The sequence below is a fragment of the Lates calcarifer genome, linkage group LG9, assembly GCF_001640805.2.
Source record: "Lates calcarifer isolate ASB-BC8 linkage group LG9, TLL_Latcal_v3, whole genome shotgun sequence".
Classification (NCBI taxonomy): Eukaryota; Metazoa; Chordata; class Actinopteri; family Centropomidae; genus Lates; species Lates calcarifer.
Window position 1 is genome coordinate 13,089,835 of NC_066841.1, and position 71,678 is coordinate 13,161,512.

The 71,678-nt window shown below is 41.8% G+C and overlaps 3 protein-coding genes across 5 annotated transcripts; 2 read left to right on the plus strand and 1 right to left on the minus strand.

Annotated features, from left to right (window-relative positions):
- The first annotated feature begins 193 nt into the window (after nucleotides 1-193).
- On the plus strand, nucleotides 194-22,067 carry prrc2b (proline-rich coiled-coil 2B). Of its 3 annotated transcripts, none has more exons than XM_018662402.2 (31): nucleotides 194-378; nucleotides 4,487-4,664; nucleotides 4,772-4,949; nucleotides 5,345-5,447; nucleotides 5,743-5,806; nucleotides 5,972-6,115; nucleotides 6,478-6,791; nucleotides 6,917-7,041; nucleotides 7,143-7,306; nucleotides 8,152-8,239; nucleotides 8,359-8,527; nucleotides 9,387-9,732; nucleotides 9,853-10,043; nucleotides 10,836-11,037; nucleotides 11,146-11,350; nucleotides 11,513-13,546; nucleotides 14,537-14,700; nucleotides 14,836-14,951; nucleotides 15,049-15,190; nucleotides 15,524-15,600; nucleotides 15,774-16,061; nucleotides 16,223-16,324; nucleotides 16,510-16,702; nucleotides 16,796-16,893; nucleotides 16,983-17,110; nucleotides 17,272-17,512; nucleotides 17,623-17,790; nucleotides 17,939-18,018; nucleotides 18,186-18,267; nucleotides 18,611-18,820; nucleotides 19,645-22,067. In XM_018662402.2, exons 2-31 carry the CDS (start codon nucleotides 4,550-4,552, stop codon nucleotides 19,810-19,812), a joined length of 6,699 nt encoding a protein of 2,232 aa, XP_018517918.1. In that variant the 5' UTR covers nucleotides 194-378; nucleotides 4,487-4,549; the 3' UTR covers nucleotides 19,813-22,067. The 3 variants fall into 3 exon arrangements, with proteins under 3 accessions (XP_018517918.1, XP_018517921.1, XP_018517919.1); XM_018662405.2 differs by having other exon boundaries at nucleotides 14,540-14,700; XM_018662403.2 differs by having other exon boundaries at nucleotides 4,775-4,949.
- A 4,129-nt stretch (nucleotides 22,068-26,196) lies between these two features.
- Nucleotides 26,197-29,251, plus strand: edf1 (endothelial differentiation-related factor 1). The gene is made up of 5 exons (XM_018662524.2): nucleotides 26,197-26,421; nucleotides 27,457-27,508; nucleotides 27,717-27,877; nucleotides 28,392-28,485; nucleotides 28,602-29,251. The coding sequence occupies exons 1-5, from the start codon at nucleotides 26,344-26,346 to the stop codon at nucleotides 28,661-28,663; spliced, it is 447 nt and encodes a 148-aa protein (XP_018518040.1). The 5' UTR covers nucleotides 26,197-26,343; the 3' UTR covers nucleotides 28,664-29,251.
- Nucleotides 29,252-32,610: 3,359 nt separating this feature from the next.
- prag1 (PEAK1 related, kinase-activating pseudokinase 1) lies at nucleotides 32,611-52,183 on the minus strand. The gene is given in 8 exon segments (XM_018662492.2): nucleotides 32,611-35,299; nucleotides 37,137-37,903; nucleotides 39,174-39,319; nucleotides 45,867-46,084; nucleotides 46,086-47,621; nucleotides 47,717-47,785; nucleotides 47,787-48,056; nucleotides 51,817-52,183. Coding segments are annotated over 7 exon segments (4,092 nt in total). The 5' UTR covers nucleotides 47,982-48,056; nucleotides 51,817-52,183; the 3' UTR covers nucleotides 32,611-34,138.
- Between the last annotated feature and the right edge of the window lie 19,495 nt (nucleotides 52,184-71,678).

Here is a 71,678-nt window from a genome sequence, read left to right on the forward strand (position 1 = left end):
GGAGATTTGGTCCATATTGACATGACAGCATCATGCAGCTGCTGCAACACACAGTGTATAGGGCTAGCCTGAGTCTGTTTTTTTTCTAATTTATCCATCCATCCATCCATGTAATTGCTGAAACCAACCAGCAGAGGCGCTTCATGCGTTTCCCTGCCAACGTCGCTCGGTGACGTAAGACGCTCTCAACCGAGCCGATCCAGCCTACACACTGCCCTGTTCATTCTCAGGCCGGGTAGGATCCAAGAAACAACACTGCGATCGGTTCAACCTATGAAGATTGGGCTTTTACAATCGCCATCCATCCTTTGAATAGACAACGTTTTGTGGAAATATATCACTGTCACTGATCAGAAGATACCTTAAGTCGTAGAATCGGTGAGTTATAGACGCGGATGGTTGTGCAAAATCTCCAGTTTTGCTTGTCTTCTCCGCTGCCCAGTTTTATTGTTGCTTTGTTCTGGGCAGCAGCCATTTTTAATCGCCTTGTCCTACATTCCCATCGCTGTGTTCCGACCCTTCTGAAAGCCCAGCTAAGTTGAAAATATTAGCATTGGTTTGAGTGTTCAGTAAAGATTTCCACAAACGAAACGTTGTGTTTTGTAAATGTCAAGCACAACCGTATATGCACTGGAAACCACCGGCCTGTCAGCGTTGATTTCGGTACACTAGACTGGAAGTTTAACGGAATTGCCGTTTCGCTAGTTTCGAACAAGCTGCGACTGTCGAAGCTTGCTAATGCTAAGTTAGAGAAAGTGGCTGTGTTTTGTTGTTTTTACCTGCTAGCATTAACAATCAGAAAACAATAATTTGCCAGTATTTTCACAGTCTGAAATGTGACAACAACAATGATATAAAGCTCTACAGGACCTCGGCTACCAGCATTTGATGTTTACATAGCCATTTTCCTTTAGCCACCAGCTAGCATATCTAGTGATAGCCAGTAACTACACCAAGAGTCCTTGACGTTTGTGTTGTTATGTGACAGTTTAAAATAACATGAGGCAACAATCTTTTGAATCCGACATAATGACCAACGTCGCTTATTTGTTTTATCTTAGCTACAAATTGAAATAGGTTGTGTTTTTGTTTTCGAGCCGCGAACTGGCTGGTGTCAGTTTCATGTGCTGGAATTAGCACTAGCTTTCAGTAAGGCAATGGCACCAACAACTAACGTTGTTAAAGAGGTCAAACGATATATGGTCTTCGGAAAATGTATGTTACAATATAAACATTTTGGGAACTTAAGGTTTCTATTTGCTGTCTGATGGAAATAACGTTTAAACTGTAAACAAAGTCAAGAAATTGATAGCGTTAGCTGTCATCGCGTTAGCTTCCACACCTAACCTAGCGTTAACATAATTTAATAAATTAGTAGTATTTGTAGAATTTCAACGCTTTTATTTTTAAATTTACATGGGGGGATGGCATGATCAAACATCTCAATCGACACTGGCAGACAGATATTTTGTCTTTTTAGAAGTCCCGGTAAAACGCCTATGCGGAGCTTGAACCGAGCGGCCTCTTATACGTTATTCGTTGCCTGGTTTTCGACACGAACGACAATATTTATTTGCATAGGATTGTATAAAATATTCTGATCATCAGCTGTGAACTGTTGTATTCTAGCTAACGTTATATAAACTATGAAACGATGAAAATTCAGCCCGCTTTTTAGTGCTTTGTGTCACACTCCACATTTCCTCGCGTGTATTGTTTTGCTAGCACGATTAAGCAATCACTTTTGAAATTTGAGCGCAAGTAGCCATCGTTAAAATATTCACCCTTATAAACATGTTTGGTCTTAAATCACAACATTTAACCTGAAAAGACACACTGGGGTGTGCACTTCATCTGATGTGATTGTCTTTGTTAAAACCTTTTCCTGAGGATAAAAACACTGGACAAACTGTTTTTACATAATTAAATGGTAGCGCTTGTGTTCTTGCTAATGCAATAAAATATGTTCTGCCTTCATTTGACTATTATGGCAGATTTTGCTGTGTTAAAAGTTAAAAAAAAATCATGTTACATAATTTTGTTTACCCACTGTTTTTTTTGTGTAGTTGGTAAAAGTAATAGTGGTATGGTGCTGCATTAAACTGTGTGTATGTTTACCTCTTCCTGTTTGATAATGGAGAATCCTGGAAGTGAATGTTGTTCAAATATAAGCACGTAGCTTATATAAGTGTAACCGAGTGCTTAAATGGTTCTTAGTAAAACATATGAGCTACAAGTCAAAGCCATTTTTACAAATATCACATCAGTTCTGCACAGAAGCTCAGTAGCAAGGGAAGAATAGATGGAAATGGAGTTTCAACCAGGAAAGAGAAGGGATTCTTGGCATGGCAACATCATGACGCTTACTTCCTGCCAACAAGAAGTTGGTCTGTCATACTTAATTATAGTGTGAATGAAGTATTAAATATGTTAGATCATTACTCATTTAAAGTACGTTTCAGTCAAATCTCATAAAAACACTCCTGCCTGCCTTATTCTTAGTGGTATCCAGTCATACAGACAGGTGCATTTAGAGACTTAAAAAAATCTGCTGCTGAGACGGCTTGTGACATGGTGCCACATCTATTTTGTGGTGTTCAAAGCATAGCAACAAGTATATTAGAAAAACCAAAAAGCAATATACCAGAAACAATGTTCTTGTTTCCTCGTGATAAACCACATACCTGAACTGTTCTCAGTGTGAGCTGTTGCCTATCAAACGTAAGTGAAGCTCCGATTGATGAGTGTCCAGGTCCTGAGGAGTGTCCAGGTCCTGGTTTAAATTAAGCATGGGAAGGGAAGAATCCACTTGAAGAGTCTTGAATTTTGCCGCAGTGAGGACTAAGCTGTTTTATCTTGCTTAGACTTACTTACAAACCTTTCTATGGATATACAGAGGGCAGTTTGTCAGCAGCATTGGTTTTAATCACAGCTGCTCGAAGCAACTTAGTTCTGTTTGTATCGTATGAAATACCAGTAATACTACAACAACAACTACGTCTCTTAGATGTCCGAGGACAAGTTGGACGTCATGGTGTCTCTGCCCTCAGGTCAGGATGTGGGAAAAAAACTAAAGTTTAAGTGAAGTTCCACAACAAATTTTAACATGGGACAAATCACATTTTTCCAGTTAATGTCAAATGTCCATTTGAGAAGTGATTACACCAAACTGCTTCAGAATCTTAATTTTTAAAAACATGTAAATCTTAACACATTTAGTTTTCCATTTGGATAAGATACCTGTTCCAGGCAATGCTGTGAGCCACTGTGTTCAAATGGTTTTCTGTCCCAGTTGTGATGTTGTTCAGCTCGCAGTGGGCGATTTAATGTGTCTCCTCACACTGGCTCTCATCTTTTGTTAAAAGTTGCACATGAACACTACACAGCATCCACCTGACCACCAACATGCAGGTGCATTCTTTACCTATGTCAGGAAAGAACCAGTTTGTGTTTCTAATTTAAAAACATCAGAGAATCAGTCAGAACAAACTGTCCAAATATATTTACATCACATTGAATCTGGTTAAATAGCCTCTTCACAGAGCAAACAGAGCATGTCTGATTTAAAAGTCACAATTGGTATAAAGTTTTTATTTGCCTTTCTTTAATTTGCTTCGCACTGGTGTTTTCAGACCACTGATTTGCTTGTGGGAAGAAGAAAAGTAAATACTGATTCATCTGGTTAAGCTGAAAAAACAATGTATACTCATTTTTAGGAAGTTGACCTCCAGCTAGAACCATCAAACTGCCAACATTGGTCTGTGTATGACAAGACAGAACATTTATTTGACTCTTATTTTTAGCTGCTGCGCTTCAGTTTCATGGGCAGATTTTATCAACTGTAGCCAATGAACATTAAACGGTCAGGTAACCATAATCACAAATAAAAGGCTTATAGCTAATTACTAGCCACACATATATTTTCAATTTTATGAGCCTTGGTCCTGAGCTGTGTTCCTCTGAAAGTAATGCTACCGCCTCAGTGCAGTGGAATTTTGTTTGTTGTGCTCAAAGCCTTGAAAATGACATTTGGCAACACTAAACAGCAGCATGTTACTGTAGAAACCATGTTCTGGCCTCTGAGAATAATTAGCAAATTTTTTTACATTAATTCTAATATTTGTATGGTAAACAGTAGAGACTGTGTTAATTGTGTACACAGTTAAGCACAGATGGATGGAAATTACAGGTATAGTTTGCTAGCATTAATGTTTCTCTTTTGATTAATTTGTTTTTTTGTCATCAAAAGAACAAAACACACAATACCTCATTTAGAATTTACAGCTATTCCTTTTTTAATTTTGTTTCCTTAATACTCTAGCAATATGACAAGAATATAAAATAGATTCAGTACTGACAAAATGTAGATGACCCCCAGCCTTATAAATCTGTAGATCATCATCCTCTATGTCTAATGTTAAATACTTTTTTCCTCCCATGAGGTCTGTACTTAATGTGGAAATGTATTCTCTGTTTGTCTTGGTAGAATCAGAAGGCACTGGGAAGAGGCGCAAAGAAAAATTTCCATACTCGATGACATTACATCGCAATGTCCGATCGTTTGGGGCAAATAACCAAGTCCAAGGATGGGAAAAGCAAGTATTCCTCACTCAGCCTATTTGACAAGTACAAGGGAAAATCAATAGAAACTCAGAAAAACACAGGTAAGGTTGATTTGTTTTTCTCCTCTGACTTACATCTTTGTTACCCTGTTTCAGTAGCTTTTTTAAATCTCACTCCCCTCGATCAAGTTATTATTATTCTCCCCCAGTAGTTCCGCGACATGGCTTGCAGAGTCTTGGCAAAGTGGCCACAGCCCGGCGCATGCCCCCACCTGCTCACCTGCCGAGCTTGAAGTCTGAAAACAAAGGAAACGATCCCAACGTGATTATTGTGCCCAAAGACGGTACAGGATGGGCAAACAAGCAGGAACAACCCGATCAAAAGAGGTAAGGGGAGAACATTTTACACACAGCAGACTAACCAGCCCATCTAATCATTAAATTGCAGTTCAAGTAAATCAACTGCAATGCATTAATTTAAAAAAAAAATTATTTCATGATATTTGTGTGTCCTTTTTGCTAACATTTCGACAGTCTCTCTATTTGGTGGTTTTACGAACATAAAGACATAAGACTGTCAGGTACTGAAAGTAAACAAGTTAACTAGAGGCACATCCTGAGAGACCACCTCTGAGAGGGCAGCATAGAGATAAAAAATACCTGCTCAGAGGTCCAGTCTATCAGTGTGAATTGGTCAGTATCATGTCAGAGTACCTGTGCCTGCTTCGACAAACCATCTACAACTAACTAACTGTTTTCTTTTTCTTCATTTATATTTGTAGTTCTATTGCATCAATACCACAGCTGCCGGAGTTGCAGCCGCAGCTGGCTTTACAGAAATCTGTCTCCAATCTTCAGAAGCCCTCACCGGTAGTCAACCAGGAGGTGTGTATTTATGTTCAATGTTAGACATTTTTTGTAGATTTGTACATATAAAGACTGTGTTTAAACATCTCTCGGTTATTATGAGAAGCACTTAACAATACACGACTGTGTTTCTAGTGCAAATTTCAGTAATAATATCCAAAAGTCCAGAAATAATGCCTCTGAGCAAGAAAACTAGTTAGACAAGGAAAGTAGTCTCTATGCAGACTCAGGAAAAATACTCAATTTATCTCAAATGTCAGATGGACCTGATGCAGCTATTAAACTGTGACCTTGGTTTTCTTCATTTCCACAGAACACAAACACAGGTGGACCAAAGCAATGGGCCCAGCTAAATGGAAAGGCAGTAGAGCAAGATGGTGAGTCATCTCAGATTCATCATTAATTGAAAATAACTCACATTTAGAATATGTCATCCTGATTGTGACCCTTGATGTCTTTGCTAGTTAGTGCAACATTCTTTTGTTTGTGGCAAGTCAGACGAACCTCTCTCTTTATGTGGCGTCTTTTAATACCAACAACAGGTTCAAGGGCCTCAAACCGACTTCAGCCCTTCTCTCACGAGGAATTTCCCACGCTGAAGGCAGCTGGAGAACAGGACAGGGCTGGCAAGGAAAGAAGCGGCTTCGATCCGTCGTATGGGCCCGGACCAAGCCTCCGCCCCCAGAGTAAGTCTCAACTCTCGGGAGTTGGCCGGCAGTCTCTTAGATAAGCTAATGTGTGCTGGAAAGCAAATTATTAAATTGGCGGCAAGATTTTTGAGTGTCTGGAAGCTAATGATACTGTTGAAACACATCAGCAGCCTGTCGATAAACTAAAAGAAACAAACTCCGACAATGGGAGGAAGAGACCAGTTTACTCAGTGTTTCTATAACTCCTGCGCTACATGTCTAGTGATGTCATATGCTTGTCTATTTTTTAAGCAAGTAGAACTCCATAGATACGGAACAGACATATTTTGTAACTTCTGAACAGTCCATGGAAGATTTTTCAGTTTGTATTTCTGATATCTCCTTCTTCCCGCCTCAAGATGTGACGAGCTGGAGGGAAGGTGGTGGCAGGAACCTTCAGCCCTCGTCCCTGACCCTCGGCCTGCCTGCAGATCCTGAGGGTAAACTCACTGCCCTGGGCGAGACTGGCACCCCTCCAGCCTCATCTCACCCCTCCTCTGCCACCGGCACCACCTCTTCAAGCGTAGTGACGGCTCAGTCACCAGGTATTGACCCCAAGGAGCCTTCCCTACGACCCGCCCAGCCTGTCCGCAGAACAACCGTCCCTACTGCCCTGCAGTACCAGCTTCACCACACTTCGACTGCTGTCTACCATGACATGTTGCCCGCATTTGTACGTACTACAGAACTCATGACTTTTGTTTTACGTACTCAACTTTAGGATATAGTCACTCAAATACTTTTGTCAGGTAATTGTATTTCTGCTATGAACACCTCATGTCATCTTGCTGTTTTCAGATGTGCTCTAAAGAGACACGTGAAGCCCCAGGTACAGAGCAAGTCCCTACCACCGTAGCAGCTCCAGCCCGATTTGACAGCAAACCCACTTTTAGACAGAGCTACGCCAAACCTGAACTTGTCAAGTAAGTACATTCACAATGTGACAGCAGTTCAAATAAATAACAAAAGTTTTGTGACATCTGGCGGTCACTAATGTGGTTTTTAATACCATCTCTGATTGTAGTGGAGATGTGAGAAGGGAGAACCGCTTTGTGCGTGCTCCACCTCGACTCTCTTCTCAGCCCATCCGCAGGCCTGGCGACAGACCGCAACGCCCAGCCATTATTAATCCAGAGGACCTGAAGGACCTGGATGAGCTTGACAATGACTGTGAGGATGGATGGGCTGGTCAGTATTTCTTAGATTTGTTAAATTGCCTTTGTAATTGCTTTTACAGATAAAATGTGATGTAGTTTACATTAAGTTTCTTCTTCAGCTATCATACATTTGTATATTTCCCATCATATGCCAACATCTATTAATGTTAACCGCTCTGACTCCACAATGAAGTACTCCTGTTTATTACTGTGCAGTATCAAAGCATTTCCATAGCCTGCCTCCATAGTATTATAGAAACTACAAGATGGGAAAGAGTTTTGTTCCTTGTTTTGAGGTTGTATCTCACATATGCACAAAATAAGAAAAGTTACTTTGCGTTGCATAGAGAGAGAGGGAGATTTGCACCCTTCATCCTGGTAAATGCTGGTAACTCAAGACAGTTGTTGATTAGATCTAGTTGCATCTGTAACGTTAGCTTGTGTTCGTTTCAGTGGCTCAGTCTCATTAGGTTAACATGTCTAATCTCTTCTGAGGCGTCAGAAGCCAGATAACTTAAGGATTTGTATATGGTTCTTATTAGTCAAGTAGGATCTGTTGGCATGCATGCCCACCACACAACAAGTTGACCTCGAGGATTTCATCCAGCCAAATAAATGTTGCTGTCATTCCTTTCTGGACTGAATGGTTTTGTTCAGACACAGTGTTGTTTCTCAAGATCAGTTAAGGGAACTGACTTTACCTGCTTATATACATTGGGCTTATTTCACCCAGCTTAGTATAAATCCAAAATATACAATACAATTGAAATCTTGTTAGTATTAAGCAAGGGAATGTAGACGGGATACCAGTGCCTGTTCCCAGTGATCTATATCCAATGCCTCACCACACCTGTTGACGGTTTGTTGTTTTTCCAGGACTCCATGAGGAAGTTGATTATAGTGAGAAACTCAAGTTCAGTGATGATGAAGAAGAACACTCCTCCAGTGATAAAAACAAGATGTGGTGAGATCTCTGTCCTCATTACTGCTCTAAACACCCTTGTTAGAGTGGAAATGATCACTGTCACAGTTTTGTCATTATTTAAAGGGTTCTTGGTTTCATTTGGATTTATTACTTTTTAGGACTGAATGGGAGAGAGAGCGAGAGAACCAGCGTGACTGCCAATCCTCCCTAAGTTCAGGTGAGGCTTCTTACCCCCAGGAGGGCCCTGAGGAGAATTATTCCTACCAACATCACCATCACGAGCCTCCCAGGAAGACCAATGGCAGATATCTCTCAGCGGACACCCAGGTAACTACACACAATGCCGTATTTGCCACTTTCATCCTCCTCTTTTGAGATTACTTATCCAAGATTAACTCATTATGATGTTACTCACAGTGAAAATGCATCTCGCTCTTTAATCCCTCTTTGACAGGAGAATAAAACAGCACTACAGAGCATATGAATAGCAGTGCGCTGTCACATGCCCTCCAGTGAGGCTGTCATTGAGATTCGGGAGAGATTACTTTGCAGTAACCATAGTGATATGTGTCTGAATACTTTTTACTTGCAAAGCTTTTTTACCTAGCAAGTGAAAAGGATGTGATAGACATAATGGAAAGACAGATTATGCATATGTTTGTTGGCCATTTTGATGTAAAAAAAAAAAAAAATCTCTCAGACTCGGACTGGACAAGTCTTTGAGGCTTTTCTCAGTGTGAGTGGGTGGGCTTAGTAGTAATTTACGGTAACCTTAAAGCTCAGTGAGCTAAGGTGCACACACTGTAGTGGTATATACGTCTGGTCCAGCCTTAGTTTCTTCTCATTCCTCCCTTTTTTCCCATGTTTCCACAATTTAGAGGAATTCAGCATCTTATAAACACTTTTCCAGAACAGTAAACATGGATTAAACTGTCAGGATTAGTTTTTGAAAAGACACAGCTTTGTTTATTTTTTTTCTGTTTAACAAAGGTTAATCATTTTTGGTCATTCAGAGTAAAAAATGATTCCTTAGTTAAAAACCATTATTGATAATGATAATGTAATATACTTTATATACTATATGCTGGAGAATGTTGAGTTTAATTGGTCAAAGAGATACACAGAATGGAATGCATTACATAAATGAGCAGTTCTGCCCCTTTAACTGCCTCTGTTCCACCTCTAGGCCCAGCAGAAAATCCAGGGTGAGCCACTGGCTGACCAGGAAGATCACCAGCGCCAGTCTCAGACTCAAGCTCCTGCCAGGGCAAAGTATGTGTCACCTGAGCTGTCGGAGGCTGTTGAGAGAGCACGCAGACGTCGGGAGGAGGAAGAGAGGCGTGCCCGTGAGGAACGGCTGGCTGCCTGTGCTGAAAAGCTCAAAAAGCTGGACGAGAAGTTTGGGAAGACCGAAAGGCAGACATCAAGGACAGAGGAGGGCCAGAAGGAGGGAGATGGCAAAGAAGCCCCTCTGTCCCCAAGCAGGGAACAAAGTAAAGGCCATCGTGAGAACTGGCAGTACAGCACAAAAGGTTAAAAAAAATCTGCAAGGACACTTACACATTTAGACCTAAATATTTTATCTACAATATAAGCACTATTCTAGATTTACAGTGAATTCTAATCATTTTTTGTGATGAAATGGTTTACAGATGGAAGTGAGTGTCCCCTAGACAACTCTCCTGGCCATAGTTACCGTGAGGAACCTGTTTTCTCTACCTACCGTGGAAGTGAGGATGATGGACAGGAGCCCTCCTCCCCCTCAGGAGACTACAGTGGACGTCATCCTTCCAAACCCATTCCACCCCGCTTTCAAAAGCAGCCACAGCATCACCAGCAGCAGGTGAGTGCCAGCTGATACCCCTTCTAACCCATAAAGTCCTAATCCCAGACTAATGCGTCAAAGAATTAGTGGCTGCTTTGCGAAACGAGGGCTTTCAAGAGTTCACGGAAGCAGGGATTGTTTAACGTTGCAGTCACCAACATCCAAACGTGAGAGGTAGTGAGCTCTGTGCAGAATGTTAACGTGTTTGTCTGTAATTGGATTATCCATTGTTAATTCTTGTTAGGGGTTTTTTGGAGCTAATATGATTTGGTTCTCTCACGCAAGAAGAACAGGAGAATGCAATCTATGAAGGTGGAAGATTGAATAAATTTCACTATAAGAGGTTTAGTTGAACATAGAGAGGCCTGTTTCACAGAGGACATTTTGACATGTCCCAGTAGGAAAAGTACAGGTTTAATTAACAGAGGTGTAACATTAACAATGGTTCTGTCTTTAATCCTGTTAACACCTGTGCTTTTCCTGCTATGTCTGCTGTGAATAGGGCCTATTGCACAGCTAATCTGTTATTTTTCCCTCACCGAGAACATCTGTTCTGTGAACATGTCAGGTTCTTGCATGAGTAGTGGGATACAGAAATTAGTCTTAAATTTTCTTGATATTACTCTTTCATATTTTGTCTATAGTGTATATAAATTAATATGGTATTAAAGTAAAGGCTCACTTTTTCATGTCTGCCAAAATAACATTCCCATGTGCATATGTACTTAAGAGGTCAGTTTTAAACAGTAAAAGGACTGTGGATTTTGTTTACCATCTCTTACAACAGTGTTCATTCTATACATTCTTCAGGAACAAGTATATAAAATGCAGCATTGGCAGCAGTCAGGTCACCCTGCCCCGTCTGGCTCAAGCCATGGCCAGCGGGGCTACTATCCCCCACATGTCCTTGGGTTTGACCCTCGCTGGATGATGATGCCGCCTTTCATGGATCCCCGCATGACACAAGGACGATCTCCTGTTGACTACTACCCCAATGCAGTCCATTCTTCAGGTGAGCACTAATTTTAGAAAATGAGCACATACTACCTTCACATGTGAAAGTAGATCATTTTTCTATCATGAAAGAACTCCCAGTTTTAACACTGTTTGTTTTCAACAGGAATGATGAAACCCATGATGCATCAAGACCACTTGAACAGTCCTGGTTCTGATGAGGGATGCCACTCCAACCTTCACCAGGAGAGAAGAGCCCCTTCCACTGAGCCTTACCCAATGTGGAATCAAGATGGCTACCCCTTGCGCAGCTTCACACCTCCTTACCAGAGACAGCATGAAAGCTCAGACAGTGGCCAGCCAGATGACAGGTCAGTTAATGTGTTTGATCCTCTTTTTAATTTAAGGCATTCTCTCATATATTGATCAAAGATCCAAAGCTGTTTTACTGAGTAAAACCCTGGTTAGTGACAGAACTTTCTTGATGGACCTCTGTCTATTTTTTGTCATCTCCGTCTCATTTTTCTCCACAGAAGTGATCTGGCCTGCTCCCAACAGGACTCCTATGAAGAGAGGGCCAGTGAGTGTTTGACCCACCCTCAGGATGATATCCCCCATCATGCTTACCAGAGTCGAGGCTCAGACAGAGAACATCATGACCAGGGCTTGCTGACCACTGCCCAGAATCATGCAGATACTGAGTACCCAAAGCAAGACTCTAGAGACAAACATCTGAAAGATGGCCCCGAATCTCACGATGAGAACTTAGATGGCTCCAAGGACAATTGGAAAAGAGATGGAGGCCAGAAACAAGATGGAGGACTCAACAGTGGTCAAAACCAGTGGTCTGAAGCCAGTTCCAGTTCCAGTAGTAGTGTTAGCCAGCCATCGGAGATCAGTGGGCGTACCTTGATTCGCAGAACTGGGCCCATCAAGAAACCAGTTCTCAAGGCACTCAAAGTGGAAGACAAGGAGAATGAGAAGCCTAAACCTGAGCCTGAGGAAAAGCCTGTCCCTTACCGCCTGGAGAAAGAAGTCCTTACTAATGTTTATGACTTGAAGAAAGATATCCAGCCTGCCAGCAACAGACGTTCAGCCTCACCTGTTGTTGAGAAACAACCTGAAGAGAGGCAGCGTCAGTCACCAGCTCCCACCAAAATAGACAGGCCTTTGAGCACCCACAGTGATGACTCTCCCAAGGAGAGCACCTGGGACAGTGGCAAGAGCCAGTCACCTAGAGATAACCAAGAAAACCGGGAGCCCCAGGCACCACGGCGCAATAACTGGATCTTCATTGATGAAGAACAGGCCTTTGGTGCAGTCAGGGGAACAGGAAGAGGCCGCAGTCGAGGCTTTAGAGAATTCAGCTCTAGAGGTGGGACCCGTGGCGGCCGAGGAGGGGACAATCTCAGAGGAGCTTATAACAATAACAACAGCAGCGGCATTGGCACTCAGCGGACAGGGAGAGGACGAGCACCACCTAGGGACCTTGTCAAGGTAGAGGAGTTTCAGAGGGGCAAGCCCCGGAGGCGAAATGTCAGTGAAACCTTGAGCGAAGCTTCTGAGTATGAGGAGCTGCCCAAGAGGAGACGCCAGAAGGGATCTGAAAATGGAGAAGGTTACACAGAGTCTGGAGAAGTCCGTAAAGCTGATAGAGATTCTTGGAGATCCAACAAAGTGTATACAGATGACCAGACGGCCACAGATTCCAGAGAGAAGGCCAAGGCCGGCAGGGGCTTTGGGGGTCGCATGTTGCCTCCCAGACTGAATACCACTGGAAGTTACAGTCGAGGCTTTGGCGGTTCCAGGGACATTTCTACGTGGAGGGGCCGTGGGCCCCAGTTTGGTAGCAGTGGTGGCTCCATGCAAGAAAATGGTTATGGTCCCGGAGCTGAGACTATGTATTCCCGCAGGCTCCCTGTGGAGCGTGACACTCTCAAGTACATCCCTAAATTCACTGGTGCTTTCGTGGAAAATGGCACAGAGGACCGTGATGGAGAGTACTACTTTGACAATGATAACCCTGACAGGCAGATGTTAAGGAGACGGCGTCCACCCCGTCAAGACAAGCCCCCACGCTTCCGTCGTCTACGACAAGAACGCGAACCCGGCTCAAACCAGTGGACAAGTGATGAGTATGTAAATGGAGACTTTGCAAACCCATGGCCCGGTCGCTCCAAAGGCAGCGGGGAAGACAACTGGCCCAGTGGCCACTACTCCGGTGGACGCTCTAGCCAGCACGGTCAGGTAGAGGAATGGGAGACAGGTTCAGACAACAGTGACTTTGGTGACTGGAGAGAGAAGCGAGGTGGAAGTGGCGGCGCTGCTACACAGGGACATGGTGATATTCCCTCTGACTCTGGCCACAGCGAACCAAGCTCTGGTGAGAAAAGGGAACTCTCCAAGAGAAGCTTCTCCAGCCAGAGACCACTGGTGGAACGGCAGAACAGGAAAGGAGAGCCGTCGCTGCTGGAAGCGAGCAAGATGACACGTACACCTGATAATCCCCCCACCTCCTCCTCGAACAGAGGAGACAGCTGGCAGAATGGAGGGTCTTCTTGTAAAAGGTAAATAATAGAATAAACTTTAAGTTGAGGTTCACTGTAGGCTACACTGCTCTATACCTATATGAATTGCTCCAGGGAATTATATAAATGTGCCGTTGTCTTATTTCAGGCCTGGTTGTTACAGTTGCCGAGAAACCAACACAGTGTATCCTCTACCTATATTGTTGTGACCTGAATATACCAATTTTTTCCACCTTAATTTCAGGAAACAATTTATTATTATAAATGTATGAAAGTGAGTTCTTACCCTACTCAGAGAAACTGTATAATTGTTCACTAAGATATCTACCTACTTTCTCCCAACACTGATTTTTTTTTTGCCAAATATTTTGATTTAGTTAAAATCTTTTTGCATAAAGAATGTGTCTGTTTTTCATTTGTCTCAATGACTAGCTTTTGAGATGTAATTTTGTTCTTAGTGGCTGAGGTTCAGGCAATTTGAAGTGGAAAAAAGCCACATGCTATTCCTACCTGCTCTACCAACAATTCTGCATTACTTGACCACAACTGAGCCACTCACCTGTAGATAGTTTGGTCTTTGGATGATTTTCATCTCTGCTCCATTGTTTAAGGAGCTGCTTACTACTATTTCCCCTGCCGTTATTAAAGTCTGAGGTACTGAGCACTGCTCGCCATGCAGTCTGTCCCAGATGAGGATGTAGCTCAGCTTCATTGGCTAGATAAATGTGGGAAAGGTACCTGTGCCTCACTAGAGGATTGACAAACTGAACAGCACTGTAGATTTTCCACAGCATCCCCCCTGAGTCAATTTTAAGTCATCCTATTTGTTTTTCTTCCACCTGTCAACTATAGCCTTTGCTGTACTTAATGACTTACCTGAAAAATATGCTTCATGCTAGATGGTCAACTTGCCTAAAATGAAATTGATTACAAGTCACAGTCTTATTTTTTTTTTTTTATGTTGGATGTTTTAGCAGTGCTCAGAATACCTAATTAAAACTCCTTTGTCTCTCCCTTTCCTGTTTTCAGCAGGAGCCCAGATGAGTCGGGCCCAGTCTACAGCATAGAGCAGCCGGAGGAGAGGGAGCCCAGTGAGCCCTCAGGGAAGAAATTAGACAAGGAGCTGAAGCCAGGACCTGTCAAGACAGACATAGCTGAACCCCTGTCCCAGTATGAGCTGAGCAGCTACCCAAGTGAGTTCAGTATTTTTATTTTTATTTTTTAATTAATGTTTTTGTGTTATTTATCCTGATAGAAATGAATAGTCTCTGGGCAATTGGTGCTCCTGCATTTCTCCATTTTTCATTGACCACATGCCTGTTTTGTAGTCGAGGGGGACGCAGGGGGACCAGTCTCTAATCCAGATGGATACCAGGATGCCTTGTCCAAAAAGCAAAGACGCCCACAGGAGGATGAGAGGAGGAGGAAGGAACAGGGAGCTGCGGTAAGTTAAACATATGTTAAATCCAGATGCTCAGTGCTCATGCTGAGGATGAACAGAATGTGTAGTTTGTTAAGCTTTTTTCTCATTGTTGTGTTAGGTGCCGGTGAAGAACAGGACAATCACATCCAAGATACCACCACGCTTTGCCAAGAAGCAGGGAAGCATGAGTATTGAACAACCTGAGGAGGCACTTTCTTCCAACAACCTGGGAACTGAAATCTGGGAGACAAACAGTTCAGGTAGTAGACAGACTCAGTTTTCTGTCTTTGTTGGTGCTATTAAGCAGAAGCCTCAGAGGCACATTATATTATGCATGTAGAGCATATTTGCTTAATTACTGCTCATCGCAGAATATACGATTGCAATATTTTTTGACAGGGTAAAGAAACAAGGTCTTTGAAGTTTGTAAAATGTGCATTTCCAGTAAAAGCTTCAGTTTTTGTATAGGGACATTTTAGTGTTTTTCAATGCAGACGTTGTATGTTTATCAATTTTATTACTGCCTTTTAGTGTTTTTTGTGAAGACAAATTGGTTGCACTTTTCACTAATAGCATTCATTTATCTTTTTCAGCTCTTTCAGTGCAGTCTTCAGGAGGAGACTCATGGACTAAACAGGTGTCTTACACTGGGAGCGAGCCCAACTCTGAGGTAGTACAATGCAGTTCCCATTTAACCCACCTATACTGCAAATACTCTGTGTCTGCATTGTTTGTCTTCAGTTAAAAAAATTTTTTTTAAGACAAAAAACAAATGTGTTGCAACAAAATTTAATTTCTTGATAGATATGAAACAAATTAATGTCTTTTCTTCTTCCTGTTTAGGATTCTGATGCTGGCCCAGAGCAGAGTAAAGAACAGCACAAGCCAGGGCCCATTGGGAACGAACGCTCCCTGAAGCACCGCAAGGGCTCAGAAGGTGTCGATCGTCTGGAAGGTGGCCCCATCACACCAGTCAATGGTGTGGACCTCCATGTGGACACCGTGCTGCCCGTGCCTCCTATTGAGTTTGGTGTCAGTGCCAAAGACTCTGATTTTAGCTTGCCACCGGGCTCTACCCCAGTGCCCGTGTCCAATCCTGTCAACAAGCTTCAGGACGCACTTACCACCAATGTGAGTGATTTTATCTGTACTTTCAGGGTCTTGGAAAATAACTAGAGGTGATATGCATTAAGTAATGGAATACTTTAAGTTGTGTTTGGTTGTTGTGTGTATATGCTTAAAAGCAAGTGATATTGATTTGCAACTGATGGATTTTTTTTTTTTTTTAACAGACGGCTCTCAATCAGAGTATCCCCATGCTGCGCTCCAACCACCTACAGCCTGGCATTAACCTCAACCCCATCTCCTTCCCCAGTGCTGACCTCACTCTCAAGGTATTTGAATTACAGTCTATTTACACAGACCTGTATGTTTTCATACATGTAACAAATGCAGGATAATCACTGTTTGGCAGGTAATCTTTCCTGTATGGTGATGAATATAGTGAGAACATAAACTGAGAACAACTGATTGTTGTATTCAAACATGCATTTCATTTAAAAATGTTTGTTCTTTTTAGATGGAATCAGCACGCAAGGCATGGGAGAACTCCCAGTCCCTCCCTGAGCAGGGCTCTCCTGGCGGAGGTGCTTCAGGTGCTCAGCCTCCCTGCAGCGTTGGCTCATCGAGTGGTGTCAGCTACAGTTCTTTTGGAGGAGTGTCCATGCCTCCGATGCCTGTGGCATCAGTAGCACCCTCCATGTCCATGCAAGGTAAAACTGTTTTTCTTTTTTCCTGTTTAATGAGGGCGTTGCCCTTTGAGGAGACCTAAACTAAAAATCTGTTGTTTCCTGTCCCTTCTGTAGGTAATCATATTCCCCCATTGTATCTGGATGGCCATGTGTTTCCAAGCCAGCCACGCCTCGTACCTCCCACTATGACCCAGCAGCAGACATACCAACAGGTAGGGAGATAAATAAACAGACATAAACAAACAGGCTTGTCTGTGTATCAGCAGAATTGTGATTGTGTTGTAATTGTTCATCCATTCAGGCGGCCGCAGCCCAGCAGATTCCCATCTCTTTACACACGTCTCTTCAGGCTCAAGCTCAGCTGGGGCTTCGAGGCGGTCTACCTGTCTCTCAGTCCCAAGAGATGTTCAACTCTATTCCCCCCTTCAGGTACTGCCACTTCACTTTTTCATGGAATTCCCTGCAGCCCCATTAATGTGCTTCACTTTAGCCCTATCATCTGTTCAATTCCTGTGGCACATGTGAAACCTATTTAAGTCTAGTTTTTCTTTCACTCACTTTGCTGCCCTCCTTTGTCTTGCTCATTTCAGGTCCCAGGTTTACATGCACCCCAACCTGTCACAGCCCAGCCCCATGGTGCTGTCGGGCGGAGCCCCTCTCAAGGGACCCTACTCGGCTTTCCCTGGCATGCAGCCCTCAGATATGGTCAAGCCACAATCAGGCTCACACTACCAGCCAATGAATGGCAGCCAGCAGCTAGTCTATGACAGCCAGATGAACCAGGGACCTGGTATGGGCTCTTCCCAGTTAATGGACTCTCAGCTCATCCAGGTCAGTGGGCTAATGAGGCTCTGTTTCACAGCCGCTCAAGATACTGTGTTTCCTCTTGGTGCTTGTCAAATGTTCAGATATTTAAACAATAAAATCTTTCTTTTCTCCAGGTGACCATGCCCCTCCCTGGCTCTCAGCTGCGCTACGGCTCAGCTCAGCAGCATCTCATCCTCCCACAGTCCATCCAGCTGCAGCAGGGACAGAACCTGTCAGTGGGAGCCCCACGTCGAATGCTGCCACCTGGCTCCCAGCCTGCTGTCATGACTGGCAGTCGAGAGGTGCGACTCACTGATCTAACGCTGTTCTTTTCAGGCATAAGTGTAATACACTGTATAATGCAACATATCTCTGATAAAACTGAAGCCAACTGTTTTTTTAATGTATATTGACAATGTTTATTGTATATTCTCTTTACCTTTTTTTCAGGGCTCGCAGATGGAAATGAAAGGCTTCCAGTTCTCTGAGAAGCCCAACCACTCTCCAGGCATATCTGGAGGTTCATACAGGTGAGTGGAAATAACTTGTACAAATACTAGGAATCAACTGTGTAGAACAGCTAACAACCCACATGCCACTTTGCTGTGTTACCAACTGATATTAGGTATCACAGAGCTTATTTGAGGACATGGATTGTAAAACTATCTGTATTTTCTTACCCCCCTCTCTTTGTCAGGCCTGGGTCTGCCAGCCCCAGTGGGAAGCCCTCTGGTCCTGGGGGCCCTGTAGGCCCCCTGCCAACACATTTTACTCAACAGGTATTTGTTTTTCTCACATTTATTTTGAAATGTATTTACTTTAAAGGTTAATCTGTGCATTTTTAAACTTGGGCCAGTGAATAAATCCACCACCTAAAGCTGCTGAGTTGGGTATGTTTGCTATAAGATGCCCTCATGTCCATCTTAAAGTGATTGTCCAGGGTTCACATCTAAAAATGTAAAAATGAGTAACATAACGAAGCTGTGAGTGAACCCAACTGTCTGGAATAGGTCTGAAAATGCCCTCAGAAATACAGTACCAGCATGCTAATTATTTGTGTTTTCATTTCTTTCCCACCCCCTCATCTACTTCCCTCCCCTCCTCCTGTCCCATGACCAACAGGTCCCACCTGCTCAGGGCAGCATGGTGATGCACATGCGGCCCCCCACCACAGGCCCTTTCCCCAACCCCATCCAGAGACCAGTCATGCAGGTCAACAAGCCTGTCATCATCCGCTCCCCCCCTTACCCTAATCCCGGCCGTGACCCTTCCCACTCCACCCCTCCCTCGGCCCCCGATCCCCCTGTCAAAGGGCCAGAGGATGGCATGAAGGTGAGCCACCCACTGTAAATATAGGTAATTTAATTTAATCCATTTTCTTTTTCTCTATTTGAATTACTTGTTTTATGAGTATAGCTTTGATTTTAAATGTACCATTTTAGTTATCACAGCTGAAATGTTTTGATAGGATACAATTTTAGTGCTGGAAGTCTATAGTGTAATTCTATACTGTTGATAGAAATATTGAAATTGAAATATTGTTAAATCATAATTCTTATAGTATACTAAACTGTACTGTACTATGAAAATGTTTCACAAATAAATAATTTTAATTGGAGTATTTTTTTTTACCTTTAACAGTAATAACTTTTGCATTCTTAAATGTAATTACAGATGAATAGTGTTTAAATTTCAGATAGTCTACTGCTGATAATCAGTTTGACTTTTAAGTGACGTAAGTTTACAAGTGAGAAGTATTTGACTCAGTCTGGTAGAGTTTGACTTAAAAATACAGTCAGAGATGAGACTAAATCATTATTTCTGTAGAGTTTGTGATGTCCATGGAAAGGAACTATTTTTATGCAAAATGAAGTAGAAGGATGGTGTTATGGATAGCTAAGAATCTCTAAAAGTGAACCAATACGGTATTTGCAAACAAGGAGTTTTTCCAGAAAAAACTTAATTGGACTTTTTGGTGACATAACCATTAAAATTGTCAGAAACTGTAGAGGAAGGAAATTGCCAAAACCTTTTTTTTTTTTTAACCAAATAACTGATCATCAGCCTTGGACTATCCAAACAAGTGTTGCTGCATGAATGTAAAGCTCTCCAGGCACTGCTGTAGGTCTTAGTAACCTCGCCTTTTCTTTGCACAGAATAAAACCATACGAGAAGTACGCAAGGCAGTGGGTGAGGGCAAGACACAATCTGGGGGAATGACCAGCAAACTCCAGGAGCCCCTACCCTCCACGGGGCAAGCCAAACCAGCACGCACTGGAGCCATCAAACCCCAGGCTGTCAAAGTAGAGGAGGGCAAGGCATAACAATGGACCTGAAAATCCTCATCACCACCCAGCCTGCCAACACAAAACCCCCTGACCAATGTCTGAGCCTTCTGAGACCCATCTTATCCCAAGGCACTGAGGCAAGGGGAAAAACATGCAGACATCATGATGAATTAGCCCTCTTGAACTGTCAGAACTGGACACTATTATTTCACACCACGTATAGAGATATATAAATATATTATAAATATATACATAGACACAAACAGTCTTTTAAGCAGATCTCTTCAAGGTCCTCTTTAATTTATTATTAGTCACTTTTAAGGGGAGATTGGTAAAGATATTTGTTTTTTGTGTTTCTCCTTGAAGCGGGGAAAAGGAAAATGACCAACTCAGACACGATGGTTCATTTTTCACACCATTTTGCCAAACTGTATTTACTCCCTGTTTATGGACTATAGCCCTTAAGACCAGGCAGACACTTCATAAAAACTCACTATGAGAAGCAAAGTCTGTTAAAATTTTTTAAAACAAATTTGAAATGCAGTGGGGCACTTGTTTGTCATTTTTCATTGGCATTTTTGCTGGTAAATAAAGGTTGAAGTCATCACCCATTCATTCTATTGGTAAAGGACTTCTTTTATTAATCCAGGAAAAATCCTAACTCCAACTTGTGGGCATCATTGCATGTCAACATGGCAAAAGTCAAGTGCATCAGTCTAGATTTGCATCCTCTGGGGTTCTTCACCCAGCCCATGAACTGTGGCAAAACTGCTTTAGACTGGTAGAAATGATTTCTTTTCTTTGAGAACTCTGTTCTTTGCTTTTACATTCTGTTGCTTGCTCTCTTCTGTCTGTTTAAAAAAAAAAAAAGGTGGACATTGTACCAAAATCATGTTGCTTCCATGGGAAACTTCAGTGGCATTGATACAGCGTGTGCATGTGATGTGCTGGATGTGTGTGTGTAAACTTGCAGGACTCCTACCTAGAAGCTAGCAACATTTCACAAAGACTGTACCTGAACTCAGCATTCGTTATGCTGCCATCGACTGTGTGGATTTTGATAAACCAAGCTGGCAACAATTTGGGCTCATTGTGAAATTTTGTGTGTGGGGTATTGGGGTTGGGGAGGGGCTGCATTCACGTTTACTGTAAAGGAACCTACCACCCCCACCCCCTTCTGAAATAGCTGATTGAAATGTTTGCTTTCTTATCGCTTTGTTTGGGTTGTAATGAATCAAACCGTCAGTTTATGAACATGTGATATAAGTGATTATTTTTACATCCCTCAACCTGGGGCGGTTTGCTTTTTGTCTTTTAAGGCTCCTGAAAAACTTTGCTCTCTTAATTCCGTTCAAATCCCACTTAACAGTACAGTGGGCGATTGTGAAGAAACAGACTCATCACCATTCAATTATTCAGCATCTGGTCTCTGAGGTGGCACTAGCAATAAATGCAGCCTAACTATAATCACAATCAGGGTCCAAATAACTAATTTTTTTCTGTTAGAAGCTAATGATCATAAACGAGGGGTGTTTAGCATCGCTTGCTGAATTAAAATACCATCTTTGCTTAAGCTTTTTTTGTGCGCACTGCAGTTCCAGTGGACAACGAAGGACTTTTAAAGTGTTCTATTTGAAAATGTGAAGCTGTTGGATTCATCATTTATTTTGTTTTGGGTTTTTTTCTTTTTTTTTTTTTTTTTGGTTGTTTTTTTGTAATGGACATTTATTTTGAAACTCACCAATGCCAATGTCATAACTGGTTAAATGTTACTGCTTATTATAACGCTCCATGACACTACAAAATGTTGCGATTTATCTTTACAACAATGTTTCACTGGTATATATGTATATGCATACTTAACTGTACAGTCAAGCCTTGTCAGCGAGGGGAGGCTTAAACCCACATTTCATTTTAGATATTGTGGCACTATAAAGGATTTAACATTGAAAAGGTCACTGTGTTCTCAGAATGGACTGCTTTCACTTGTTGATAGGTTTCTGGTTTCTCGGGCTTGGAGTGTTTTTGCCTCTTATCCCTTACTGCAAAAGATCTTGATGCTTCTCATCATTGTACCTGCACCAAAATGTTGCCCTGACTTTTTTTTTTGTACTTTTAAGATGCATATTTCATTTTGTCAGAGGACCAGTGCTTTCTACAGCTGATCCAGCATTCTATTTATCCTACCTGATCTTTATCCTTTCAGATATTTGGTCAATACTCTCCCTTGTTAAAAAAAAAAGAGCTTATTGAAAGAAAAGAAATAAAGCAGTTGTGATTTCTTAAATGTACTGTTGATTCTGTATTCTCACTTTGTCATATTAAAATCATACATCAAATTTTTGCAAAAGAAATCATGGGGAAATGATTTCAGTCTTGGGACTGTTAGCTGAGGTTTCAATGTTCAACATGCCAGAAACCAGCATATTTATTACTACTCTGTCACTGTTTCTGCAGTTTCAAGGACCATTTTGATCTGGTTGTACTGTTCATCAAGCAAACTTTTCCTTGGGTCTGGTTTGGACTAATTTTGAGGTCATAGCAACATCCTGCCTCTAGACATAATTGATTAACTGATTAATCATTCAATCATCTATGAATCACATTAAAGATATTGTCAAAAATAGGCTTGTGGAGGCATCTTCGAAATCCTTGTTTTGTCCAACCAAAAGCCCAAAAACAAAGAAACCACTCAAATACTAGTAAAACATTCTGTATCATTTTAATAATTAATGATCAACACAGCTAGATTAACTGTTAAATCCACTGCAACACTTGATATTATAGTAAAGTTTACTTCTCATTACTTTTAAATTGACATGGAAACTCTCAACTGATTGACCACTAGGCATTTTTATTGATAAAATTACCGTAATACCACAATAGTAACGCACCTGTGAAAAACAGGGTACGTGACGTCAGAAGTGTCAAATTCCAGAGATTTTTTCAGGACAAAGACGAGGCTTGTCTGGACGAAGAAAGTTTCTCCTTTGTGACTGTGGAGTAAGGAAGTCGTGTACTCAACCACAAGACTTGCTTGTTTTTTTTTTCCTTCAAGCATTTTGAGTGCTTCTACTTCAGATAAACACGGTAACTTCACTTCTGTTTTCTACTTTTTCATCACCCCTGCAGTTGTCCTGCGGGATGTCCAGATTGGTGTGTTGCATGCGCGACCTACGCTAACGTTATCAGTACGTTAGGTTTAGAGTCGCTCTGAAACTGGGAACTTTTTTCCTCAGTTTTAGCTAAATGTAAACTGGGTTTATAATAATGTATGCTACGACCATGATGTGCTGTTAGCCAAAAACACCAGGGGTCTCGTTTTGGTAGTTGTAATCCCTCCATGCAAAAATGCACGCTAGCAGAACGATGCTTTTCAAAGTTACATATCCGAAAAAATCTTTGTAGTTTAGTCATAGGTAGACGGCATGTCGTCCCAGAGAGGAAAATATGTCATCCATCTTAACCTGGGGTCGAGCTAATTCTTATTTGTAAATCTGATTCATGGCTCGCTACGATAACGTTTGTCTACGTCATTACGTGTTGTTAGTCAGTTACTCGATTAGATAAATGAATCGTAGACTATTATGATAATCGATGACGCGAGTAAGTCATTTATGTGGCATAAATAAATTAAATAATAAAAGTAGGTATGTAGTAGTATGCTGTTTTCTCTGTTTTACCTTGTTGCTGTTGGTCGAACAAAATTTGAACTGCGGGAAACTATAATGACATTTTATAGATTATATACAATTAATTGATTCATTAACAACACTACCACCACATTAATACAGTGAAAACAGTTTTTGTTAACAGAACCCCAGTATCATGCATCTATGGGGGCTAAAAGTTATGTCCATTTTACTAATGCTGCTCAAGACCAAGATTAAAAGTGATGTTAATAAAATGTAGTGATTATTTAATGGTTGCCCAACATTATTTACTTTACAGTCTGCAATGTTTCCCTAAAGTTGGATGTGAGCTAGCAAGCTCCTTGGACATGAGAGTTGCAAGTAATGGAGTTGCTGGCAAAATCATCATTTGCTGATATATCTCCATATTCCCATAATACCTGTCACACACAAGCCATTTACAGGGCAATTTAAATTGTATTTCTTTAGATTAGTGAAGTGGTCAGCATGCTGGTAAGGTTTTTATTTTTTATTTTTTTACATGGTTCATATTGTGCCTTAAGTTTTGTGTTACCCATAGTCTCTTCTTGTATTTAAATTTTGAGATTGGTTTACAGTTGCAAAACATTGCAGCAAGTTTGTTCCTGTGCAACACAGAGTGGTCCCCTGCAGGATGTAGAGTATAGTATGTGTGTATGTAATGAGGGCTGTGTCTCCCTCTGGTGGCTGTGCTTAAGGTTCAGTAAATAAAAGAACTGCCTCTCAAAAAATGTGTCCACTTCATGGAAAAGTGTATGCTTGAGAGTATTCTGTTTCTGATTCTGGTTAAAACACGTTTAAACTTTTCAACTCATGATTCCAGCCACTAGTAAGTCACAAATTGCTGCTTTCATTGTGAATGAATGTAATTAACGCAATGCATTTACATCACAGAATCTTCTTTGTCAAGGCTACTACATTCTTATTGGTCTCATGTCAGAAGCCAGCATTTTTGCAGCTTCTCTGAATAACAGGCGTGTTTCTTTGACTCAGGATGGCTACCAAGGGCAGCGTGAGGTCAGATGAAGGCCTGATGATGATGCAGGAGCTTGATGACCGACTGAAAGAGCAGATTGACAAACTGGAGCATGTTCGCCTTGCTGCGCTTGAACTGAAGGACAACTTGTTAGAGGTACATTAGTCATGCCATCCATAATGACAACTGTTTAATCTGAATTCATTTTCATTGAGCTCTCCTCTATTTTGACATTATTTTCTTGTTAAACAGAGCAACAGTGATCTAAGCCAGTCTATCGCTGACCATCTGGAATGGTTGAATCACTTGTCAGAACGAGTGGAGACTCTTCACATGAACACAACAGTTTTTGTTCAGGTGAGTGTACTGATGGACATTATGACTCAGATGTGCTGGGCTAGCTTCTGCCACCAGAATGTTTTCTTTCTTTGAGAGAAAAATTGAGGTTACAGCATATAATGCATTTCTTACTTTTAAAGCATTTTCTAAATCTGGGAGATTACCTGCTGGTTAAAACTCTGCTCCCCATAGGTGATCTGTTACACATTTTCCAGAAAAGCTTCTCTAATTGCAGAGAACACTACAAGGAAGCTTATTAGCAGCAGGGAGAAAACTAACTGCCTCTTTACTCTTGTGGGTCTGAACAGAACTACAGGGTAATCACAGGTTTGGGGAAAACCTAAGAGGGTTTCTGTGCATGTATCGTTCACTGTGGCACTAATTTCCTTGTTTGTCTGTTGTAACACTGGCAAACACCTGTAGTTTTGGAAGAGTTTGATAAAAATGTTATGAATCCACAGAGAGAGAATCCTGTGAATGACTTGTGCAGGGACTCTGGCAACTAGCACAAAAGGAACATAATACAGAAATCCGTTTAAGTTGTGTAATCGATTGTTGAATTATCATCTGTGTGAGAATTGTAATAAACCAGGGCTGTCCAACAGCATTCACACTAGAGACACATCAGTGTATAATGCTTTGGAATCTTTGCTAATTTCTCCATCTGTTTCCAGATGAATCCCAAGCCTCGTGCATGGGCAGGGAAACAGGGTTCCAAACATAGCTACCGCTGGGCACGATTTCACCAGGTTGACGACGCCCAGTCTGAGTTTGGCTGGTCTCCCATCCGCACACGACGCAACAGTGATGCTGCCTCTGAAATGTCTTGTAACTGGTGACCTGGTAGCCTGTGGCCAATGTATCAACCCAGGCTGCAATTCATTGCAATATATTGTACAGCTGCCTTCCACCAAATTGATGATTGAAATTAAAAGTCTTTGCACATATTGGTACATTTTCACTCATTATTATGATAAGCTTTACATGTAATTTACTACTTTTTTCTGTGCCCTGTATTCCCTTGTTCAACATGCTGTATTTCTAAATTAAGGTATGGCCTCCTATTTCTGTTAGTATGTCCATGCCACCTTTGTATAAAAGAAAGAAACAGAAAATGCTTCAGGTACAGACAGTTACACATTATTCAAAATGATGTTTAAACTAATTTCTAGGCAGTTTGTTAAGAGTTTACTTACATCTGGACTTTGTAGGGTTTTGCACCTTGTTATAAAAAACAGCCAACAGATGGAATACACAAATTCTTTGTAACAACTAGACAAGTGTTTTCCTCCCTGTCTGATGTAATGTGTGATCACACGTTTGAAATCATGTCGATGTGGATGTAGGTCACTATGCTCCACCAATAGAGGTCGCTGCTTAGAGGCCTTCATTATATCATTGTTAAACACGTTGTTTTAAATAAAGCTTTGGCAGAACGCGTGGGTGATAATTCTGGAAGGAGTGTCTGATTCGCTGAAGTAGCACTGCCTTCTTTAAAAGGATCATTTTTCAACACAGCGAGTTGAACTTATTTTTATATCTATATTAAACGTTACGGGTATCGGGCGAACCCCTGGAAACATGGCAGAAAGCGACTGGGATACCGTGACTGTCTTGAGGAAGAAGGGGCCGACTGCTGCCCAGGCCAAATCCAAGCAGGTTAGCATAAACCCTTCACTTCGTCAGTGTTTCTGATTTCTGTCTTAAGCATATTCTGGAAGTCGATCCTCACAATGGGCTCAAAATGCGTTTCAAATTAAACTGAACATTAGTGAATAATATATCCAGTAAAACAGGGCGATTTCTGCACATGTTTGAGGGTTGAATTGTCAAGTAAACATCGCACATGCTTGGTGGTTTAGCTGAGTTTAGTTAATAACAACAGTGAAGCGAACCAGTTAACCGTTACGGTCGGACTTTAGCTAGCTGGCTAGTTTTATACTAGAGTGAGCAATTGTAACGGCTGTAAGACTGTCGTGTGTCTCTTTTACAAACAACTCAAATTAGGAATAAAGCTTAACTTCAGTTAGACATCTAAACCGCAAGACACACCTGTGCATTTTATTTATTAACGTTATAGACTCCTCGGTCAACCAAACCTCACTCAAAAAACGATTCACTTAGTCTGGGCAAGCTACTATTTGACGGTGACCAAAATAGCAGCTAGCTAGCATTAGCCAGCTAACCTGCACATGCTTAGTTGGCTATAGCTAGCTACTCATAACTAACGCTACTATTACTTTTAGTTTCATGTGTCTGTGTGGGATAGGATATGATGTGAAATGCAACGTCCATGTAGATATCTGGTAATGACTAATGGAAAATGTGTTGCTAAACACCACATCATGTTCTAGAGCCTTTCTTCAGGATTTCTGAAATCCAACAAACAAATCATACACCCACTTTAACAACTGTTGTCATGATGACGATCAAATATTGTTTTTACTGCAAGGACATGGGGCGTTTAGGGGCAGCAGCTGTAGACTGGGCTTGTTTGTGCTCACGTTATTGTTTGTTTGACCTATGCGTCATACTTAGACAAGTTTCGTTACTTATTAACGACAGGATTTGTAATAGCAAACTAAAAGCTACATGAGCCTGCTCATAATGCAATCTGCTGTCAAATAAAGTGGAATGTGTTTTGAAATCTAAGGTTTGAAATTTAAGGTTTGCACATGTCCATGTTTTCTCCAGGCTGTCACGGCTGCTCAGAGACGTGGGGAGGATATTGAGACAACCAAGAAATGTAAATCTCTGCTTCTTTCCGTACACATTTAGTAAAACCACAGATCATTTGATGCATTTTTAGATATTCCTCTCCTCATCCAAGTTGTAATTCTGGCCAAACATGACAAGCACTAAATGATTTGAATTGCCTGTGATTTTGCATTCCTGTATGCCATCCACTCTGAATTATGGCCTAACATTATCTTGATCCACCGCTTGCTGCACAGGGTCTGCGGGGCAAAACAAACAGCATCTTGTGACCAAGAACACAGCCAAACTGGACCGGGAAACAGAGGAGCTACACCATGAAAGGGTTCCCCTGGAGGTGGGCAAGGTCATTCAAAAAGGAAGACAGGATAATGGCTTGACCCAGAAAGACCTGGCCACTGTGAGTATACAGGCTTCTCATGTGCACGACACATAACAGGTGGTGGTGCTCCTGGAAAAGATGCCTCTTGTCTGTTTTTGGTAAAACATCCTTTTACTGTGCGTGTTGATGAATTTGAAGTTGAAAACAATCGCGTTACTGTCACACATAGCTTAAATGTCACACATCTGGGTACTGCAACCAGCATACAGTCACAATTTGATGCAAGGCCATCCAGAGTTTGAACACTGAGAGAGATTCAAGTAGACAGTCTGTTGCAATTCCTGGCCAACAGACTCAAACTGCTCTGGATAATCCAGTATTAAATATGATGAATCATGATATTGACATGTTAATGACAGAACCATTGCTTTGTGATGAAGCTTATAAAGCTGTTTCCTGTGCAAACCTTACTGTAATTGCTTTTCATCGTGTAGTTAAATGAAAGACCGTTTTTGCATGCTTGGGTAGTTTTACTGGCTTTAGACCCTATGGTTAAACATGATAAATTATGTATCATAAATCTTTTCCTCAGAAAATTAATGAGAAGCCTCAAGTCATTGCAGACTATGAGAGCGGGAAAGCAATTCCCAACAACCAGGTCATGGGCAAGATAGAGAGAGCAATTGGTAAGAAAATGGTTCACTCTTCTTTCTATAACAGATTAATCATGTTTATGATGTCTCAGTTGTCAGTTGTACAACCCACGTGTTCATCAGTACACCCCTTAATCTGCCACGAACAGGGTTGAAACTGCGAGGGAAAGATATTGGCCTACCCCTGGAGGCAAAACCCAAGAAGAAATGAACACAAAGCCTCGAAATCAGCCCCCCACCCCCCTACTCCCTCCCCAGCCCCATATTTCCCTATAGCTGAAACCTGAACCCTGTTCTCCACCCCACCTCCAAGAACCCTCACACCCTCCTCTCTCTCTCTCCCCGCCCCCATCCCTTCCCTTTACCTGGGCTGATCTCACCTGTGTCCTGCCTGGGGACCTGGTGCTCCACTGCATTTACAGGCTGCATACTAACAAGTCATCTGAAAAAAAAAAACACACTCTTCTGACCACGTAATTAAATGAATGAATGCATTTTTCAACACCACAAACTCTGAAGTTCTGTGAATTTCTTTTCACCTACGTCTTGCTTTAGGCTTTGGCATGATAAATTCGACTTTTTGATAGTGATGTAAAATCATTTAAAAGGTGAAGTCTTTTTCATGACCAAACAAATTAGTTAGACTGGCTTTAATTCTGAGCATGATGTTAAGCCAAAAGTGCTTGATTGCATCTTTTTCACACTCTTAAAGACGGTGGCTGGATGTCATGACAGTGTTGAAATGTTTTAATGCTGTGCTTTGTTTTGATCTAAAAATAAAGTTTGGCAATTCATGATATTTCTGGGTGTGGTTTTATAGCTGCTGTAGCACAAGATTTCATACCGAAACCACTGAGGTTTTCTGAAACATTCCTGACAAGTAATTCTGGTAGTTTCCCTCACACAGACTGCCACAGAATTAATGTCTGTACTAGAATGATTGTACAAAATATTTTTTTTCAAAATGTTAATTTTTATTATAATTATTTATTAATAAGGTCTTTTTAAATGGTCTAAATTTACCAATGAGAATACAGTTTTATGCACCAGGGAGAGGGGGAGACAGTGTACAGTGTCAACATGAAATCTGTTGTAGTTGCAGGATTCAGCCACTAGATGTCAGAATACTACAGGAAATACGTGTGATTTTCAATGTTTTTCATTTCTCTATAGTGCTCATTCACTGACACGTGCAAAAAGGCAACAAAAATTGCAGGAGCACCTGTATTGACAAGAGGTCAAAGGCAAATGGAGTGTGAAGGACAAGGATGGATGCTGAAGACATCTAGTTCCTCAGTTAGCACTTTAAAGCCGCTCTACCTCTATACACCAGGGTTGCAGAGGCAGCAGAACAGGCTGCAAGTCCTTAAACTTCTCAGAGCCTCCTGTTGTAGCTTGATATCTCGTCTCTTGCTCATGAGGTTTATGTAAGATATTGTGTTACAGGCTTTGGTAGTAAGGGCGGTGTTATGTGATACTGGAGCTGTGGCACTCCACAAAGGACTTGAGGGCCTCTTCAGGTCCTGCCGCCAGAGAGACAAAGGAAGTATATATCCTGTGTAAACCATGAAGTCTTCTGTTCTGCATGACCTCTGTCAAGCCCTACAGTACCGTCTCTGGTTTGGTGAGAGAAGACCTTGCAGTGCCCCTGGCATATCTAGCACACTGATACATCAACAAGGTCATCATTAGAAGAAACTGTGACTGTGTGTTGTTTGTTTGTTCAAGGTGCACAGTCCGAGGAGATGCTGGGTAACGTGAAGTGTCACCTTTATCTTTGTATGTGATTAGAGATTAATGCTACCATGTCAGCGATGCTTACTCTTGGCTTTCAAGCTTTGAGCTGTGTTTCAGGGAAGTAATTAACCCATAACCTAAACATAGAATCTGTCAAGGAGTGAGGTATGCTGCTGCAGTTCATGCAGCAACAGCATGCTTTACTAGTGTGGGCAAATGGCTGCAAACAGCAGTTAGCAGGAAACCCACAGGCTCTGAGGTCAAAACGTGGAACCGGAACAACAAGGACACAGACGAGGGGGGAGGGGGGGGAATATCCACATCCGAGCTGTCCCGCATCTCCAGTAACCTTCATTTGGCATTTCTCCCCAGTGCTCTAATGGGCAGCTGTGTTGAACTGATGGAGCAGAGAGCCCTCGAGGCTACTGTCAAATCAGCCGCTGGCTGTGCTTTAACAATGTGAAGCCCTGAATGGAAAGTTTGCCTGGGAACTTAAGTTGATAGCTTCCCTCTAACCAGCTGAGCCAGCCAACAAACTCAGGTGGAAAGTATGTGAAAAAAGTGGTGACTGATAGTTAGTTAGAAAGGGAAGTTTGTGTTAAATATGTCATGTGCCAGTTTGTGTACCACCCATTCCCATTTAAGTATACATACTTGCATGCTGTACGATTTGTGGTTTTAGGGGGAAGTGAAATATTGGTATGTACATATAAAGATATAGTATACCTATGTATCGGGTGCTACAGCACTATTTGTGTAATATGTATATACGTGTGGTGCATGTGCAAAAAAAAAAAAGAGATGGTAGCATTCACAGATAATGCAGACAGACGGTGTAATACATATAATGAGAGTCTAAATGCAAAGTAATTATGGCTGGATGCACAGAATATTTTAGTCAAAATCACACCTACCCCACTATTTAATTTAAAGAATTCAGTGTTGTGGGTAAACAAACATGGATCCACATGCAGCACAATCCTGTAGTGAATCTATCCTTATATTATTCAAGTCTGGTAATAAAAAGATGCTAATGGACCTAGAGGTGCATCAGCTATAGTAAGGCAGATAAGTTTTCAGAGTGGATTTTCCATTCACTCTCCTCCACATCACTTTAAATGGTGTTTCTCACAGCAGTTTCATTTCTACCATATGTGTACTCAAGTTGTGGGTTTGAGTGCGGTGTCTTTGTTTTTGTCCTCCTAGGTCCTGTGCTGAAGATAGGTTTGCTGGGATGCATATTTGCTCAAATAAAAGTATGCAACCTCCTGACCGGTGTTCACTGGACAAACAAAAGAAAGAGAGCCTTGCTGTTGTTACTGAGGGGGTTATTTGGATTCTTGCTCAACAGGCTGCTTCACTCGGTGAGTGTGCGTGTGTGTGTGTGTGTGTGTTTGTGAAAGAAAGACTGAGGGAGACAGAGACTGACTGCGTTCCTGGAAATGCCATTCCATTGGTCAAAACACCATAGCAACATAGTTCCCACCTATGACAAGGGAGCAGCCAGTGGTTTTGAAGGAGTGATGTGGAGCAGAAAGCTACGTGGGGTGGAGACGGAGGGCAGTGCTGGGGGTGTGTGGGGGGGTGTAGTTTGGGGTCTGTTTTGGCCTGAGGCTCCAAACTCAAATTGAGATTCCACAACACGTACAACCTGTTGTGTTGTGTTGATCCATGCAGTATACTCTCTGTCTCCCCCACAACACCAGATGCTGCTCCTACAGTTGGATGATTTAAGTTTTATAGCTTTCTCCAGCTGTTAGTTTATGTCTGTTAATGTTCCTTTCAGTTTGAAAATGGCATACATGGCCTTAATCCTTGCATAACAACCAACATCAGCTCATGTATAAACTGTTTCAAAACTAATCTAAGTTACTGAAACACAAAAATTGTGTTTTGTGTTTCACCTAACAGCAGAAAGACTAGACAAAGGAATGTATGTAACTGTGGTGTAACTTCCTGCTCAGACTTAGTATTATTGCCTGATGCCGATGGCATTCACAAATTGCACTTCTTGTTACAGGGTTAAACTTTTTCATTCTGCTGTTAAAATAGATACCAGAGTCTTGCATAATATACTTTAGGGCAATAAGAATTCTAAGCTGAAAAATAAGGTAAGACAAGAAACATAACAAAGACTGGGTTAGTGTGTATGCAGTCATTGCTCCAAGTTCATCAAAATAACACCCTGCATTTCCTCTGTCACAAGACGTGGCGGCTGAGGTCCAATCAGGTCCTCATTTCCTCTCATTTCACTGTAACTGATGATGACTATGAAGTTTATTTAATGAAAGGAATGAATGTGTACAAGATGAAATATGTGTTTTGTAGAGGTTCATTAGTGCTGGAAGCTGCTAACACCAACATATTAATAGCTCAACCATTAAAATGTAAGCATCCAAAGAAACAAGATACACAGGATAATACTGTGAGAAAATATATGCACAGTTTATTGATAGATGCAAATAAGTGAGGCACACAAAAAATAATTCAAATCGATAATGTATTAGTTGTGAGATCAGACCATGTTTTGTTTTTTTTTCTTTCTCTTCAACATTATAAATGTCAGTCATGAACAGAAACCTGCATGCAGGTGGTTAAATTCTTGTCTCTCTGGACTTTATTAGGAAAAAAATCTTTGTTGGAGATAAAAAGCTCCTAACTTGAAGCTTTCTCTGCAGCCTACATGGGACATAGGAGGGAAAAAAAAAAAAACCCGGCTCAGCTGCTGCTGTGCCGAAAACACAACTTGATAATCCACATATGAAAACAGAGAAATTCCAGTGACTACTACAGGATAGCAAATTATATCATAAATACTTTTTAACTGCTGCTCATGTTCATGGCTTTTTTTTAAGACCTGCTTGGGCTAATTTCTAATATCATCTACAAATAACTGTACAAAGTTGTTTCTAGAACATTCTGTGAAAGGCCAGTTTCACCAAGGACAAATGATCGGTAATATTTACATTTGGCTTCCGAGTCACTGTAACATATACAAATAACAAAAGGCACTGTGACAAATGTCAAAACATTTAAATATACACTAAAAGTAAGCATAAGGAAAAACACGGGGCTTTGACCATTGAGTGGGAGCAGTTGCTAATGTTGAAAATTGTTTAGTCTATCCATTTAATATTGAGTTGTGTGTTAGACAGAATGGATTATCATTAATTTATACTGAGTCTATTTATTATGCAGTGCTGTCTAACAAGGCCTGAGATAACACACACTTAAGGAAGGCTGCCTTGATCATTTCAACTAGTAAACCAGTTATCCACAGTTTATGTTGTTTACACAGTACAGCACTATGTGCCCATGAATAGACGTGTGACGGAAAAGTGGCAACACCGCAATCCTGCTAGTGACCTTATATTTTAAGATATCAGGAAATTTAAAAGTTAGCTGCACATTTAGACAAGACATTACTTTGCGAAGCTGGCTGACACAGAATAAGGTTATGAATTATTAGCCTGTTCTCAGTGGTAAAATGTCTCATTTGATATTTAATAAATACACAAAATACAGTGTCAAACATGAAACTTTGGTAAGTGTATTATAGAATTATGAATACTGTCCATATTCTTCTTTTTTTCCCCTACCGATGTGTTTATCAGCATCACTGGCACAAAGCGATTCTAGTCTGTGCGTGAATGTTTTAGTGATTTTGTCCACGTGTCTATGGCTGAGTTTTCAGGTCGGTTCTTTGTTGCGATGACAGTCTGTGGCAGAATACTGTTTGTGTAAAAGGTTCAGAGTGGACGGCTTGGTTGATGCATGGCTCTCATGCACGTAGCAGTAGCGCAAACAGCTGGGTAGGTTTCACAGTATCTCCAAAGGATCACACTGGACCATCCATAGTGTCGAGACATTATTGGTCTTTCTCATACACACATTCACAAATTCACACTTTGGCTCCACTTGCACACACTTTTAACCCTAAAGTGAGCCGTTACTTTAGGGAGTAGAGGAGTTCAGCAGTATGGCAGAGAGACAGAGGGTGGGCCGAGGAAAAGTACTGACAGCAAAGCCAGTCTTCCAGCTCTGCGTTCCTCTCAGGCTCCAGCGAGCGCTCGGCGAACTTCATCATCAGCAGGGCTCGTTTCACATCCAGCCAGTTGAGGAGGCCCTCATGTCGGGATCCATCGACAAAGCCTCCTCCATGTCCGTGTCTCTCCAGCTGCTGCTCCATCAGGTCCTTCCTGGGACCCCAGAGCAAGCTCTGCAGTATGCGCTTGGCCTCCTGGATGTGGATCCGTTTAATGGGGTCGGGTTGGAGCAGGAGCTGGGCTAGCCTCTGGAGGCCGGCTGAATAAAGCGAGACAGAGGGGATGGGGGGAAGTTCCTCACAGCAGTAGTCTTGTTCCTTAAGTGCTGGGCTCACCTCGAATGGGTTGGGTTGGTGGAGGAGCTCATAGATCAAGATGCCCGTCTGGAACTCATCAAATTTGCGGTACTGTGCCGCCGAGACGATCTCAGGTGCCAGCCTGGCTTGGTCACGTTTGTTGCGAGGGTTCACGCTGGTCGAGGCAGCGTCCTCAGAGGAGCGGCGTTTGGCCTTGGCGAAGTTGCTGATAAGGAGCCGGGGAAGGTGGCGCTGATTGTCTGTACCACTTGAACCATTACTGGTGCTGCTGTCATTATTGGTCTGTTGGGAGAACTGGGAGGGCCTGCGGTGATGAGGCACCAACAGCAAGTTCTCTAGGCAAAGGTCGCGGTGCGTGACCCCATGCTCCTTCAAGTGCTCCAGGCCGTTGCAGAGCTGCAGAAGGAGGAAGCAGACGCGGCGCTCGTACACCTCTGGCTGAGTTTTATGGAACGCCTCCCACTCCCGAACAAAGTCAGCTGCAGTCTGCTGGGGGATCTCAGGGGTGATGACCACCACTCGCTCTCGGTCTGCCTGTTGTCCCGGTGTGGACGTGGAGGGCTGAGGCAGAGAAGAGGCAGGTGTGGCACGCAGAGAGACTTCATCAGAGGGCAACATGCTCTGGGGGATGCAAGCGAGGAAGTGTCCACAGTCCTGCTGGAGGTTGAAGTGGGGAGGCATGCTCTGCTGCACTGACAGACCGTAGAGATGACCCTGTTTGACCTCCATGGATGGACTCTTACAGATCTGGAGAGGTACAAAACACAAAGGGCAGGGGGAGGAAGGGATGAAGGAAAGGAGAAGAAAGGGACAGAGAGGAGGAAGGGGGGCAGAGGAATTCCACGCACAGATGGAAAGGGAGGGGGGCCAAGAAATGTAAGAAAGAATGCTTGTTAGAAAGGTTCCAATGTCAGTGCCAATTCAGCTCCTGCTCTAATTCAAGTGAAATCAGCAGCCTTGATGCAGATTCAAATTTAATTCTCAAATGAAAAGCTTTAAAAGAAAAGCAGATTTTTAACCCACTAATAGGCTAGCTGATTCCAGGACTGGACTTAACTACTACACCCTCTCAGTGTCATTCTTTTGTAAGCTATTTTTCCCATCATACTTTTCAGAATTAAATCTGCCATCAGAATTCTGAAGCAAACATGCAAATGTCTCCAATGAAATTTTATCTTGTTCTCATTGTGTGCTGTGGTCAGATTCAGAAATATAATCTCTTCTTTGAGATTAACTGGACTAAAATCTACTTTCAGGGGGTTTAAGTTTCAGCTAGCAACACATCGCTAACATGTCCATACATAAAGTTAGACAAACACATAATGTGTAACATTAATCAATGCTGGTTGCAGATTTTAATATATAATTATTTGTGCAGGATGGGCTCATAGCACACTGTGTGTATTAGGTGGTGTTTGTGTGTGTTGGCCTTGACAACAGGGGTTTGTCTGACTGTAAATCCTGCCTGGAATGTAAAGATTAATTGGGCCTTGTGATATTAAGCAAGAGTGTGGGCACCCACAGCTGTGGCACAACACATACTGTACAAATGGCTGCTGCTTTGTAAAGCACTAACGACTTTGGGACAAAGGTCAGTGAGACCGACTCCACACCCTTCATTTCTCAGTGGTTGTTTACACTGCATGCCCTGAGGGTTTGTGCTGTAGTGGGGGACCATCCCGTCTGTAGCCTAAGAACAAACAAGATCACCGCCCGATTTTAATCTTGTCACTCTATCCTCCAACTGTCAAATCCCTGCTTAAAAAAACAGTTTGCACCACCCACTGTGCAAATTATTCCTCAAACAACAGTAAAGATGATCTTCAGTGAGCTACATGTTGCTCTCTTGACAAAAAAAACCTCTGACTGGAGAGACTAAACACTGGCCACTGTAACCAAGTGCCAACCCACAGATGTTTACAGTCTAATACTTATTGTGCTCTGTACTCAGTGTTTAAAATCAAGGCCACCCATGAAATGATCATAGAGTTCAAGTATCAGTAACTCAAAAATAATACAATCCCTAAAAATCAATCAAATATTTTAAGATTTTCATTACATCAAACCCTTATTTTTGATACTATTTATGGTCTTTTTTGAGCGATAGGCATTCAGTGTATTTGCATTTGCACCATTACTTCACTATATAGTAGTTGTTATTGGTAGTGGTGGAGTCCACCATTCTTGAGCATAATTCAAATTGCCTGCCTATGCACGAGGGATTCACAGGAAACGTTTCACGTGTGTAACCCAGTGTTGCTGTTTTTAATTAACTTGGTATCAGCATCAGTGTTTATTCTCCTGATATTGTATCAGAGCTTAAGTGAGTTACTGTCAGTGAAAACCAAGTGTGTCACACTGCAACTGCTTCAAATTAAAAGTGTTCAAGTGGTGTGGAGGCTTTTATTGTGAAGCATTCACAAGCAACACAATGTATTTGTTGCCAAGGTTAGCACTGACAGCCATGAACATGGTTATATTAAACACATATTTATTTATTATTATTATTATTATTATTATTATTATTATTATTATTATTATTATTATTATTATTATTATTATTATTTATTATTTTAAAGATTACCTTTACAGCGTAGGAGTTGCTGGGGTCTGAGGCACAGGCAGCAGAGTAGTACACAGCATCTCCTGCATTGCAGCTTGGCTTGTTAGATGTGAGCCTGAAAAGAGACCAGTTGCTCTCCTCAAACCTCAGTGGGTTCTTCTGGGAGCGAGTGAAGTGATCCTCACACTTTAGAGCCAAGCGCCGTAGAGACTCTGCGTACAGGCCTCCCAGTTTGGAGTACACCCCCTCTCTACTATCAATGTTGCTCAGGAGGGTCTGGAGTTGAAGGCTGGAGCCCAGATTTGGCGCTGGACCCGGTTCTGAGGCCGAGAAGGGCGCGCTGAGCTGAGGAGAAGAGGAGCAGGTGATGCTGCTTCGACAATGGACACCCAGACGCCCGTGAGTCTTCAGCGGCTCATCCAGCGTCCGGGACCTGGAGGACCGGCCCAGAGGGGCATGACAGCGCTCCAGAGACTCGTTGGAGGAGAAAATGGGCCGTGGGTCAACGGGGCTGGAAGGCAAACTGGACCGGGAGGTTAGTTCAGTGGGTCGACACACGTTGGTCTCGGAGCCAGTGAATGGGAGGCGTGGGTAGGCTCGGACAAAGGGTTTCCCATTTGTGCTATCAGGAGCCGACACGGTGCGGTTGACCATTTTTTTCTCCGGGAGTGGTGGCGGCTGGTTACTTAAGCTCTTGAGGAAGGGTGGGTGAGGAGACCCTGGGGCTGAGGCAGCTGGACTTCTGGTAAATGGAGAGGAACAAGACATCCGTGTAGCATCTCGAGAATCTAAGAGAGAGAGAGAGTGCAAATGACGTCAGGAGGTCTGCCAATCAATCATTAAAAATGGAAGTAAGCTTTCTAACATGAGCAATGGTCAAGTACAGTGTACTGTTGTATGAGGAATTAACTTCCTGAGTACTTTGAGTATTCTAAGAAAAAAAGGGAAGAAAATACTGCAGTTGACAAGACCACAACAGCTGTGGCTGACACAAACTGTGTGACAAAAACTCCAATTATACTCAACTGACACATGTCACCTTGGAAAGCAGAAACGATACAGACATAGACATACAGCTATTGGCAGCTTTTCGTTTCACTGCCTCAGTGGATTCACACAATATATCCTGTGTTTCACTGTCCTTGTGAGTTAATTTACCATACCTAAACAGTACACACACACTTTCATATTCCTGGCTGACAGCTGTGAATTTGATTTATTTACTACACCCCCTCTGTCACTGCCTACTGCTCAGCCTTAGTACAACCACATACCTTGTTTCCTCAAAAGAGCTGGAAATTTCCACAATCCAGTGTTCAAGCTGACACTCAAAACATCTTCCATCCAATTATGATCCATTTGTCAATTAAAGACTTACAGTTGGAACTTGACATTACACTAGAGAAGACAGATACTGAGATAATTGTGTGGTGCAGTCTTCAATAACCGCTTTCACAGAGGGAAAGACTGTAAAGGAAAAAAAAAGTAGGATGTAGCCAAGCCCTTTTTCCCTCGTTATCAAACTCCATAATTATCTCTTCAAACAACGTTGCCCAGGAAGTTCCAGCAATTACAAGCGTCTGAGCGTCACAAGAGGTTTAAAAGCTGATATGCCTAGGATGACAGTAATTTCTAAACCAAGGACAGATGCCACTCATTCTGAGCCACGTCTCAGTTTTATGTGGAAATCAACGCTAGTTCAAAATAATCTGCATGTGTACTTGGCGAAAGAAAAAGAGAAGAGATAAGCTCTAAGACTTCTGCCATAAAACCTCACAGCACTCCCTTTCCTCTTTTTAGTGTCACTCAGTTTCAGTCTGGACAAAGTGCGTTTTCATAGTAAAACAAGAGGAAACAGCGTTTGAACAGCAAGACAGCTAACATCCATGGATTTCCTAGTGACTTGCACAAATAGGCCTGTAGCTATCAGATAATACCCTAGCGTGAATCAGTTAAATCCTTAGAGTCCCTCTGAAAGTTTCTATTGGAGTAAATGGACCTGTACGACAGATATTTTAATAAACCTGGGCTAAAATATGAGTGTGAGAGGAGATTTACCAGTGTCAGTGGTTAGGTTGTCAGTAGAAGCAGCAGGTAGGCTGCCACTGCCCAGCCCCCATGGAGATGAAGTAGTACTCTCTGCTGACCCTTGCTGGCTGCAGCGGTCCAGCTCCATGTTGCTGCCACTGATCTTACTGGACACTCTGAAAAAAAGGAGAAAACAGACATAGGATTAAGCAAATATTATGGGTTAGACAAGATACAAACAAACATGCATTCAAGCAATATTTTGTGTGTATTTTTTTCTGCTGTCTGCCTGTGTACGCATCTCAACTTTTCCAAAACATCAGCCAAGTGCAGTACCCTGAGGCGGTCAGTCTGTCGTAGTGATAGAATATTATTTGTGCATCTGTTCATAAATGTGGAACCACTTCACTTCCCCTTGATTTTTTTCTTATCTAGACTATGCATCACCAATAAATCCATGAGACTGAGCACATTTTAAATAATGAACAAATACTGTTAGGAGTGGTTTCACTTCCATATTAGAGAGGCGCACTTCTTGATTCAGTGTCAACTTACAGCTGCAACAGTCAAGCCTTACTAAATCCCCTTATGACGTGAGTGTAACAGATATGACAGTTTTGCTTGGTTCTGATATTGGCTGAAGACAGTAAACTGCCACAAGTATATCACTACTTACATCTGACTAGTGATATACTGTTAGAGTGAGACCATGTACATTTTGCTGACCATTTCCCAAGATTCCCTGGACAGTTATTTGCCTTAAAGACACGCCGTAACCTGGAAACAATGAAGATGTCTCCTGCTGAGATATAATATGTTTACAATTTGTTTCACTTCTGTGATAAAATGATTTAAATCTTCACCTGTTTCTGGCTAAAGCACAGTATAACAGTAGCACAAGTAAAGAGCAAGCAAAATAACTCTTATTTCCAAATACATAGCAATATTATCTATCTACAGTTTGCTAAAATTTTGCTACCATTAGCCACACTTAGGTACTGGAACAAGTAAAGCTGTAGAAGCAGAAGCCCTGTGTATATTGAATTCAGCAGGGGTACATTTTATTTCTTATAAATTCAACTTTTCATGTCTAAGAGGAAGATTGTGTCATTATTTCTCCCAAAAGTTACATATCCTTGTTTTAATCAAAAACTGTTCATTTCTTTGAATTCACCGGATGCTTTGCATTCCTCTCTTCAGTTTGCCTGTCCACCATGATGGCTGCTTGTAATACCAATGAACACTGTGCATGAGTAGACTATCTAATCAAGGTGACCAATTAGGCTGAGTGACAGCCATTCACTTGTCTCATTACAGCCGCTAATGGCTCAGGGAAACACGGTCCAATCCCATCCCTTCATCTGCCTAGCCTCTCTTCCATCACAAAATGACTCCTCTATCCATTTATCTGCTGGCCCCTGACTTCAATTCTGCCATAATTCAGCAGATCAAACAGATGAGGAGGAGAAAGGGGAGAAAGGAGAGGAGCACAGGAGGGAGACAAAGGGTTAGGTATTCTCTGTGGGCAGTTAGCTAAAGGATCCGCTATCGTTTTACAGACAAAAGAGCTGTGATGAAAGGCAGGGGAAATGCTGAGGCAGAGGAGAAATGGTAATGGGTGCAGGGATTATGGGTCTATGTGCATGTGTGCACCTGCGCACGTTTCACTCTAGATCTCTGAGATTTGTGTCCAAAACACAAGATTTTCTGTGGTGAAAGAATGTCACTGCTTATGTCCTGTGGGAGGATGTGAGAGGCTGAATCAGCCTTTTGATCAAGGAAAAAAAGACATTTTCTTTGATTGACTGCATGTAAGAGCATACAAGCACATGGGGCCACTGTCAGATACTGTCAGAAAAGGGAAAGTAGCAAGACCATAAGTGATTATCAAAATATTTGCATTTAAATTTTCTGTTGATCAACAAATCAATCAATTGACCAAAGGTTTCAGCAGTACAAGCACTTTTTTTATCGCCAACCACACAGTCAGGATTAAAACGAATGATTTCAGCTTCATGTAGTATCATATATAATGCATGTTATCATGACACAAAAATGCACCATTCATCAAGATTTTATCACTGTCCTTGGAAAGCCCAGTTATAGCCTAAACATCTATTAATAGACATCTTGATTAGCCAATTTCCGCAGAATAGATTAGATGATTTCCTTTGCTAAAACGAAGTCTACGTGAGATATCACGACTGGCCCGTGTAAACCTGCTGGAGAGGCAGAGGTCCTTGTCGGGCTGGAGGGCGTGAACTGTCCCTGGATCAGACCGGTGGGCTCTCTAAAGCCCACCATGCGTAGTAACACAACCCTGGTTCGCGCGAGTCATATGTGTATTTAAAGTCTGTCTCAGCAGTAAAAGCAACAGCACCCATTAGATGCGCGAAATTAAAGCACCCATATCTCAAACATAGCATTCACTCATTGACCTAGTGGTTCACTTTAGAAGCAGCTTTCAGTCTGTCAGATGGCAACAAGATGCTATCTGTTCTGCTGCAGAGCAGGGATCAGGATGGCTCTGCGGAGGGAGGGGCTGCACGTCTTGGAACAGTAGTTAAGAGAGCAAAAGGCAATTCACACCCAAGTCAGACTCAATGGACTTGAATCTACATGGCCGATCTGTAAATTCTACTTCTATAAGTGGCAAGCGACTGCCAGACTGGGACAGTTTGGGAGTTGCCAGGGGCAACAATCTGTTCGCTAATGCCCCTCCCTTTGGCAACCTTCGTTGACCTGTTGACACGCCTTCCCTGTTAAAGAGTACTTACTCACACACTCGTGCATGACACAGACACATGCACAAACACACATGCGGCTCTTAGGCTGACCCCGTCACACGATATGTAGGTTGACTTGTTAACAAGGAATAAAAGAAGGAAATTTTGGTCTTTTCCTCTGTGATCAAACGCTCTGGGAGGCAGATTTTTCCAAACCATCTGTGGCTTTTAAATGATTCAGCACATCAAAATGCTGCTTCATGGGTGCATGTGTTTTTGTGTGCTGACTGTTTTCCTTTAATTCCACACAAAAGAGTTCCCTTTTCTGTCAATAATTAATCTTCTATGAAGTTTTGGTTGCCTTGCAGACAATATTTAGATTCTGTTTTCCTGCAGCACTTTGCCATCGAGTTTCCAGTACATGCCTGGTGCCAGGGATACTTGTTGATTAAACACACTAAACCGCTGATAAACTTGGAACACCAGAAAGCCACAACTGTCGCCGCCGGCTTGAGGCGTGTTCCCACATGTGTCTCAACAAGGTGTATTTTTACCAGCGCAGAATGTCGGCAATGTCATAACAGGAGAGACGGGTCCTTACTAGAATTACCACAAACATAAGGACCCTTGAAATGTGATCAGCAATCTGAGTTTTTGATGGTAAAACAGTCCAGCTTAAGCTTTTGCTGACTCCAGCAGCTCAAGATGGCAGAACATCTGCTCGTCTTGAGGAAGTCACAGTTGTGCGTTACACCTCATCATGCTGTCTCTCCAGACAAAGCAAAGTTTATTCTGAGGAGATCATTTGATGCTTTAATAACTAGCAAGAATACAGAATTAGCAAAAAGTTGACCACATGCTGTCACTGCACCAGTCTAAGGCACCTCTAGATTTTGGCCTGCAGAGGTGTGAAAAGAAGCAGAGGCCTTTGCTCACCTATGACGCCACTGTGGTTTATTACCACTTTCCTGTGTCAATAAGAACATCACCGCTTCTCTCCGTGAGTCTAATGATAGATATCTCATGAACTTTGGCATCTAAGTAAGGATGTGTGCGAAAAGGAGCTGCCATCAGGTGCCTACCTCATGCTGGAGAGGCAGAGGTCCTTGTCGGGCTGGAGGGCGTGAACTGTCCCTGGATCAGACCGGTGGGCTCTCTAAAGCCCCACCATGCGTAGTAACACAACCCTGGTTCCGCGCGAGTCATATGTGTATTTAAAGTCTGTCTCAGCAGTAAAAGCAACAGCACCCATTAGATGCGCGAAATTAAAGCACCCATATCTCAAACATAGCATTCACTCATTGACCTAGTGGTTCACTTTAGAAGCAGCTTTCAGTCTGTCAGATGGCAACAAGATGCTATCTGTTCTGCTGCAGAGCAGGGATCAGGATGGCTCTGCGGAGGGAGGGGCTGCACGTCTTGGAACAGTAGTTAAGAGAGCAAAAGGCAATTCACACCCAAGTCAGACTCAATGGACTTGAATCTACATGGCCGATCTGTAAATTCTACTTCTATAAGTGGCAAGCGGACTGCCAGACTGGGACAGTTTGGGAGTTGCCAGGGGCAACAATCTGTTCGCTAATGCCCCTCCCTTTGGCAACCTTCGTTGACCTGTTGACACGCCTTCCCTGTTAAAGAGTACTTACTCACACACTCGTGCATGACACAGACACATGCACAAACACACATGCGGCTCTTAGGCTGACCCCGTCACACGATATGTAGGTTGACTTGTTAACAAGGAATAAAAGAAGGAAATTTTGGTCTTTTCCTCTGTGATCAAACGCTCTGGGAGGCAGATTTTTCCAAACCATCTGTGGCTTTTAAATGATTCAGCACATCAAAATGCTGCTTCATGGGGTGCATGTGTTTTTGTGTGCTGACTGTTTTCCTTTAATTCCACACAAAAGAGTTCCCTTTTCTGTCAATAATTAATCTTCTATGAAGTTTTGGTTGCCTTGCAGACAATATTTAGATTCTGTTTTCCTGCAGCACTTTGCCATCGAGTTTCCAGTACATGCCTGGTGCCAGGGGATACTTGTTGATTAAACACACTAAACCCGCTGATAAACTTGGAACACCAGAAAGCCACAACTGTCGCCGGCCGGCTTGAGGCGTGTTCCCACATGTGTCTCAACAAGGTGTATTTTTACCAGCGCAGAATGTCGGCAATGTCATAACAGGAGAGACGGGTCCTTACTAGAATTACCACAAACATAAGGACCCTTGAAATGTGATCAGCAATCTGAGTTTTTGATGGTAAAACAGTCCAGCTTAAGCTTTTGCTGACTCCAGCAGCTCAAGATGGCAGAACATCTGCTCGTCTTGAGGAAGTCACAGTTGTGCGTTACACCTCATCATGCTGTCTCTCCCAGACAAAGCAAAGTTTATTCTGAGGAGATCATTTGATGCTTTAATAACTGCAACACAAGGCCTCTTCTCTGTTTCTACTTTGGGTAGCTGACTCAGACTGTGTGTGTATTCTTAACCTCCTGCAGACTCAGGTTAAAGCACGTGTGCAAATGTTCCCACTAATAAATGTCTATGTAGACTAGAAGCCCCCTGTGTATAGTGGGTCACGCTAGTGTGAGTCTTGAACAAAGGTGAAAAATTATCATTCTGCAGACCCTCTAAGTTATGTAATGTTGCCTGTAAAGTAACCAGAACGTGCATTTTAATCATGCAAGAATTTAAAGTACAATCATGCCAACAATGCAAATATGAAAATTATGCCAAAAGATGCAGCTGAACGCCTGCTAATGACAGCTTTGTCCCTGTATGACAATATCACTGGAACAAGGCCTGTTTTTTTTTTTCTTTTTACAGTTCTGTCTATTGTGCTGCAGCCAAAACAAATTTACAGCAATGTGACACAGAAGGGGACTATTTAACAGACCCATTTTGCGTGTTAATTAGAATTGAAAAAGTCACATTACTAGGATGAATAGAACAAGGCATGCATTGAGGAATATGCCTGAACAGTTTGAATGATCACAAGGCGCTAGAATGGAGGCTGATTCAAGGCTGAATAATGATGCTATGAAAGGAGAAGGCACAGTAAGATTCACACAAATGCCTGCAGTAAGATGAATGTATGCGCAGAGTCGCAGATAAGCAGCACCACCATTATATATATATATATATATATATATATATATATATATATATATATATATATACTGTCCCATAAGAGACAAAATGCATTTATGCTTTTAGTCTAAGTGCGTAAGTGCTAAATTATGTAATATAATGAAACCACAGTGTCATGACTGAATAACAGTCCCATTAATTCCAGTGGAAGTCATAGGTAGGAAACCTGAGGACAAGCACGCAAGTATGTGCTATAATGGGAAATATGATAAATGCACAGCATTCATCTTACTGCTAGTGTATAATGTGCTGGTGTGTCATTAAACCTCTATTAGATTTTTACTTTTACACAGCTGCTTACTACTGTAAACAATATTTAAGAACCACTCTTGCTCAGGATGACTGTTGGTATTTTCAGTGCTCTGCCCTTATTTAGTATAAACAGTATTATGAGAAATGTATAATAGGTAGGAAACTAGGTATAAACAGAAGATTTTGCACAGCTGAATGTTTTCAGCTGCACCGAAAGTAAAAACAACATTTAGCATTAAGCATTTTCTCGAGGAAGCTAAATAATGATGCAAGAGAAAATTCTTGTCATTGTGTTTCTACAGCCTCCAAATTCTAAAGAACTGCTTATATATCGCTGGTTCATATCTAAACTGAACAACTTGATGTTTTGGATCTATTGGTCCGATTGTCAGTGTTACAGCATTATACCTTAGGCTCTGTCTCATTGACAACATGATCAACTGAAAAATATTCATCAATAATGAAAATAAACATCTATTTTTCTGATATTTATCTAATGTAGTCCTATCTAGATACAGTACTAGTGCTCTATTCCAATTGAGGGATAATAACTGAATGTGTAAATGCCAAACAAAAAGTTCTTTGTCATTCTTACCTGTGCAGTTTCTTAGGTGGGGGAGGTGGTGGATTGGGCTCATTGTTGGCAGTTCCCTTCCCTGCTGCCAGCAGCTCTGATGAGCCGCCATGCAACGGTTGCTTGGCCGGCATGCTCCCGTTATGCTTGCCCTCCTCCTCTGCACCGGTGCCCTCAGTCTCCTCCTGACAGGCACCATTGTTGGGGGAAGCCGGGGGGGCCGTGCCTGGCTGTGTCGTTCGGAGGGGGGCTGCTGTGGGCATTACAGTCCCTGGCCTCCTTCCAGACAGCGGCACCACTGACTAGGCCTGTCACCCGTGTAGTTGTTCCCGGGTTGGCAGCCAGCTTCTTCTTCTCCCCGTCCTTCCGCTCTCTCTCCTCATCCTCCTCTTCTTCTTCAATGCAGCAGTTCCAGCCAGAACTGTGGTGGTGGGGTTTGTGCCAGCGTTCAGATGCTGCGCTGTGGTGCTCTGTATGGACCTTGAAGTGCCCCTCTCTAGCGGAGACGAGGAAAAGCATGGGGAGTTCAGGGAGAGGCACAGGAGATGAGATGGACGGTGAGAGGCTGGAGGTGCCCAGCTTGGGGAGTTCAGGAAGAGGGACTGGAGAGGACATGGATGATGAGAGGCTTGACGTGCCCAGTTTGGGGGAGCGGTTGTTCCTCTTTGGGGGAATGGGTGGGCTAGACTGAGGCTTGGGGTTGAGAGTGGGGGTGAGGCTGGCTTCTGTGGTCAGAGAGGGTGCGCTGTGGCTGGGGCTGGGCCAGCGGAAGGCTGGGCTGCTGGGGTCTTTACGTGTTGTGGGGCTGAAGTGGCACTGGGTGCTGACCGCTGAATCTGGGCTGCTCAGGTAAAAAGTCCTGTTGTTCTCCTCTGTGTGAGCAGCCATTACAGTGATGGTGGCCCGTTGGTTCTCGCCTGAATGCTCAGGCTCAGAGCAGGAGGAGCTCTTACTCTGGTTTGGGGACTCAGGATGGGATTGCACTCCATTTCCTTGCGGCCTGCGCTTTTTCTTGGTGCTCTCAGCATAAATGGGCTCTGAGTCTGGCTGTCCAGTGGGTGAGTTGGGAGATGACTCCGGGCTACCTGTGGCTGGTGGACTTTGAGGGCTCCCTGACCTGACTTGTCTTCCTCCTGACCCCTCTGTGCCAGGAAGTGAATCCGTACTACTACGATAAGAACAAGAGGAGTTCGATAGGCTGGTCTGTTTTGACAGGACAGGAACAGAGTGGAGCACTGGAGGGGGACTGTGCCTAGTGGTGTCCACACTTAAGGTTGTGGTGGGGAAAGTGGTAGAAGTGCTGGAAGTCTTAGTGGTAACAGTAGCAGTGCTTCCACTGCTCATACCATTGCTATGAACTGTGGCTGGACTGGAAGGGACAACATCCACAGGTATATCCACAGATGCCTGATGGGCCTCCTGGTAATTTGGCTTGACAGTCGTGCCATTTCCATTATAAGTGCTCTTGGTTCTAATAGCGGATGTGCTATTCTGCTGCCTTCGGGTGTCTCCATTGGCGTTCTTTATTAAATTCTGAGAACCTCTACCCTCTTCCTGGGTGACAAAGATATTGCTAATGATCATGGAGTCTTTGGGTAGAATATTGGGGGCCAAGGGAGAAAAAGAAAAGGAGTTGTTGTAGTCCATCTTGGTTTCAGGACTCTGAAGAACTGCATCTCTATGGGCCTTGTTGCAGCCATTACTATCGATATAAAGTGATGACAGGTCCAAGAGCTTCCTCAGGCCCAAACGCTCAACTGGGCTCTTTGTGTTCTCCTGTCACACATAAACATGAGCACACATTAAAAACAGATACAGATATCTAGACAGAAAGAAACTCATAACAGAAAAGAGACATTTCAGAAATTCACCTGCTCTATGTTCATGTTAACATCTGTTGACTCGTTGGTGTCGAGGCTCATCATGGTGGGTTTGACAGCGAATGGTTGGCTTGCTGTAGGGTGAAGGCGTCGTCACTCCAGCTTCTTCATCGCCTCCCAGGCTGCTCTTCAAACAAGCGGTTGGCGCACTGCCATCCAGGCCACCGACAGTCTTGTGCGCGCTAAGCAGGTGGAAGCAGTTCTTACAAGAGCCGGGTTTCCACACGTGTTCTGCAAAGTCGCTGCACGCTGACATCTTTGGTTTGCTAAATCAGGTTTGGTCAGATGTGGTTGTGGAGGGATTTGGCAGATAAGGGATGAACTCTCATGGCTGGGCCACAGCAGGTTTCCACATCACAAAGTGTCGATCACCAGCCAATATAGAAAAGAGAAAAAGAAGAATGAGGTACATGGTTAGAAGACTTATATCATGCACTCAATGTAATTGCTTTTTGTAATTGCACATCTTTGTGACCAAATAATACTGTTTGTTTTACATATAAAACTATGCCTAATCCATCCCATCATTTCTTTTTCATATTTTACAAATAACAAAACAATGCTGAATTTTAAAGCATCAAACTGTTCAAAAGACTGCTCATTTTGCCAAAGAATGAGCCAAACCAAAACACCTGATCTTATTAAGATGATTGGGTTTCGACCATTACATTAGTAATCCCCATTTAACACAGTTTCTCAGCCAATATCTCAGTAACTCAGTATTTCTGCCATTCATTCATTGATTGCAGATTGCTGAACAGTCAGGGAGTGCCACAGCAATCCCTGGCCTAATGTAATGTCTTATGTAAAATGATTAGTCAATTAGCTCCACACAATGAAATAACCAAATTTTTAACAGGGGAAAAACAGTGCATGTGTATCAGATTTGTACTTGATACTGTAGATACCCTGAGCTGAGATATTGGGATTGGTCTCAAGAGAAAAAGTTGGATTAATAATAATAATTTATTATTATTATTATTATTTATTTTTTGTATGTATGATTTTCTGATGAAAGATAAGTTCTCTTTTTAAAAATCACGAAGGTAAAAAAAAGAGAAAGTTCAGACATCTACTTGAAATTATAAAGGCAGTGATGAGGGAGCTGACAAGTGTCTCTAAGCTCATAGAGGACCTCTGTTAGGGTTTAAGTGTCATCCGCTGATGTAACTTAAGAAGAGCCGGTGTGTGCTGTGCTACTTGTTCCCATGGCCTCCTAAATTAGAGGGTATGTGGTTTCTGTTCAACCAAAGGGCCTGCCGGTGTGAGCCTAGTGACATAAAAGCCCTCTAGAGTCCTCTGCAGCCCCCGACATGCTAGAAGAAGACGGAGGTCGGAATGTCAGGAATGCCTTAAGTCTCACCAGGGTGAATCTCACACCCACGACAACCTCCCTTCCCCCCTTCTCCACACACACACACACACACACACCTCCCACTCCACATGTGTGTTCTCCTTCTCTCACAAACACACCTTCTTCCCCTGCCTCTCTGTGTGTCCTGTTTAACTGGACTGACAGTGAGAAGATCAACAACATTTCAGGGGGATCGTTTGTTTCCTTGCATCTGGGTGTCCCTCTTTATGTTCTTTACACAGCTTTAATTGCCTCTCAACAAGGTGCCACAATGACACACAGCAACATTAACTCACTTTCTAGACTCATTATCTGGAAAAAAAATTGAGGAAGCAGGAGGATGAACAATTACTCCCCTAAGACAATGAAAAACGGTCTCTATGTGCACTCAGGCGGCCTTAATATTCCTGTTGCATTAGGCATTCATTTAGCCACAGTGATCCATGATTTCTAAATCCAACATTTGCTTATTGACTAAAACCATCAGAACAAAAGATAACCAATGTTTGAGACTTGTCTTAAGACTGCTGGTAATTCATGGCTCCAGCATAAAAACCTTGCTGTCTACTAATCCTATAGGAATGAGGTGTTTTCCTGTTGGTAAAGATAATGCATGTTTACATTTTTCTTTGTTCTGTCTGACTCAGTTTGGGCAGGAAAGCACCCACTAGCCCACTGTTTGTTTAACCGTTCCTGCGACAACAGAGGAAGCTGAGCCTTGCCTAACATCTTATGGCATTGTGCATGAGTCATATAAAGTGATGACGGATCAGAGATACACATAGTATTAGGCTATTAGACCTACTGCTGAAGAGGACAGACTGACTGCTAGTCAAGAACACGTCTAAGGGGTATTCAGGGTTAATCGGGCCATAACAGAGCAAAGACAGACAGAGCACTAGTGTGGTAAATTTATTAAGTTACTGAACTGACAGTTTAGTCCCACAGCTGGCACAGTTTAGTCTCTGTTGTTCCACTTTCTCTGCTGGGAATCACTGACAAAAACAGAGGGATGGCAAGAGGAAGGTTTATCTGAGATGTCCAACATTTTTTGTGCTCCGTCTGTGTTCTCCAGACGAGACTAGAGCGCATCTCAACCCCACGCCTCAGTTTAGAGTTATTCTAGCTCTTGTTGACATGTTCAGTCCTGCTTGTTTGAACAGAGATAGACCCTGCTGTCTACATTCCCCACACCTTCTCAAGCTCAAGGTCCAATATTTCTCACTTCCTCTTGTAAAAACACACACACACAGAACCACCAGAAGTTCAGCCATATGACAAAAATTTAAGCCCTGCCTTCATTATAATATACAGACTATGAAAAATATCTCATGAGCATGTTAGAGGGCGGGGGGGGGTTGGAAATATAAGATTAGCGCAACGGAAATGAGTTGAGAGGGGACATGGAATTTACTGTTTTTGGGCACCTAATGAAGAGATTATTATGAACTCAAAATGCCTGTGACCTTTGTACATACACATGATTGCTTGGCCACTAGATGTCTCAAAAACACATCAAATTTTGCTGAGGAATTAAAATCCACTATCCTAATCTGGAGACACCCTGAACAATAGATTGAATCCATACCCCTGAAAACTGAAACTGCCAGATTGCTAGTTTTAAAAAGAAACTAAGGACTCGCTTTGAGCGCGTGTAATGCAGTCAGGATGCAATGGTCAGACTGGATGGCAACGGTTTAAATAGCCCTCGGATATGGTGACCAAGATGAGTAATTAAGTTTAAGTGTAGGGGGTTTATGAACACTCAACGGCTACTAAAACTGCACTTTTGTCTGAATCCTTCTGCGAAGAGCAAGCAACCACCAACTACAGCAGCAGCAGACACATGTGACCCACTCCCCCCCACCTCACCTCCCACCCCCAAACACACACATGTACGCTACAAGTGGGACAGCTTTTTATGAAGCACAGGTCATCTAATGGCTGTTATTATATTTGAACATAATTCACTGCATTGGCTTTACTCTCCGCTTTTTTATTAAATTGCTGCGCCACCCCAAAACAAAGCTCACGCGCGGGTGTAATTGAATGAGATGCCTCGTGGAAAAATCACTCATAATCCAAATAATTGGACAACCTATAGTCTGTATTACGCTCTGATAACCGGGTCACATCAACGTGTCAACCCTCTGAACACAAATTCTTTTTTACGACTAACATTTGTTACGCCTGCCTCACTCACACATTCATACACATAAACCCCATTCATTCAGAGAGGGAAGACAACCTGTTTTCTCGATACTCGGTAGGAATTTCCGCCAAAACCTTGTGCCCTTTAGATAAATATCTCCGAAACTCACACCTTAAGATATGTTATATTAATGTTTCACTAACACCTACTTGAACAAACCATTCGGCATTAGCTAAACACAACACGTGTTTCGGTGTTTTTTGTTGTTGTTTGTTTGTTTGTTTTAGCCTTTTTAGATTTGATAACTGAAAATTTTGGCTGAACATCTGCTGCCAAAATTTGGTTTCCGACAGGTTGTTGTGGCAGGATTTGTGGAAACTAGCTAAATGGCTGTATATATTTTTGCCTGCTGTGATACAACACATACATGGAAATTTCAACTGTAACAACTTGACTCAACCTGTATAGCTGAAGCAATAAAAAAGGTGTATCTGAAGAAGAAAAAAGGGAAAAGAAAACGCCCGCTATAACGTAACCATGCTAAAGTAGCCAAGGTTATGTACTGCCTGCTAACTGACTGCTTACCTGCTCGGAGTTTCTCTTCCCTGGCAACACAAAAGGTCTCCAAAAATCAGACAAAAAATATAAACAACACAGCTGTGTCGGCGGCTGCTCTTCTGATTCCCGCAGCAGCGGATAAACGTCTGTCTTCACGTATCCCACAAGCGACAGGTTAATGACCCGAGAGGCTCTGTGTGTGTGTGTGTGTGTGTGTGTGTCGGTGATACTGCTGCAGGGAGCTGGTTTCGGGTCCAGCCGGGCACGCTGCCGCTGTTGCCGCTGCTACTGCTGCTGTTGCTGTAACTGTGCAGAGGTGGAGTGCTGAGGCGGAGCAGGACTCCTCTACAGCAGGCATGGAGAGAGTACAAGGAGGTGGGAGGAGCTCCTTGCAGACCATGCAGTCTGGCCAGTAGCCACACACAGATTTTCATTAAGGCTCTGTTTTTTGTTTTTTTGTCCTACAAGCTGTCAGAACGATGTTTTTCATTTTAAGCATTTGCAGAAATCTACACATGGCTGTTTTTTGAAAGTGTTGTAAATCCCCCCCAGTATTTAAAGTTGCTGCTACAAGGGATGCAAGATCTCACAGGAAGAAAACACTTCTTAGTTAAAAACCCACTGGGCTGTGCAGGTTTTATTCTACAAAGCAGTCAGTCTCAGTCAGAAGCTCTTTGATGAGGGGAAGGTGAATGTATACCAACTTCCCTGTTCTGCCCCTTCCCTCCTGCTACACCCCCACCCCCTGGTCTGCTCCTGCTCCTGTTCATCATGGCTGGGGTGACAGAGTGATAGAAAAACACTGCCACTCTCTACTGAGCCAGGCCGGACCTCCTGCTGCTTTCCATTACTGGCAGCAAAAGGAGAGGCAAAGCTCACAGAGTGACAAACACAGCCGCTGTGTTGGATGGAGGCAGCCATCCATGGAGATTAACCTTTCTACTGAACATGTCCTCTCATGTCTCAGTGAGAAGTAACACTCAAACAAGATATTATCTGTTGGCTTTTTGACTTATTTAAACAGAGCCGCTGAAACACCTTCAGATCCTGCTGTATTTCGTATTCTGCTTCTGCTCTCGGTTTTCTTTCGTGTGTCATAAGGAGGCTAAAAAGACGATCCTTGATGGGATGGGGAAAAAAAATAGCAGGGAGAGGACAGCAATCCCAAATCAAGTAGTCCTTTCCTCCTCTCCGAGCATCCCGTTGGTCTGCTCTACTCTCTGTGAAGGAGACATCATGCATATGAATCAATTGGACACAGAACCCGCCAGTTTCCTGAACGTCATGCAAGGATTTATGGCTGAGCTGAGACAATCAGCATAAGTGGCACAGCAGAGACCAGGTCCTGGAAAAGCGATATCTTTTACAAGACCACCTGTTGAATTTGGAGAGTGTCATAATCCTCTCAAGAGGATTAAGACTTTGTTGCATCGCATCTATTTTTGGCAGAACACTGCATGTAATAATTCTGCTAATGGGGTAATTCAGATAGGTTGTGCTTTGCATAAAAATATGAGAGGGAAAGTTCTAGACACATTCTGCTATTTAGACTTGGCCTGTTTACAAATGTTTATTTTGTCTTACATTAAATTCTTGCAGCAAGTTGCATATCCTGCATTAGCACTGATACCTATCTGTGGTAAGAATTTTCTTAACTGCGTGTGGTGTCAGTCTGCAAACTTTCAGGAGAGGCTTCATATAACACTGTGATCCAAGACAAGATAAATCTTCTGTTACAAGATTTTAGTGCCGAGATGCTGTGGGAACATCCAAATTAGAGGAGCACAGTAAGAGGGGGTGGAATTGCTTATGAACAGTGCAGTGTTGGAAGACTTTTTCCCACATAACTTCTTCAGTTGAAATTACATAGAGAGAGAAATCATAAGGGTTAGTTAGAAATAAAAAGTTAAAAGTGTGGGAAATATAGTTTTATGTGGCTCGTTATATCCACCACTGATCCACTGATAAGTTAAAGATGCCATTAGTTTGCACATATTGTGTGCCCCATACAGTAGAATTGCACAGTTTTTGCTCATGCTGGCATTAGGTTGAAGCTGTTTGTGTACAATGTGTCCCATAAAGCATTTGGAGTTGCTCATCTTTTAAAACATCTTTAAAATACCTTAAATTATGAAGGGAACCAGAGCCACTTGATGTTTACTGGATGGCCATGAGAGTCTGTGCCACATTATGCACACTGATGAATTAGCAGTTTGTTGACATACTGCAGGCTGCTGTGAGTGTGTGTGTGTGTGTGAGTGAGGGAGACGCTGGGATAGAAGCAACCTTCTTTGCACACTGCAACACAAGGATGCTGTTGGAGAGGAGCCAATCATAAACTGCCCATGTCTTGGCCTTAGGTGCAGCGTCAGGATGCTGAAATATGAGCAGGACTCTGACAACTCTACATGATGATGTGTGTTGTTTGCATCTCTCCCGATACACCTGCAATTCTGCACCACAATCACTATCACACAAGCACAGAAGTTAATGAAAAAAATAGAATACTGAACGCCTGATAATATAGATTGATCCAACTTTAAATAGGAAGATGTATTTAGGTTCTATGCGCCTACTTGCGAGTGTTTAGTGCTTTGCCAGCTCAACCTGCTCTCTTTTCCCCTCAGCTTTGATGAATTATTAAAGGGACAATCATCTCAAATTAAATTCAGTGAGGAGAGAAGTGGGTTTTTAATGCAAAGTAGCAAAAAACAGACTTCTTCAGATGATTGAAAGCATTACTCAGGCCAGATAGGACCAACACTGTCTCTCCCCGAGATTCCACTGTCAGTCATGATAAGTAGAGTAATATTATAGTGCTCAGAATGTTTCTCAGTAAGAGCTTGAGTGAAATTGACCATATAGAAGCTAAGTTTCCAGTTTCCAAAGTTTCAGTTTCAGTCGCTCACTTTCCATTGGCACCCTTATTTACATTTTCAGATCTCTAGGATTTGTTGTTTCCTGTAAACAGGCAAAGGGCATGTAGGTTAATGATATCTGAAATGATCCTCAAGAATGTGGGCAAAAAGTCAGACTAACCTGTAAAGTTGAAAGACTGTCCAAAAGTTCTGTCTGTGCAATTAAGACCAGATCACAGAGCATAGTGAACACTTGCTGCTGTGTTGAAGCAGTATTCACATGTGGATCTGGTTCACTTTAGAACCTTAACGACCCTGACATGTGACATGGGTAACTGGCTGGAATTGAACCAGGGACACTGTAGTTATATGGTATGCACCCAAACCATTTAGCTACCAGGACACCCCTTGTTTCAGCTTTTTAAATTTTCCTTGCTGTGTCCCCATTTCTGCCAGACACAGAAATCTTCTGGCACAACCCATAACGAGAGCCTGGGCACGATCATTTGTCCGACAAGCTTTCTCCACTGTCCTACTCCTCCTTAAGTATTGATTGTCCTAGTTGATGCAGATGCAGCAGTAAAATGGTGGTAAGATGTATTTTTTTGTGGCCGTCTTTGCTGTGATATGACGACACATCCTCTTGATTAGTCACGATCCACATCGCTGCCAGCAGCCTGAAAGTTTTTAAATTAATTGCGTTCAGTATTGGCTCTTCTGAGCAGTGCTAAAACTTAGTTCTATAGGAACTTGTCCCGAAAGTTGGCAGAGAAGAGTGGAAACAAAAGCAGAACCTGTGACAATATGTTTAGTTAATGTGGACAGAGGCTACAGGTGTGACTATTACTCAACAAAATAACCATACATTTGTTCAATGTAATTTCCTAATTGCAAAATAGTGTTATTTTATTGTTACATTGCAAACACATTTGTCGTGATACTACTACAGCTATTGTTGCACTTCAACCGTGTCCCCTATGTGGACTCATTGAGATGTTTTTTTTGGCATTTTACATGAGCATTATTCTCCTAGTGGTGGATACCGTAATCTCTACCCCATGTAAAATGCCTATGTGAGTGGGCATTGTTGTTACACAAGCTCTTTCCCAAAAGGAGAAGTTCAGAGTTTTTTGCCCCCTCACACTGTTTGTTTGGGCTAATTGACAAACCAGGTACTGAACTGCTCAGGTTTCTGTCTGTTTCTGTGTGTCACTTCCCATTACCACAGGAGGCCCCATAAAAGATATCCTGTCACGACACCAAAAGGTCTTTGTTTGCATTTGGCCTGCATGTGAAGAATACTCTTTTAGTCAGTCACTGGAGACATTAGACTTCCCATTTGAAACTCAATGCTCGTCCCTGATTCTCCTCCACTGGAATTTTTTTTAAAAAAGGAAAGAAAGCTCAACTTAAGGTTCAAGTGAAATTTGAACATTTTCAACAGGTGCTTGAAATGAAAGATGAAAGAATGGAGGAACTTCTGTTTTGGAGGCAGCCTGTTTACTGCTTGTCGGAAACATTACAAAGAGTAAGAGGGGTAGAATGTTCAGCAGCTCCCTCAGGACTCACTTTCTCCACAGGTCGTCCCTCTTAAAACCTGAACATTCAAAGGTAACCCCCTCATGTAACTGTATGCCTCTGAGAGCCAGGCACTGGGACTCAATTGTGTGTATGTGTGTATGTGTATGTGTGTGTGCACACACATGCACTTTCATTCCCACTAGCTGATTTCTCTTTCAGATGAAAATGTCTCCTAAAAGTCTTACTTATTGTCACTGTGTTATTTAAGCTTCTCAAGGGTCTTCATATCTTTGGATACCTCTCTGGTCTTCAGGTTTTTACACAGAAATCTTCACTTTGTGTCACTTGTCTGTGCACCAAGGATATTTAGTAGCCATTTTATCTGTATGAGGTGGCTGTAAAATTTTACGTCCAAATTTTTCACCTCAGCATCATTCAGGGGCATGTTCTATGCCATGTGGAGTGGATTTGGACAGGTTTTGGGTGAACCACAGTTCTTGATGTCGGCTGTTTCTGGTGACTGCGACAGACAGCATGTTATCGTGTGGAGTGAATAAATGTAAATTTATTTCAGTTCTATTTCCATTTTGAGATGTTCTTTCTCTTTTAAATATGGGGATCACTTGATGTATGATGGCTCAGTCCTCTTTTTGAAACAGATTCTAAGTCGAATGGATGCTATATGTGTGTGTGTGTGTGTGTGTGTGTGTGTGTGTGTGTGTGTGTAAATAAAAAGGAAAGGTGGGTGTCAGATGTTGTGCCTTTTCCCTTTTGGGTTGCCATAGCAGTCGTGTAGAGGAGTTGGTGTGGTTAGGAATGCAAAGATAACACAAGGCAGAGCCGCACCTCTCTCTCTCTCTCTCTCTCTCTCTCACACACACACACACACACACACACACACACCACGTCAAACAATACACACAATCCCATCCTGTATACTGTCTTTCACCTACACAGTCTCCGATGACGATATTTCTCCCCTGCCTCCATCGTTGCATTCCTGGACCTGTCCATACAGGCTTACCTAAGATTATGAAACACATACAAAACACTGAGACACTTTATTTCACCATCAATAGGGCACATAATTTGTTTAGAAAGGTTTCTTACGTCATCTCACCTTAATTTACCCAGATTACTCATAATAGTAGAACAGCTGTACTTACATTTAGCATACAATAATGCTGGACAAGTTGTCTGAACATAACGAGTAGGGACAGAAAATCTATTATTTCCTATATAAACTTTTCCTCCACTGATTTTCCAATACTGATTGCATTATGGCACTCATATCACTTAGTAAAGGAAAAGACAGAGGATTTTTGTAGGCCATAGTTAGGAATTAACTGCCATATAGTGTGAAGAATAAGTATTGTTACTATAGCAACAACACAATTGAAGGTTTTTAATTTCTTCAGTGGTCACCAGCCAGGCCCCACACTGACCGTCTGGCCTCACACTGTCTGTTGGCGAAAATAAATGCTCTCAAAGCTTGGAAGACTTGTACAAAATATGAACAACTGCTTCAGAAAATAAACATTTCTTTTGATAAGAAGTCAGAGGCTCAAGCGTACATAAGGAAGGAAGTTAATTATGACTCCAGAGGAAAATTTTAGTAACAATATTGAAAGAATAGTTCAGAATTTTGAGAGATTCACTTACAGTAAGTTAGATGAGCAGATCAATACCACTCTCACCTCAGAGATAGAGCCAGGAGGCGATTAGCTCAGCTTAACGTATAGTCAAGCATAATGTTTTAGGGGTGTTAGTGGCAGGCTGATTGTTTCCCCTGCTACAACTCTTTAAGCTAACCTACAGTGTGAGCTAATTGCCTTTGTACATGTTCTTCCTCTCAACTAATTCTCAACAAAAAACATATATTAAAAAAGTCTGTTCCTTTAACCCAATTATAATCATCTATTTCTAGATGATTTTAGCTATGGTGTGACATGTTGTTCCCATTTGCAACAAAAAAGCATTTTGACTTTGCTTTGATTTGTACCTCTGACCTGCTTATACATGGCAATGGAGGCAGAGGCAGCCATATTATTATTATTATTATTCTATTTTGAAGAGCATAGAAGATATCAATAAACTATAGCACAGGACTATAGTTTAAGTTACCCCAAAATCGTTTTGATGGATATCTGCTAGCCAATCATCCAATATTTTCTGTAGCTGTGGTACAATGATTATTATTTACAGGATTAATCTACACAGGATGATAAACATTAAACATGTTATATGTTAATATAGTGTCCAGTCAAATTCCTTTTAAAATCCACAGAGTCAAAGGCGATAGATTTTTGTTATCAGGCAGACATGTCTGTCAGGCAGTGATACACAGACATACCAGCTGGTCAGTTTGTGATAGGCTGTTCATCTGGCTCACACACAGGCTGCACTAATACCTATTGCACACCGCTGACCTGTTTGTCCTAGGATTGGGCTGCTGCCCTGCTTGAATACTTAACACACATAAACACAAACATGAATGTTAGGGTAGTTTTCACAGACACACGCACACACACCAATACACACACACAGAGCCATCTGCCAGATGCATTTGCCGTCCACAGATGCCCAGGTCAGGCCAGGCCTTAGCTATCATAGCAGGGCGCCAGGAGTGTGCGAGTTCATGGGTTCATGGGGGGCCCAGATAATTTTAACAAGTCATCCAAGAAGCCCTCCTTTCTCAGAGGGGGCTCTCTCTCTCTCTCTCTCTCTCTCTCTCTCTCTCTCTCTCTCTCTCTCTCTCTCTTCTCTCTCTCACACACACGTAATTGTAGTAGCTTTGGTCAAAAACCCTCTTCTATTTAGCTATATGTATTGTTTAGGGTTAAACACCTGTCAAATGCCTTTAGCTGAGCTCTGCCATGAAGTTTTTGTTCCAAATTGAGTCTAACACAAACCTTTCAAAACTGAAGCACGGATCACAGAGAGAGACATACAGCACATTGTACTATGATTGTTTTCTCTATGGCTGTTGTCTGTGTAAGATTTAATGTATGGTATCCTTTCAGATTTATTCCTCTCAGCAATGTGCTATAAAAGCTGACAAGACTTGGCTGTTTTGATTCAGTGCCTTAGTGGTTCAGTAGAAATAGGTTCAGGGCTGAAATGGAGTAACTTACAGATAAAAGCTTTAAAAGATAACATTCTCAAAAAATAAATAATAAATAAAAAGTAATATATGCATTTAAAGGAGCTATTTATAAATGTTGCTCTTGCTACATAGCCAACAGCTTACTTACCAGTCTAGAAGAAACGTTGCAAGTTCAGCATCAAACATCTTTCCTTTATTCACCAAGAGCTGTTGCCAGCGGTGGATAGCGAAAGCAATGTTTTGCCTCTAGTTTTACAACCTCTTTTCTTCTACTGAAGTTACCATGCTAACCAGCTAGCCCAAGCCCAGCTGGCCAGTCTCATTATTTTCTGATAGCAACTCACTGTTGTGTCCAAGCTTTCCTGAAGAAGTAGCGCTGCTCAGAGGCCAATATTCTAATCTCATGTATTGTAAACACAGTAATGGCTGAAGCTCCTGGTAAAACACCACATTATGTTCGATGGCAGAGAAAACTTATAAATAGCCCCTTTAAGAACAAAATACGTCATAACCTTAGACCATGCAGTACACTACCACACCACTAGTAATCATATTCATAGTCTACCTGTGTTGTTATGTGGTAGCACTTTAAAATCACTGATGATGTTAAAAAAGTCAAGTCACAAACTTCTAATAAAGGGAAGATGAGGATGCACATGATTAATAATGTCACCCATGAACCTCACTGCGTATAAATGAATATATTCTATTATACATGTTGACAGAGCCCCTAATTCACTGTCCACTCTTTATGTAGCCTCAGACCAGACATTTCATTAATTTTCTTTACCTCCTTATCCTTGTGATGGAGGGCTGGAGCCTTTCCCAGTATGCATCAGCAGAGGACAAAACCAAACCAAACAGCAGTGAAATGAAGCCAAAGACATAAATGCAAAATGGCTGGATATTTTCATTCAGGTTTCACTGAAAATGCAGCCATATTGTCAGGTTTCTGCTAGAGTAAGCTCTCCTGAATCTCCTAATTGCAATATATAATAATAATATTAATATAAGAAATATATACTGTCATGTAAACTGATGCAGATCAAAATGCAAACTGCACTTCAGTTGCTAAAAATGTATTCATTTTTTTCCATTTGTCTCTTATTGGGTTTTGACTGCATTGCTGAACTGACTGCATCAATGCTTTTTTTTTTCGTCCTACAAATGAAACACCTGCTTCACAACTGAGTCAGATCTCATGATTAGACTTGTTGCCGCCCCTTTTCTGTCTCCCTCGGCAAAGGCCAAGTCATCAGACCCCTTCATTAACAGTAAGGACACCACCAGCTCCAGCCTGGGAAATTCTTTATAAGTTAAGTCAGGTTTATTTATGCAGCTTCATCATAAAATCACCTCTGAAAGGACTTCACAAGGACAAGGCAACAGAATAGACCTAAATAACAGTTGTCTATCTGGTGCAATAGAACACAAAAAGAAAGCAGAAGGAAACAAAGAGAAACCACAAGTCACAAGGTGCTAGGCTATTTAGGAACACTGTCTCTTGGGGTGCTGGCAGTGTGTCATAGGTTTATTGCACAGTATATAACAGCAAAACATTCAAACAGGTAATGACATGAACAATGCAGTTCATTAAAACAAAATAATATGTCACTGTCTGAATCTTCAGGTTTATTTAATTACTTATTCATCCCACAATTCTACAAGCTAAGAGAATGAACCCATTTTCTTCAAGGGGAATAAGCATTTACATTCTACTCTAAAACTATGCAGGGTACATATTGTTTGTAAACAGCAGTGCTGTGACTCAGAGGACCATCAAAATGCAACTTCGATAAGATATTTTGAAATATCACAAATTTTTGCAACACTGTCTGGCATTTTGCTGATTTTAGCTGTTTCACCATGCAGCCTCCCTCTGTCTGTCTCAAAGATTTCCCAGAAGATAAAGAAGAAGATTGATCATCCTGGGTGATGTGATCACAGTAAGACAGTCCTCACAGTCAGTCTGACTGACTTTGACTGACTGCATGTGCGGTGTCTCTTTGTCTACCCCCTACCCCCCCTCGTCCTCTCTCACTATCCATTAAGTAGCATATTATTTAAAGATCAAATTAATTACAGAATCCCTATTTTAACCTCATTATATCAAAACTTTTATCTTTAGGATTCACACCTGCCCGAAACAAGAATTTAAGACGTGTGAATGATATCGTTGGCATGGGGTTATTAACTTTGTGACCACTGTGTTGTCACTTTCAGGTCCTCAACAAAGAGGCAGAGGACCAGTTCCTTGATTGGCTCTTTGGTGGGTAATAACAACCCTCTTCAACTTGTTATGCAGTTACTACCACGTGTAGGGACACATCACAATGAACGATGAACCCTTGATTAGTCAGAAGGAGACAAATGAAACTGTACAGTTGTTGATTCACAGGAGGTCTTTTTAACTCATAAACACTCAGAGAACTCCAAACAAAGCCCCCTCTAAGTGAAGTGCCCGAGGCTCAGTATAGAACAGAGCTGTATGGGGATGAGTAGCATGTGAATCACACTTGGTTCCCAGACGCATGTTTGCTCCAGACTTCACCTCCCCCCTCCTGCTTCCCTCGCCTCTCTGCCCTCTGGTGACCTCCTGGAGGTCAGTGTGTCTTTATATCAATTCAAACACCAAAGACTTGTTGATGAAAAGAGTTGTGGTTACCAGCCCTTGTGTGTGTGCGGTGCATGCAGTGGATTCCTTTGGTGCTGACAGTGCAGCAGTGTTTGACGCGTTCGTTTTATGAATGTGTGTTGAGTGAATAAGCATTTTTTAAATAATCTTATTAAATCTTCATTCTTTCATTTGATTTTTCATAAGCTTGTTTCTGCTAAGACATATCTCTTGATTGACATATACTGTTACCGGAACATCTCTTCTCTTTGCACAACATAGAAACTAATGCCTGGAGAAATTTTGTTTGCACTGAAGATTCTCTGCTGCCAGATGCATTGGTTTACTAATCCTAATATCATTGTCTTGAAGTTACCTTTTACCTTTATAAATGTCTTTTTTTTTAAATGGCCGTAAGGTCATAATTCCTGCTAGGTTTATGTTCAGTAGGAGCATTTTTTCCAGCAAACAAAGGAGGTGACTGGGATAGGTGATGGGTGTGCCAGTGGTTCCTATCTACATCCCACATGTGGTCAAGTTTAGACAACTAAAGCACTTAAATTAAAATTAAGAGGAAGGAAAGGTTGTGATTTCTCTTAAATGTTAATGAACACGCTTTGCCCTGTGCTTCTAGTAACCATCAATCCTCTCTATAGTAAACCAGGACCACAATCTTTTCCTAACTTTATCCAAGTGCAGCCAGTGGCCTAAACATATACATAACAAAGTTACGTGCTTTAGCTGCTATGAGCACATGTTGTAGGGAGTATAGATTTTATGAGCGTATGACTGTAGTAAACATTTGAACACTTAGGATTTATGGTCAGAAAACATTCACAAGTAATCATGCATCTTCTAGTTTTAATGCAACTGTTAGTTGTATCGTATTTGTTGGACAAGTAATTTACACTCCAGTGTCATCCAAACACTGAGCAGAGGAGTGGGGAGGGTTAAAGACCTGTAGTGATTGTGTTTAAATGATCATCCTGATTATTCTTGGGAAGATAAATTAACTTCCACCAAGGTGGTTATATGCTCCCCGTTGTTCATTTGTTAAGCATTTAGCACAATATTAACAGTTATAATGAACAGACTTCATTAAAATCTGGAGGACATGGGCCAAAAAACAAGTGATTCATCTGACCATTTTTTTGGCTTTCAATTTCTTAACTGAGGGATGCAGAAGTACATTTACTTTTTTAGCACATGAAAAGAGATTCAGCTCGCAAATGAGCAGCCATAATACTGTAGAACTAACTGTAGAGCATGAGCATTTTATGAGTTGGGTGGATTAGATGAAGGCCAAGTTTAGCAGAAGTTCAGTTTCACCAGCTACATGTATGTACAGTATCTTATTTCACTGGCAATTTGCAATATTAAACTGTCAGCTTTTTAATGCAGCGGCTTGGTGCAGCACACACCATTAACATTCAGGCTCAGTGTATTGAGAGGATATTAAGAACAGAGATGGGAATGTAAAAATAAAGGGTAGGAAGAAAAACAAGTTCGGTGATTAAGACAAAAATAGATGAAAATTGAGGGCAACTAGAAAAAGGAGACCAGTTTGTGAGAGAAGGAGCAGAGTGCCGTGTAACTATAACAGCAGATGTGGAAAAGACACTTCTTATAAAATCAGCAACTGGGTGTGATTCGCTTCTGTCTTAATCTTCACTTGTTAAATCTGTGGTTTAAAGAAGTGCACGGGCTGAGGGGGATAAAGAAGTAGAACAAGAGAGGAGGGTGTGTGGTGAAGTGGGACAGAATCAGTAAACAAGACGGTGACATTCTCAGCGTGTAAAAATAGACAGTCATGTTTTCAGAAATAACTTTTGTCTGTCTGGGGGAGCGGAGATATAAACGGCAGATTTGGACAGCTTTACTTCTCATTTTATTCAGAGGCTGCGGTTTAGTGCTGTGTTTATATTGCTACTTTATATCTGTATGAGAGTGCAGAGTTTGATGGTGGTTGTTCTAAGTTTAGTTCTACGTTTTTTTTAATCCCCACAATGACCTGTTTTTTTTGTTGTTGTTGTTTTTTTATGCCAGCTGCATTCACTTGAAATACATCAGTGTGAATGTGGTCAACTGTGCTGCCTGAGAGGAAATGAAGGTGTCTGCTTTGGCAGCACTAAGTTACAATATCTCCACTGAGTCAGAAATAAGTTTTATCTCTGAGTCCGAGGCCTTTGGTTATTGCTAAGTTGCACCACTAACCTGAAATGATACTCAAAATGTGACAGAGTCATCTAGTACAATTCAGTTAGGTTTTTGTCAGAATATAACCGCCCCTCTATAGTCTACTTGTGAGATCAGTGTGGGGGATGTGCAACATTTCATATCTTGTTGGCTTCTCAAAAGCAACTTGATCACTAAACCTCAAAATTCCTCACGTTAGACAAAGTCAGCTCGAGTTGCAGGGAACCTGTCAGTCCACTGATTCCTCCCTCTTTTACATTTTTGTGTTGATCGAGAACCAGAGACAAAAGACCAGGGTTCAATCGAGCATGCATGTGTCTGTGTTTACACACCTCTTCTTAAGAACAGTGATGTCAGAGTTGCAACCAGGAAACCAGGTACTAGATAGAGAACATTTGCACACTCTTAATAGTCAAATTCATATGTGTAATGGGATAAAATGTGCACAGGAATAACAGTCTTTTTCAAACAAACATGCACAAAAATATGTATAAAAGTTCTGTTTCTGCTTTGCATCCACAGAAAAGCAGAATGTTTGCAGCAACATTAGCTGAAATGGTCTGTAACACCTAACTGCTAAAAGTGGCTTCACTGCAAAACCACACTGCTGTCTTACAGTAAAGCACTACCTGTGAGTCAGGAAACACAGCCACAGTGGCATTAATATTAACCAAATTCAAAGGAAATCGATAGGGGAGGGTTATTACAGTGCAGCATTGTAGCAATAAAACATTTCTGAGCAGGCACGAATCAACACAGGTATGTTCACGGTGTAGAAAACAAGAATAGATTGTTAATGAGGCATCAGAGGTAAGAAATCCACTGTATTTCCTTCTAGCAGCCCTGTCATGATTGTTAAACCTATTTTCCATTTCCAAGAGAGAAGTGTCTTCTAGCTTTCCCTCTCTCACAGTAGGTTGTCTCATTTGCATTCAAATCAGCCGTTGTCTCTTCTTGTTGTTGCTCATCAGCAGCTGTGATAGTAATATCACGATCTCTGTAATGATCATCATTACAATGATAATTATCATGATAACTGTAATCACCATCATCAAACTGTTCTAAAATACTATCAAAGCTAGCCACGTATACATGTATTTCATGTATGAAGTGTATTATCGTCTCTAAAAAGTGCCTTCCTTTGAAGCTTTGTCTGGTCCTCTTCTCTAGATGTAAACAGCAAGTCAGATATACCAAATATAACCAGTGTTTTTCACGTTATAACTTGAGGCATTCATGGGAAGCTTTGAGCCACATAAACAATTTATTCCAGTTAATACTGATAGACAACATCCAGGTAATAATCATCCTTCTGGCAAATGCCCTAGTTAAGCCAAAGTGATCTAAGAAGGATCAGATATTCAAAAACCTATTGTAAAGGAACACATACCTTTTTAGTTTAATTAAATGGGCATGATACGACTCTATCGTACGTGTGCCTGTGCATGTGTGTGTTTGCGTTAATAATCACAATTACTTTTTAATGGCATGAAACAGGGCTGTGGATGCAGGTCTCAGAGGAGCTGGGAGAATGATGCATTAACCTTTGCTGCCCCGAAACACCTGCCCACCAATTTAAAACAAAGGGAGAGAGGAGAGGATAGTAAAGGATCCTTTTAAGTCAGTCTTGAGTCTTAACATGCACATTTACATCATACATATTCTTCTGTTGTGAATTGGCGCTATATAAATAAATAAATTTGACATATCCGCTATTTTCTAAGGCTGGTCAGTTGAATCAGTGTGGGAAAGACATGACTGTTAAAGAAATGATGATGACTCAAACGGATGCCACGCCATGCAGAGAAATCAGTCTAAAGGAAACTGCAATGCATCAATAAATAAACATATAAAACACATTAAAAGAGCCACTAATTCGAAGCAGATCAAACAAAGACGGGACACTGGTGTGGAAACCCCATGCAGACCTTATGTTTGTCACTATCATTTATAATGTAACAGGGGCACATCTGGCACTCAGTGCCATTATAGTACTGATGGTTGACCACACACAACATGCACACTTGGACACTTGGAAGTTTTTTCCTCCCCTCACAGATAAGAAACATTCTTGCTGTGTTTTTTCTCAGCTGGGAGAGAACAGAACTCAACACTGACAGTGGTTTGTGGTTTCATGCAGCACATTAGTCATGGTTAGAGTGAAAAATGAATTCTGAGGAGAGGTTTCTCCATAAAGATGTAGGGGAGGAAGGGGGAGGAAAGAAATCAGAAATGTCACAAACAGGTAATCTAAGGTTAAAAAAAGATGATAAATCACTCAGACTTATGATCATTTTAATAATTCAGATGAGCATAATTCTTTGACCCACAGGATTTGAAGAGATGACAGGGGGAAACTGCTCGCTTACATCCTGTCTACCCAGGAGGTCGCATTACTAGCCAGTGCATTAGGATGATAAGAGCACCTGCTCACTCTCATAGTTATTATCAGACACTGAATGGAGGTCAGAGTCTGTGGTGTTAAATTAAAATGTGGTGATTAATAATTCTGTGTGATGAGGGAGGATGAGATGATGGAGTGAGATTAAGCTCTAATAGGAGGAAACTCATATTGGAATGCAGCATTAAATTATTCCAGTTTCATAGTAATTTAGTATGAGTAATGACAGAAACCACTACTACAACTCCTAATAATAATAATTGTAGTAACAGGGGATGGAGTATAGCTAGACAACGTGATATAAATACAATGATGCACAGTATTTTGTTTATCTGGATATGTTTTAACGGTAGAAAGGAATGAAAAATAGGAATAGTGCAACATTTTGGGAAAGATGCTCATTTGTTTTCTTGCCTATGTTTCATGTCGCTACACTAAATGTGAAGCTGCAGCAATATTTAGCGGTCTATCCCTGTAGTGCACACTGACTTTTTTTGTTTTACCTTTTGACAGAGCTAGCCTAGCTGTTTCCCCTGTTTCATTTGTGCTAAACTAAGCTAACTGGCTTCTAGATATAGCCTTATTATTAGCATACAGACAAGTGTTTCAATATCAAACTCGTATGTGGTATGAGCTACCCTCTGTTCACTGCTCATCTCCTCAGTTTGTGCCAAGTAAATCTAATCCCTCCATGGCTTCTATACTGGTTTTCTGGGTCCATACACATTCACTGGGCCATGCCAAACTAGGATTTAATGAGTTACAGTAACCATCCAACCATGCTTAATGAGTGCTGTAAAGTACAGTCCCAAAGACACACAAATGTTACTTTGAAGCATGTGAAATATGGAGCGGTGCTCTCTCTCTCTCCCTCCTCTCTCTCTCTCTCTCTCTCTCTCTCTCTCTCTCTCTCTCTCTCTCACACACACACACACACACATACAGTGTAATGCAATTTAATGTAACACACACCCGACATAGTTCAGTTTTTTTTTTCCGCTGCTGTCATGTCAGATCTATCATAGAACAAACTCTTGCTGCTCACATAAGGAGAAAAAAAAAACAACCCACAGAATAAATGACCACAAACATCCAATCTACCCACAGAGGAAGCGCTGCCCTTGCTCCCACACAATCTCACTGATCCTTGATTCATAAAGAACATACCATTTCTCCATCAATACCCACCACAAGAACCCCAGAGTGCTTTGGCTCCACATATCAAACAACTTCCAGATTAACAGCAGGGTGGAGGAAAGCCACAACAATAGCAGGAATATTAAAAGCAGAGTTTGCTTCGGACTGCTGTGCTCAGCAGAACAGAGGGCTGTCCTTGTTATTATCAGCGAGAATGGGAGACAAAATCAGGTCACGAAATATAATGGTGAGAAACAAATTGTAAACTGATGTAAAATGCAGCAGCTTCATCTTAAACAAAACAAAAAATGTTTAGATCCTCTGAGCTGGCTTCCAAGGATTTGTGATTTATAAGGATTTCCTTCCATCTGTTTGGGAATTCCAAAAGAGCTTCCCAGGAAACTCTGAGACTTGACAAAACCCCGGTTTTATCTACTTTTAGCTAGTAAATAGAAAACTACATTCATTGTTTATTTATCCCCAGTTGTAAAGGGTTTGTAGAACAAACAGTTGGCAAACTGGTGAGACAAGGGAAAACTTGGTGATCTGTTCCACTTTCCTGGTTTCTGATGTGAGAGAAAAGAAAGAGGAAGATGACATCCCAGGAACGGTGGTGGGTGGTCTGGAAGAAATCTTCATCTCTCTCTTTCTGTCTTCTCTCATATTCAGTCTCTTGACCTCTTCCAGGTGGGGCACAAGGAGAAGAAAAGAGAGGCTTTGCGATCTTAATGGGCACCTGTCTGGAAGAGGGGGCAGGAATTCCTGTCTGGTTTCTGTGTGTGTTGTGTGTGAGTTTGCGTGTCTGGTAAACCCCATCATGAACGGAGAACACTGATCGCTTGTCATTTGTTGACAGAACTGCCACAGGTGCAGGTTTTTCCCGTTCTATTGCGTTTTTTTTGGAGCGTGTTCAGTTCGGCTGTGGTCCTTTCAGAGGCAAATGTTTGGGTACAGTTGAGTCTTTGTGTTCTTTCTCAACATCTTCAGTCTTTCTCTCTTCCCCTCTCAGACTCGGTCGGGAAGTTATTCAAGAATTAGATACGGGAACAAATGGCAGTTTAAGATGGAGGCAGCTTAATTTGGCTCGGCTACAGGGAGGCAAAAAAATCTGTGCCTTGCTGCCTGAAAATGAGTGCAGAGGATGCCAAAAACACAAATAAAGTCATCAGTGAGGGAGCTTAGATAAATACCAGGAAATGACAGACATGTTACAAAACTATCATGGTTTAAGTCTTGAGGTCTTAAGATTTAATTTAAAAGATCTAAAAGTACAGGAACAGTGGAAAATTTTGAGGGAACAGGAATGTTAATTTGACTTCATAAAGAAATTCTTGAATGAGAGTTAGCTATTTCATGACAGAAGTATCTACAGCATGCTGAGGTCCCATTCTGTAAGCTCAGCAAGCACCATCTGTGACGTGCGCTGGATCTCCTCCACCGTGTCAAAATGGCAACCTGTCAGACTGAATTTCATTTTGGGGGAGAGGAAGAAGTAGCAGGGAGCTAAAGTCAGCAAGCAGAGTTGTATTCTTGTGGCCAAAAAACTTGCACATAAAAACGCCCTGTGAGTGGGCAAGTTGTCATGATAAAGTGACTAGTTGCCATTGCATCACAGTTTAAATCATTTGCGTCCAATGTTCTCGCTCAGGCGCCTCGGAGCGGTACAGTAGTAGAACTTGGCATTGACAGTCTCATGCTGGAGATCGAATCAAGGTGCACAAAGAATGAAGCTCCCTCTTTGGTCTTGGAGACTGTAAGCTCTTCCACCATGAAGACTGCTCTTTCTTGGTGTCTGGATCATAGCCATAGACCCACCCCTCATCACCAGTGCATGATCTTTGACATAAAGGTTGCGTCACCCAGGGCCTACTGACAAGTGAACTTCACAGACTTCAACTTGTGCTCCCATGGTGAAATTGTAATGCAACCTAGCAAGTGATCTGACAAAAATTTGTAAAACACAGGTCCACAGGTGCAACGTAATTCAGCAACTTGCCCTGCGAAGTAGTCCCCTAGGCCACCAATCTTCAGGAACCACTTTCTGGTCTACCTGCAGGCCTTGTGTCAACCTGGATCAGGTCTTAATAGAAACCTTTGTAATCAATCTGTTTGCTTTGGTTTTGAGTTAAAATAGATAAATGGGTCAGATTTTGAGCTTTCTTTCTGTAGCTGGATTTGCTCTAATGCTCCAGACATAATCAATAAAGTGAGTCTAGTATGTACCAGGCCCACTCAATAAATCCCCCAAAAAAGATGGAATACATTTGTAATAGCTGTTTAATGAATGCAATATTGATATTTTCACACTATAAAATATTAGTTCTGTTTTGTAACATTAAACCACAGGAGTCAACAAGCTGAGGCCTGCTATGCGTAAACAAGATGACAATGAACAAAATAATGGAAGAAAAGGGGAAGATAATAAGCATAACAGAGTGGTGAGGTAGCGAGAGGAGAAAGGAAGAGAGGCAGGACAGAGTCAAGAGGAGGAGAGGAAAAGGAAAAAGAAAGAAAATCCTGAGTGATGAGACAATAGACAAGATTTTCCTGTTGTGCAAACCTCAGCAGCAAGGATATCCCTCGCAGATGAAGACCTCAGACACACACACACAAACACAGTAATTTGACAAGATGGAGAAAAACTTTCCCCCGATTTGGCCTCAGAGAATAACCGAGTGTTATTCTGTGTTTCACTTCACATCATCTGAAATAAGACGGAGTGAACAGAGCAATAAAGCGGATCGCTGTGGGACAACTCTGATTGCTTTTCTAACACTGCACTGGAAGTGCTGAATCAGAAAATGGGCTCTGTGCAATTACACTGGCCTCCAGCGATAATAGATTATCCAGAGACAAAGAGACTGACTCTGCCGTTTGGAGAAGGGGAGAAAAAACTCTCTTCTTAATTGTTTTAACAACTCGTGGATGAGGAAACACATTGACATTTTTAGTATTCATTTCTTAGCAAGGCTGTACCTCATTTTGTCCATGACCATGTAAATACCTGGACAGATATTTGACCTGGTCACAAATGTACAATTTTGTTTTTCCAGCTCAAACAGGGAAATAATATTCCTGCTTATTCAGGGTTTTTCAGTTTTGCAATTTCATAATCATTTGCTACATAAAACAAAAAAGTAAAAGTAAGATCTTGCTGTTGGTAACACTTCTGCAAAGCCACAACCAGACAATAAGCCAATGTTCTTCAATAATTAACTGCTGTAAGCATTGAGGTGTACCTGAGTGTGTGTGACTGTGTTTATTATTTTCTGAAGTCAAACTGGAACGTTTGGACCTTCTGGGACTGTCCTGTTGTGTCTAAAGTCGTAAACTTCTTCAGAGCAGTCAATTAATGGGCTGTTTGATGAAGTGTGGCTTCTCTCATTTTGCAGACATAGGTAGAACTTATAGTCCACCCAAATACAGTATCTAATGCACATGCAGCTGGGTGTGTTTTTATTGCTTAGACATTCAGTCTCAGAGCTGCTTTATAAGCTGCCTGGACTTTATATCATAAACATTTTTGTTGTATTACAGAGTAATAAATCTGATTAATGCTCAGCTCAGAAACCTTGGCTGGATGACAATAGTTGCAACAATGTAGCAGCCAATTAACATATTCAATACGTTTCCTCTTATTGGCATCTTATGCCATCATCTTATGCCATATGTGATGCAAAGAGGATTATACAGTTATCACCAAAGATGTGAGAAAAATAGGAAGAAACGGAATGAGAGAAAGGGAAAGAGAGAGTGAGTGTATGTGTGAGCTGATGAATATTTTTGTGTGAACACCAATGCACCCCAGTGCTCAGCATATTTGAATGATCATGAATACCACATGAATTCATGCAGTTTTCCTTGGTTTCATGCAGACAAGCAGTAAAGGAAATTTATAAATAATGACTTACAGGAAATACTTTTCAATGTTTTTATATTTTATTACATTAAAGCATTTATTTAAAATGAGCACTTTTCAGTGTTTAAAGTAACACACTTAAAGATTATATATATATCTGACAACCAATAGCAATAGCTGTTGTCCGGAATGTGTTT

What these genes read in the sequence shown, in the direction of transcription:
- prrc2b (XM_018662402.2), top strand. Translation starts at nt 4,550, where the DNA reads ATGTCCGATCGTTTGGGGCAAATAACCAAGTCCAAGGATGGGAAAAGC. An exon ending in AGTGATAAAAACAAGATGTG is followed by an intron (nt 8,240 to 8,358) that starts GTGAGATCTCTG and finishes ATTACTTTTTAG; the next exon opens with GACTGAATGGGAGAGAGAGC. An exon ending in CACAGCATCACCAGCAGCAG is followed by an intron (nt 10,044 to 10,835) that starts GTGAGTGCCAGC and finishes TACATTCTTCAG; the next exon opens with GAACAAGTATATAAAATGCA.
- edf1 (XM_018662524.2), top strand. Translation starts at nt 26,344, where the DNA reads ATGGCAGAAAGCGACTGGGATACCGTGACTGTCTTGAGGAAGAAGGGG. An exon ending in CCCAGAAAGACCTGGCCACT is followed by an intron (nt 27,878 to 28,391) that starts GTGAGTATACAG and finishes TCTTTTCCTCAG; the next exon opens with AAAATTAATGAGAAGCCTCA. An exon ending in CAAGATAGAGAGAGCAATTG is followed by an intron (nt 28,486 to 28,601) that starts GTAAGAAAATGG and finishes TGCCACGAACAG; the next exon opens with GGTTGAAACTGCGAGGGAAA.